Source organism: Aegilops tauschii, chromosome 4 (assembly GCF_002575655.3).
Source record: "Aegilops tauschii subsp. strangulata cultivar AL8/78 chromosome 4, Aet v6.0, whole genome shotgun sequence".
Lineage (NCBI taxonomy): Eukaryota > Viridiplantae > Streptophyta > Magnoliopsida > Poales > Poaceae > Aegilops > Aegilops tauschii.
The window spans coordinates 75,941,349-76,013,437 of NC_053038.3; the positions used below are offsets into that span (position 1 = coordinate 75,941,349).

Sequence of the window (72,089 nt, forward strand, 5' to 3'; positions counted from 1 at the left end):
GGTCGAGAGGTAAAGATTGATATATAGGACAATGGTATTCGGACACCGGAAGTGTTTCGGATTGTACTGGGTAGTCATCGGAATACCAGAGGGGTACCGGACACCCCCACGCGAATTCTCGATATTCCTTTTTATTTCTCATCAAACGAATGGCATCTTCTTCTGGAAATCCTAGCCATTCTTAGCATGATTTTGGGGAATCTCCTTGCTGCTGCTCCCCGCCTAATGCGGATCATTGTGCAATGCTTATGTGAAGTCTCCATCCAAAACTTATTCGTTTCATTGGAAAAACCAATGCCGACGATAAAAAAGGCATTCCCCTATATGTTGTTAGATGTACTGCAAAAAGTTCAAGTTAAAGAAATATTAGGAAAATTGTTTCGGCTGTCCGTGCTATCATTTTTCTAGAAGCTTTTAAGCCTCGGGAGGGTAATGGACTATTGGGCCATTAGAGGGGAGCACACCAGCCCACAAGGGGCTGGTGCACCCCCTATGGCAGCCGCCCAAGTGGGGGAGAGGAAAGGGGGATTCGGCCTCCCCCTTCCTTCCCTCTCCCCCCTTTCCTTCCCCCTCCGACAAATATGGTAAGGGGGGCGCCACTTGGGAAGGAGCCCAAGTAGGATTCGGCCTACTTGGGGGCGCCTCCTGGCTGCTCCCTCCACCCCTACCTATATATATGTGGGGGGGCACCTAGCACACCCACGACAATTGCTTAGCCGTGTGCGGCGCCCCCCCCCCCCCTCCACCGTTTACACCCTCAGTCATATTTTCGTAGTGCTTAGGCGAAGCCCTGTGGAGATAGCTTCACCATCACCGTCACCACGTCGTCGTGCTGCCGGAACTCATCCACTACCTCGTCGTCTTGCTGGATAAAGAAGGCGGAGGACGTCACCGAGCTGAACATGTGCTGAACGCGGAGGTGTCGTACGTTCGGTACTTGATCGGTTGGAGCGCGAAGAAGTTTGACTACATCAACCGCATTACTAAATGCTTCCGCTTACGGTCTACGAGGGTACGTAGACACACTCTCCCCTCTCGTTGCTATGCATCTCCTTGATAGATCTTGCACGTGCGTAGAAAATTTTATGTTTTTCATGCAACGTTTCCCAACAAAAAGCATATGGGATTGCTTGGAAATAATAGTTCTAATCATAAAAGAGTTCATCCATATCCCTGAGAACAAATACAACTACTCAAACATAGAGGAGAGGGTCAAGTTACAAGCCGGCATCGATTTGGTGAAGGGAGAAGGCAGGTGGTGATAATGGCAGTGCCAGCTATGGTTGTGATGATGATGATGATGGCACCGACGTGGTGGAGATGGCACCGGCCCGAAGGCCCGTGCTCATGGTGGTGGAGCATTCTCTTCTTCCCTTGATATTGTCTCTCTTCTATGGTGGTGGATGAAGCAGCAATGGAGATGAACTTGGATGTGTTGTTGATGAATGATAGATGATTCTGTGGCAATTAGGGTTGGAGGTGCATATATAAGACATCTTCCTGGTCTTCTCCATTGATGGGATGCATCCAAGGCTCAACATGAGCCTTATCCTCTCCCAAAGCCTTCCTTATTGTCCAAGAATCTCATGGGAACAAACCGGGGCGAAATTGATGAAGAATATGAAAGGGCATCATTAGGAGCATGCCATACGACCGCACATACGATCGCGCGAGGTTGTATGGTACGTCGTCTTGTGTTTTGTTCTCTTCGGTAAAACGGTCGCAATTTGTTTATACGAACTCTGATTTTGATGTTCTCAGGCTCATTGGATTCACGGGAACGACATGCATCCATTTATTGTTTTAGATCTAGATTTGGAGCACTTTGAAAAAAACATTTTTTCTGCCTTCTGAAATGAAAGCCTAGTACTATAAGTCCTCCGTATTGAACTTCTCTTGGTACTTTCATCATGTTTGGTCCTAGGTTGCTCCAAAACACCTATAGACACAAGAAAACAAACAAAACTGGTATAAACCAAAAAATATTAAATGTGCAATGCTCACAAGGAATAGCGCAAAACCAGTAATCATACATAATGGCCAACTATTTGGTTCAATGTGACATAATCACTACAAAGTTTGATCTATTCAGTGACAAAAACCCTGGCGACAAAACATGAAACAACGCCAAAGATCATTTTTCGTGACGGTCCACTGTCTTGAGGTCCCCCCCGGGGCAGCGCCCTCGGCAACTTTGGCGACGTTCCGGGCTGATTTTTGGCGAGGTATTGGATCGTCATTAGGCATGTCCCTTTTGTGCGACGAGTCTCAATGTCATAGTCAATGTTGGTGGGCCATTTTTTGTGTGAATGTAAATAGCAAATAACAAGTAATTGTTTTTTAGCTGACTCATTTAGTGGGAACACATCACATAATAGCGGGAACTTGGAATTCGGATCGTCTGGTTCCCTCCTAACAAAGGGAATTGGGATCGTCGGCTTAGGCCCTCTGCTCATACCATGCCCCTGGTGAGTCGAGAGGCCGGCACGATGAGGTCGACGCGGCTACAACGCTACGACGAGGTGAACACGGCTACGAGGGTACGGCGAGGCCATGCACCATAGTTGAAGGGTGAAGTCACGCGCGGCTGCGGCAGCGTGAAACAGGGACGATTTCAGGTGAGATATGTTTACTGAAAAACATTGTAGCATATCAGGTGCGTTCTGTTTACTTTTCATGTTGTACATGCAATGGGTCGTAATCGGATTACTCATGGAATGGTGCTGACGGCACCATACATGGTTGGTGTGAATCAATTTATAGAATTCGCTCTTGCTCACCACAACGGGGACGAAGATATGTTGTGCCCATGCAAAAATTGTCGTAATGGGATCCGCGAAAATATTGATGTTGTCAAATGTCGCATAAATGTCACTGGTATGCTCAGGACCTATAGGAGGTGGATCTATCATGGGGAATCAGGGGACATCGGTGGAAGCAGATGTACTGCCAATGGTGATGGTTATGAATCGGACGACTCTGATGATTTTGGGATGTACCAACAATCTGTGTTTGATATGCTGGGAGTTGTAGTGGATGACATGGGCAGAATAGCTGGAAATAAAGCACACCCATCTGTTGGATTGGACATTTTTAAGAAGCTCAACGAAGAAGCGATGAAACTCCTTCACAAGGGATGCGACACTATGGCACGGATGGTGTTCATTATCAGGGTGCTTCATCTCAAAACATATACGCGTATGACCTACCAGATATACAATATGCTTTGTCAGTTGTTGAATACTGCTTTGCCTGAGGTGGGCATTCCAAAATCTTACGCTGATGCTAAGAGAGCTCTTTCTAATCTTGGTCTTGGATATGAGACAATTCATGTATGCAAGTATGACTGCATTATGTATTGTGGAGACTATGCCAATAGTACTCACTGTCACCAGTGTGGTACATCAAGGTGGAGACACATCAATGGAAGAAAAAGGTTCCTCACAGGATCCTTGCTACTTCTAGAGCTTGCGTTGGTTTTTCCCTTGAAGAGGAAAGGGTGACGCAGCACAGTAGAGATAAGCATTTCCCTCAGTTAAGAACCAAGGTATCAATCCAGTAGGAGATGAAGGAAATATGCCCTAGAGGCAATAATAAAGTTGTTATTTATATTTCCTTATATCAAGATAAATGTTTATTATTCATGCTAGAATTGTATTAACCGGAAACTTAGTACAAACATAGTGTCACTAGTATGCCTCTACTTGACTAGCTCGTTAATCAAAGATGGTTAAGTTTCCTAGCCATGGATAAAGAGTTGTCATTTGATGAACGGGATCACATCATTAGAGAATGATGTGATTAACTTGACCCATCTGTTAGCTTAGCACGATGATCGTTTAGTTTGTTGCTATTGCTTTCTTCATGACTTATACATGTTCCTATGACTATGAGATTATGCAACTCCCGAATACCGGAGGAACACTTAGTGTGCTGTCAAACGTCACAACGTAACTGGGTGACTATAAATATGCTCTACAGGTGTCTCCGATGGTGTTTGTTGAGTTGGCATAGATCGACATTAGGATTTGTCACTCCGATTGTCGGAGAGGTATCTCTGGGCCCTCTCGGTAATGCACATCACTATAAGCCTTGCAAGCAATGTGACTAATGAGTTAGTTGCAAGATGATGCATTATGGAACGAGTAAAGAGACTTGCTGGTAAGGAGATTGAACTAGGTATTGAGATACCGACGATCGAATCTCGGGCAAGTAACATACTGATGACAAAGGGAACAACGTATGTTGTTATGCGGTTTGACCAATAAAGATCTTCGTAGAATATGTAGGAACCAATATGAGCATCCAGGTTCCGCTATTGGTTATTGACCGGAGATGAGTCTCGGTCATGTCTACATAGTTCTCGAACCCGTAGGGTCTGCACGCTTAGCGTTCGGTGATGACCGGTATTATGAGTTTATGCGTTTTGATGTACCGAAGGTAGTTTGGAGTCCCGGATGTGATCACGGACATGACGAGGAGTCTCGAAATGGTCGAGACATAAAGATTGATATATTGGACGGCTATGTTCGGACACCGGAAGGGTTCCGGGTGATCTCGGATAAAACCGGAGTGCCAGAGGGTTACCGCCCCCCCCCCGGGAAGTTATTGGGCCCTTAGTGGGCTTTAGGGGAGAGAGAGGGCTGCAGCCAGGAGGTGGCGCCCCCCCCAGGGAGTCCGAATTGGACTAGGGGAGGGGGGCGTGGCCCCTCTTTCCCTCTCCCTCCCCCTCTCCTTCCTTCCCCCTCCTAGTAGGACTAGGAAAGGAGGAATCCTACTCCTACTAGGAGGAGGATTCCTCCTCCCTTGGCGCGCCCCCTAGGACCAGCCGGCCTCCTCCTCCCCTCCTTTATATACGGGGAGGCACCCCATAGACACACAAGTTGATCTCTTAGCCGTGTGCGGTGCCCCCCTCCACAGATTTCCACCTCGGTCATATCGTTGCAGTGCTTGGGCGAAGCCCTGCATCGGTAACTTTGATGTCTACTACGCAACCTTCTCCTTGTAGACGTTGCTGGGCCTCCAAGTGCAGAGGTTTGTAGGACAGTAGCAAATTTGCCTCAAGTGGATGACCTAAGGTTTATCAATCCGTGGGAGGTGTAGGATGAAGATGGTCTCTCTCAAACAACCCTGCAACCAAATAACAAAGAGTCTCTTGTGTCCCCAACACACCCAATACAATGGTAAATTGTATAGGTGCACTAGTTCGGCGAAGAGATAGTGATACAAGTGCAATATGGATGGTAGATATAGGTTTTTTGTAATCTGAAAATATAAAAACAGCAAGGTAACTAATGATAAAAGTGAGCATAAACGGTATTGCAATGGTAGGAAACAAGGCCTAGGGTTCATACTTTCACTAGTGCAAGTTCTCTCAACAATAATAACATAATTGGATCATATAACTATCCCTCAACATGCAACAAAGAGTCACTCCAAAGTCACTAATAGCGGGGAACAAACGAAGAGATTATTGGAGGGTACGAAACCACCTCAAAGTTATTCTTTCGGATCGATCTATTCAAGAGTCCATAGTAAAATAACACGAAGCTATTCTTTCCGTTCGATCTATCATAGAGTTCGTACTAGAATAACACCTTAAGACACAAATCAACCAAAACCCTAATGTCACCTAGATACTCCAATGTCACCTCAAGTATCCGTGGGTATGATTATACGATATGCATCACACAATCTCAGATTCATCTATTCAACCAACACAAAGAACTTCAAAGAGTGCCCCAAAGTTTCTACCGGAGAGTCAAGAGGAAAACGTGTGCCAACCCCTATGCATAGGTTCATGGGCGGAACCCGCAAGTTGATCACCAAAACATACATCAAGTGAATCACGTGATATCCCATTGTCACCACAGATACGCACATGCAAGACATACATCAAGTGTTCTCAAATCCTTAAAGACTCAATCCGATAAAATAACTTCAAAGGGAAAACTCAATCATTTACAAGAGAGTAGAGGGGGAGAAACATCATAAGATCCAACTATAATAGCAAAGCTCGCGATACATCAAGATCGTACCACCTCAAGAACACGAGAGAGAGAGAGAGAGAGATCAAACACAAAGCTACTGGTACATACCATCAGCCCTAAGGGTGAACTACTCCCTCCTCGTCATGGAGAGCGCCGGGATGATGAAGATGGCCATCGGTGAGGGTTCCCCCCTCCGGCAGGGTGCCGAAAAAGGGTCCCGATTGATTTTTGGTGGCTACAGAGGCTTGCGGCGGCGGAACTCCCGATCTATTCTATTCCCCGAAGTTTTTAGGGTATATGGATATATATAGGCGAAAGAAGTCGGTCAGGGGAGCCACGAGGGGCCCACGAGGGTGGGGGCGCGCCTCCCTGCCTCGTGGCCACCTTGAAGCTTCCTTGACTTCAACTCCAAGTCTCCTGGACCACGTTCGTTCCAAAAATCATGCTCCCAAAGGTTTCATTCCGTTTGGACTCCGTTTGATATTCCTTTTCTGCAAAACACTGAAACAAGGGGAAAAACAGAAACTGGCACTGGGCTCTGGGTTAATAGGTAGTCCCAAAAATAATATAAAAGTGCATAGTAAAGCCCATTAAACATCCAAGATGGATAATATAATAGCATGAATACTTCATAAATTATAGATACGTTGGAGACGTATCAAACTTCATCATCACCGTCATCACGCCGTCGTGCTGACGAAGCTCTCCCTCAACACTCAGCTGGATCGAGAGTTCATGGGATGTCACCGAGCCGAACATGTGCAGATCACTGAGGTGTCGTACTTTCGGTACTAGAATCGGTCGGATCGTGAAGACGTACGACTACATCAACCGCGTTGTCATAACGCTTCCCCTTACAGTCTACGAGGGTACGTGGACTGCACTCTCCCCTCTCGTTGCTATGCATCACCATGATAGATCTTGCGTGTGCGTAGGAATTTTTTTGAAATTACTGTGTTCCCCAACAGTGGCATCCGAGCCAGGTTTATGCGTAGATGTTATATGCACGAGTAGAACACAAAGAGTTGTGGGCGATAATAGTCATACTGCTTACCAGCATGTCATACTTTGATTCGGCGGTATTGTTGGATGAAGCGACTCAGACCGACATTACGCGTACGCTTACGCGAGATTGGTTCTACCGACGTGCTTCGCACACAGGTGGCTAGTGGGTGTCAGTTTCTCCAACTTTAGTTGAATCGAGTGTGACTACGCCCGGTCCTTGTTGAAGGTTAAACAGCACACTTGACGAAAAATCATTGTGGTTTTTGATGCGTAGGTAAGAACGGTTCTTGCTCAGCCCGTAGCATCCACGTAAAACTTGCAACAACAAAGTAGAGGACGTCTAACTTGTTTTTGCAGGGCATGTTGTGATGTGATATGGTCAAGACATGATGCTAAATTTTATTGTATGATATGATCATGTTTTGTAACAGAGTTATCGGCAACTGGCAGGAGCCATATGGTTGTTGCTTTATTGTATGAAATGCAATCGCCATGTAATTGCTTTAGTTTATCACTAAGCGGTAGCGATAGTCGTAGAAGCAATAGTTGGCGAGACGACAACGATGCTTCGATGGAGATCAAGGTACAAGATGATGATGGCCATATCATATCACTTATATTGATTGCATGTGATGTTTATCCTTTATGCATCTTATTTTGCTTAGTTCGGCGGTAGCATTATAAAATGATCTCTCACTAAATTTCAAGGTATAAGTGTTCTCCCTGAGTATGCACCGTTGCTACAGTTCGTTGTGCTGAGACACCACGTGATGATCGGGTGTGATAAGCTCTACGTTCACATACAACGGGTGCAAGCCAGTTTTGCACATGCAGAATACTCGGGTTAAACTTGACGAGCCTAGCATATGTAGATATGGCCTCGGAACACTGAGTCCAAAAGGTCGAGCGTGAATCATATAGTAGATATGATTAACATAGTGATGTTCACCATTGAAAACTACTCCATCTCACATGATGATCGGACATGGTTTAGTTGATATGGATCACGTGATCACTTAGATGATTAGAGGGATGTCTCTCTAAGTGGGGGTTCTTAAGTAATATGATTAATTGAACTTTAATTTATCATGAACTTAGTACATGATAGTATTTTGCATGTCTATGTTGTTGTAGATAGATGGCCCGTGTTGTTGTTTTGTTGAATTTTATTGTGTTCCTAGAGAAAGCTAAGTCGAAAGATGATGGTAGCAATTACACGGACTGGGTCTGTAACCTGAGGATTATCCTCATTGCTGCACAGAAGAATTACATCCTGGAAGCACCGCTGGGTGCCAAACCCGCTGCAGGAGCGACGCCAGATGTTGTGAACACCTGGCAGAGCAAAGCTAATGACTACTCGATAGTTTAGTGTGCCATGCTTTACAAATTAGAACCGGGACTTCAACGATGTTTTGAACGTCATGGAGCATATGAGATGTTCCAGGAGTTGAAGTTAATATTTCAAGCAAATGCCCGGAATGAGAGATATGAAGTCTCCAATAAGTTCTACAGCTGCAAAATGGAGGAGAATAGTTCTGTCAGTGAGCATATACTCAGAATGTCTAGGTACCACAATCACTTGACTCAGCTGGGAGTTAATCTTCCAGTTGATAGTGTCATTGACAGAGTTCTTCAATCACTACCACCAAGCTACAAGAGCTTCGTGATGAACTATAATATGCAAGGGATGGATAAAACGATTCCCGAGCTCTTCGCAATGCTGAAAGCTGCGGAGGTAGAAATCAAGAAGGATCATCAAGTGTTGATGATCAACAAGACTACCAGTTTCAAGAAAAAGGGTAAAGGGAAGAAGGGCAACTTCAAGAAGAACGGCAAGCAAGTTGCTGCTCAAGTGAAGAAGCCCAAGTCTGGACCTAAGCCTGAGACTGAGTGCCTGCCCCAAGTATTTGGCGGAGAAGAAGGATGGCAAAGTGAAAGGTATATGTGATATACATGTTATTGATGTGTACCTTACTAATGCTCGCAGTAGTGCCTGGGTATTTGATACTGGTTCTGTTGCTAATATTTGCAACTCGAAACAGGGGCTACGGATTAAGCAAAGATTGGCTAAGGACGAGGTGACGATGCGTATGGGAAATGGTTCCAAAGTCGATGTGACCGACGTCGGCACGCTACCTCTACATCTACCTTAGGGATTAGTTTTAGATCTAAATAATTGTTATTTGGTGCCAGCGTTGAGCATGAACATTATATCTAGATCTTGTTTGATGCGAGATGGTTATTCATTTAAATCAGAGAATAATGGTTGTTCTATTTATATGAGTAATATCTTTTATGGTCATGCACCCTTGATGAGTGGTCTATTTTTACTAAATCTTGATAGTAGTGATACACATGTTCATAGTATTGAAGCCAAAAGATATAAGTTTAATAATGATAGTGCAACTTATTTGTGGCACTACCGTTTAGGTCATATTGGTGTAAAGCGCATGAAGAAACTCCATGCTGATGGGCTTTTGGAATCACTTGATGCTTGCGAACCATGCCTCATGGGCAAGATGACTAAGACTCCGTTCTCCGGAACAATGGAGCGAGCAACAGATTTGTTGGAAATAATACATATTGATGTATGCGGTCCGATGAGTGTTGATGCTCGCGGCGAGTATCGTTATTTTCTTACCTTCACAGATGATTTGAGCAGATATGGGTATATCTACTTGATGAAACATAAGTCTGAAACATTTGAAAAGTTCAAAGAATTTCAGAGTGAAGTGGAAAATCATCGTAACAAGAAAATAAAGTTTCTACGATCTGATCGTGGAGGAGAATATTTGAGTTACGAGTTTGGTCTTCATTTGAAACAATGCGGAATAGTTTTGCAACTCACGCCACCTGGAACACCACAGCATAATGGTGTGTCCGAACGTCATAATCGTACTTTATTAGATATGGTGCGATCTATGATGTCTCTCACTGATTTACCGCTATCGTTTTGGGGTTATGCTTTAGAGACGGCTGCATTCACATTAAATAGGGCACCATCTAAATCCGTTGAGACGACACCATATGAACTGTGGTTTGGCAAGAAACCCAGGTTGTCGTTTCTTAAAGTTTGGGGCTGCGATGCTTATGTGAAAAAGCTTCAACCTGATAAGCTCGAACCCAAATCAGAGAAATGTGTCTTCATAGGATACCCAAAGGAGACTATTGGGTACACCTTCTATCACAGATCTGAAGGCAAAATATTCGTTGCTAAGAATGGATCCTTTCTAGAGAAGGAGTTTCTCTCGAAAGAAGTGAGTGGGAGGAAAGTGGAAAGTAGTTCATCACATAAATCAATTCCAGTGATTCCTACACCAGTAAGTGAGGAAGCTAATGATGATGATCATGAAACTTCTGATCAAGTTACTACCGAACCTCGTAAGTCAACCAGAGTAAGATCCGCACCAGAGTGGTACAGTAATCCTGTTATGGAAGTCATGTTACTTGACCATGACGAACCTATGAACTATGAGGAAGCGATGATGAGCCCAGATTCCGCAAAATGGCTTGAGGCCATGAAATTTGAGATGGGATCCATGTATGAGAACAAAGTGTGGACTTTGGTTGACTTGCCCGATGATCGGCAAGCCATAGAGAATAAATGGATCTTCAAGAAGAAGACTGACGCTGACGATAATGTTACTGTCTACAAAGCTCGACTTGTTGCGAAAGGTTTTCGACAAGTTCAAGGAGTTGACTACGATGAGACCTTCTCACCCGTAGCAATGCTTAAGTCTGTCCGAATCATGTTAGCAATTGCCGCATTTTATGATTATGAAATTTGGCAAATGGATGTCAAAACTGCATTCCTGAATGGATATCTCAAAGAAGAGTTGTATATGATGCAACCAGAAGGTTTTGTCGATCCAAAAGGTGCTAACAAAGTTTTCAAGCTCCAGCGATCCATTTATGGACCGGTGCAAGCCTCTCGGAGTTGGAATATACGCTTTGATAGTGTGATCAAAGTATATGGTTTTATACAGACTTTTAGAGAAGCATGTATTTACGAGAAAGTGAGTGGGAGCTCTGTAGCATTTCTGATATTATATGTGGATGACATATTTTTGATCGGAAATGATACTGAATTTCTGAATAGCATAAAAGGATACTTGAATAAGAATTTTTCAATGAAAGACCTCGGTGAAGCTGCTTATATATTGGGCATCAAGATCTATAGAGATAGATCAAGACGCTTGATTGGACTTTCACAAAGCACATACCTTGATAAAGTTTTGAAGAAGTTCAAAATGTCAAGCAAAGAAAGGGTTCTTGTCTGTGTTACAAGGTGTGAAGTTGAGTCAGACTCAATGCCCGACCACTGCAGAAGATAGAGAGAAAATGAAAGTCATTCCTATGCTTTAGCCATAGGTTCTATCATGTATGCAATGCTGTGTACCAGACCTGATGTGTGCCTTGCTATTAGTTTAGCATGGAGGTACCAAAGTAATCCAGGAGTGGATCACTGGACAGCGGTCAAGAACATCCTGAAATACCTGAAAAGGACTAAGGATATGTTTCTCGTTTATGGAGGTGACAAAGAGCTCGTCGTAAACGGTTACGTCGATGCAAGCTTTGACACTGATCCAGATGACTCTAAGTCACATACCGGATACATATTTTTATTAAATGGTGGAGCTGTCAGTTGGTGCAGTTCCAAGCAGAGCGTCGTGGAGGGATCTACATGTGAAGCAGAGTAAATGGCTGCTTCGGAAGCAGCAAATGAAGGAGTCTGGATGAAGGAGTTCATATCCGATCTAGGTGTCATACCTAGTGCATCGGGTCTAATGAAAATCTTTTGTGACAATACTGGTGCAATTGCCTTGGCAAAGGAATCCAGATTTCACAAGAGAACCAAGCACATCAAGAGACGCTTCAATTCCATCCGCGACCAAGTCAAGGAGGGAGACATAGAGATTTGCAAAATACATATGGATCTGAATGTTGCAGACCCATTGACTAAGCCTCTCTCACGAGCAAAACATGATCAGCACCAAGACTCCATGGGTGTTAGAATCATTCCAATGTAATCTAGATTATTGACTCTAGTGCAAGTGGGAGACTGAAGGAAATATTCCCTGGAGGCAATAATAAAGTTGTTATTCATATTTCCTTATATCATAATAAATGTTTATTATTCATGCTAGAATTGTATTAACCGGAAACTTAGTACATGTGTGAATACATAGACAAACAAAGTGTCACTAGTATGCGTCTACTTGACTAGCTCGTTAATCAAAGATGGTTAAGTTTCCTAGCCATGGACAAAGAGTTGTCATTTGATGAACGGGATCACATCATTAGAGAATGATGTGATTGACTTGACCCATCTGTTAGCTTAGCACGATGATCGTTTAGTTTGTTGCTATTGCTTTCTTCATGACTTATACTATGACTATGACCGAGGGAACAACGTATGTTGTTATGCGGTTTGACCGATAAAGATCTTCATAGAATATGTAGGAACCAATATGAGCATCCAGGTTCTACTATTGGTTATTGACCGGAGATGAGTCTCGGTCATGTCTACACAGTTCTCGAACCCGTAGGGTCCGCATGCTTAACGTTCGGTGACGATCGGTATTATGAGTTTATGTGTTTTGATGTACCGAAGGTAGTTTGGAGTCCCGGATGTGATCACGGACATGACGAGGAGTCTCGAAATGGTCGAGACATAAAGATTGATATATTGGACGGCTATGTTCGGACACCAGAAGGGTTCCGGGTGATCTCGGATAAAACCGGAGTGCCGGAGCGTTACCGGAACCCACCTGGGAAGTTATTGGGCCCTTAGTGGGCTTTAGGGGAGAGAGAGGGCTGCTGCCAGGAGGTGGCGCACCCCCCAAGGTAGTCCGAATTGGACTAGGGGAGGGGGGCGCGGCCCCTCTTTCCCTCTCCCTTCCCCTCTCCTTCCTCCCCCTCCTAGTAGGAGTAGGAAAGGAGGAATCCTACTCCTACTAGGAGGAGGATTCCTCCTCCCTTGGTGCGCCCCTAGGGCCGGCCGGCCTCCTCCTCCCCTCCTTTATATACGGGGGAGGGGGCACCCCATAGACACACAAGTTGATCTCTTAGCCGTGTGCGGTGCCCCCCTCCACAGATTTCCACCTCGGTCATATCGTTGCAGTGCTTGGGCGAAGCCCTGTGTCGGTACTTCATCATGACCGTCATCACGCCATCGTGCTAATGAAGCTCTCCCTCGACACTTAGCTGGATCGAGAGTTCATGGGACATCACTGAGCCGAACGTGTGCAGATCGCGGAGGTGCCGTACTTTCGATACTAGGATCGGTCGGATCGTGAAGACGTACGACTACATCAACCGCGTTGTCATAACGCTTCCGCTTACGGTCTACGAGGGTACGTGGACTACACTCTCCCCTCTCGTTGCTATGCAGCACCATGATAGATCTTGCGTGTGCGTAGGATTTTTTTTGAAATTACTGCGTTCCCCAACAGGAGAAACGCGCAAGTCCCTAATAGATGCACCTACACAAACAATCAAACACTTGCACCCAACGCGATAAAGGGGTTCTCAATCCCTTCACAATCACTTGCAGAGGTGAGATCTGATAGAGATAGATAAAACTAAACAAAAGATAAAATAGTTTTGGGTTTTTTGGTTTATAGATCTGAAAATAAAAGATTGCAAAATAGTAGATTGGAAACTAATATGATGGAAAATAGACCCGGGGGCCATAGGTTTCACTAGAGGCTTCTCTGTTGAAGGCAAATAATACGGTGGGTGAACAAATTACTGTCGAGCAATTGATAGAAAAGCGCAAAGTTATGACGATAGCCAAGGCAATGATTATGAAATATAGGCATCACGTCCGTGTCAAGTAGACCGACTCCTGCCTGCATCTACTACTATTACTCCACACATCGACCGCTATGCAGCATGCATCTAGAGTATTAAGTTCATAAAGAACGGAGTAACGCCTTAAGTAAGATGACATGATGTAGAGGAATAAACTCAAGCAATATGATGAAAACCCCATCTTTTTATCCTAGATGGCAGCAATTCAATACGTGTTTCGCTACCTGTACTTTGTCACTGGGTGAAATCATGCAAGATTGAACCCAAAGCTAAGCATCTCTCCCATTGCAAGAAAAACCAATCTAGTTGGCCAAACCAAACCGATAATTCGAAGAGAAATACAAAGATATCAAATCATGCATATAAGAATTCAGAGAAGATTCAAATAATATTCATAGATAATCTGGTCATAAATCCACAATTCATCGTATCTCGACAAACACACCACAAAAGAAGATTACATCGGATAGATCTCCAAGAACATCAAGGAGAACATGGTATTGAGAATCAAAGAGAGAGAAGAAGCCATCTAGCTACTAGCTATGGACCCGTAGGTCTGTGGTAAACTACTCATGCTTCATCGGAAGGGCAATAGAGTTGATGTAGATGCCCTCCGTGATCAAATTCCCCTCTGGCAGGATGCCAGAAAAGGCCCCAAGATGGGATCTCACGGGAATAGAAGGTTGCGGCGGTGGAAAATTGTTTTCGTGGATTTTTCTCGTGGTTCTGGAATATATGTGAATATATAGGAGGAAGAACTAGATCAGGAGGTCACCGAGGGGCCCACAAGGTAGGGGGCGCCCCCCTAGGGCGCCACCTCATGGCTCTTCTGACTTGCACTCCAAGTCCCCTGGGTGTCTTCTGGTCCAAGAAAAATCATCGTGAAGTTTTATTCCGTTTGGACTCCGTTTAGTATTCCTTTTCTGCGAAGCTCAAAAACAAGGAAAAAACATAAACTGGCACTGGGCTCTAGGTTAATAAGTTAGTCGCAAAAATAATATAAAATGGCATATTAATGCATATAAAACATCCAAAACAGATAATATAATAGCATGGAACAATCAAAAATTATAGATACGTTGGAGACGTATCAATCCTCCGATTCTTTCCGATAATCCCACGGTTACAAAGATTTTTTTCTTCGAGGGAAATATCAGAGCACACCCGGTGGCACTAGGAAAAGAGGGTTCAAGAGGCTAATGCAATGAGGCACCCCGCTGATGGCACTACAAAATTTGCTCTATTCAGTGACAAAAACCTTAGCGACAAAACAGGAAACATCGTCTAAAATCATTTTCTGTGACGGGCCATCGTCACAAGGTGTTTTCATACCGGGGCAGCGCCCTCGGCAACTTTGTCAATGTTTTGGCCTGATTTTGGGTGACGATATTGGGCGTCACTAGGCATGTCCATTTTTAGGGACGATTTGTATTGCCATAAAAAACATTTGGCATCACGAAAAATGTTCGGCGGATTAAAAAATGGTTAACAAAATGGCGTGTTGGTGTTCAGAACGTAGTACCTTATAAATTATGCCATGGCAGAGTTTATAATATATTAGAATCAATCTTTTTAGGGTTTAGGGTTCAGATGCTCTTATCGAAATCCATTGATTATTTCTCCATGCGTGCTCTCAGTATTATAAAAAGGGAATAATCTCTTAATACTACTTAATAGCACATACATGTTCATCATTATCACATAAGTACCAACAGTAGCATAAAACATGACCCACAGAGATAGACGGTCATTGAGGCAACATGAAAGAGAGTCAGAACTACTCCTCATCTGGTTCAGCAGCAATGAAATCAAGGAAGAGAAAGGTCCCTGCATGTCCATGACTTAGCACGAAGATTATCATGTCTCCAATATCCATGTTGTACACGTCGACTACTTTGCTCCACCCATTAAGGACGATGCTTCTATCTCCTTGTCCTGAAGCCGAGTATGAAGTCGAACTGATGTTCACTCAAGGATGGAAAACAATTGTTAGCTCTCCATTTGCACCCATTTCCTTAGGCACAACACGTTGCGGAAGTATCTGGTGTCATAACACAATTTGAACACTTTAAGCAATCTACATAAGTACATGGACTATCTGAAGATAATGAGAGTAGATACAATTTTAACCATGAGTCTGGCATCAATGTTGGTCTTGTTCAAAGTGTGCAACAGGGGCATGTAGGAATGATCTCTTGGTCCAGCATTGTAACCGTCCATCAGCATCCAAATTTGATCAACAAAGACGACGAAAAACCACATCTCTTCCCAGGTTACTCTGCTCCCTTCAGTGACCCCCATGTTGACTATAAACTATTTTGTGACAATATCCGCCCATAACAAGCTATGGGGCCCACGACGGCGGCGGCGGGGGGGGGGGGGGCTCTCCGCCTCCTTCTTCCCCTGCCCGCTCCTCTCCCGAAGCTCCCTCCCTGGCAGGTGGTCGTCTTCCTGCCAAGTTCTGCACGCCACTTCTCCGAGTGGTGGGATCTGTCCAGCCTTGTGGGTGTCGTCCTCAACGACGTGGCTGGTCGCTGGCTGTCGCGAAGCAGCGGGCTGGGCGGTCCCCGCGCTTGCTCCGTCCGCCACTGCCGTGCCGGTGGATCTGACCAGGGGGTCAGTCCTCGGTTGTGTGTGATGGAGTGGTCCACTACTCTGGGTGACGCCCCTCGCGGCCTGATCCATGGATCATTGGTAGTGGCTGCCCCTCCCCTAGATCTGGTACATGAACCTTAGGGTCATGTAGATCTGAACCTCATGGATTTCGTCTTCGTGCTGGTGGTGGTTGGCAATGGTGGGACTGTAGGTTGTGGGGGAGCGTTGGTGCGGCAGCGAGGGTGGCTAGCTGCGCATCGGCGGCTCATCTCTATGAGATAGGCGGGCAAGGTTTGCCTCTTGGATGCCGAAGCGGCGGCTCTGGGTGGCGGGCTTGGCGGTGCTTTCACGGCAGGTGCTGCCTGGCTGGTGCTGGTGTGCTATCTTGGTCGTGCGGACGGTGAGGTAGCTCGCGTGGGAGGCATGCAGGGCCGACTATGGACAAGGTCTCATCTTTCTCGGTTCTTGATGTTGTCCTCCTCACGACTTGTCTGCTCATCTCTTTGCCAACCCCAATGGGGTGCGCTTGATGTGTGGTTTGTGGTCGCTGGGTGGATGGTGGTCGGTACCTGGTGAAAGCTCATCCCGACTATGTCGGTGCCGGTGACGTCGACGCCCTTTCGTGTCGTTCCCATTCTTGGGGGCGTCATATAGGTTGCCCCTCCCCCGTGCTCAGGGTGAAAACCCTTGGTCCTTTCCCAGACCGGGCGACGGCGCTTTTGCACCGTTCCCTTCTTGGAGGCTCCGTCTTTTGAGCAGGACCCTTCCTGTTGGTGGCCGTGGTGTGGGGATGGACAACAGCTTCCTCTCTTCGTGTTGACGGTCCCGTGGCCTTGACACTGGCGCTCTTTAGGTATGCATGTTCCGACTGTAGGATGGTGCTCGGAGCCATCATTGCTGGACCTTGACGGCGATTTTCATTCTGGCTCGAGGGAGGTGAGCATAGCCATCGCTCATTGTTGCGGTGCCCTTTTGCTCGAGATCAGTGGGAGCAAGGGGCTCCTCCAGGTGATGGAGCCGGATGGCATTGTCTTTGCTGGCGTTTGGATGTTGGCGATGGCATGGCCTCCCATGTCGGCATGTCCCCTTCCCATGGTGGCTCCGCTCTCGGCTCCAGTTGCTTGATCACGAAGCTGAGCTCAGAAGACACCAAGCAGTTCTCCTCTTCCATTCAATCTTGGCTTATCGTTTTCTAGGGTGTGTGGCTGGTCCTTGGCGCCTTGTATCATGCCGTGTCTTTTCTTTCTTCCTTTGTTGTATGCGTTTTGATGTTGTGCTATTCTTGGTTGCTGTAAGGGCTTCATTAATTTAAAGTCGGGCGGTAGCCTTTTCTCTAACATTAATTGTGTTAGGAGGTTAGGCGTGTTGTAAACCTTCTTTATCTCTTCCATATTTTCCCCTCTCCTTGTAACCCATGCAGTGTGCACTCCAGCGATATGCCCTTGTACATTAACACGAAATCGTCGCCTCTAACGAGGTAAGACGTTCCACCTATTTCTGCACCTGCCGAAAAACACATAATTTCCTAAAAATGTAGGATTGGATTTTTTTGAAGTCCCAACACCTGTTTTTGTTTGATAGTGTCTCAGTCACTTTTGTGAAGGTTTAATCACTTCGGTTAACTCTTGGAAACTTGTGAAGTTTCAAACATTTTTATTTCGTTTTTTGTCATGTATTTCCTTTTTTGGTTTCATTTGTTTTAGCTTCTCTGTTTCGTATTTGTTGGAATTGTATTTTGAGCGGTATAGCACAAAAGCTGCCTGAAACTCTCAAAGAATTTAGTCAATGTAACCTAGAGTTCCTAGAAAACCCATTATCATCATCTTTTTTCAGAGTACGCCTAGGCGTACCATAGCTTTATAGAAGGCAGAAATTTGATTACAAAAACACTACCACTAGTTGTGAACAACGAGCGTAGCACGAACACCACACCCCGACAAGTCTGAAGACATCCACGACACGACCAAACAAAAACTACAAAGCAAAAGAGCTTGTCCTAACCGAGAACAACATCACGTCTCGATCAACACCAGACACCTCCAAAGACTACCAGTTTCCAAGGAACTTCGCTTGTCGATGCACCATCCACCCTGAATGCCTAAGAGGAGGTGGCAAGTGAATGACAGGACTTGATCAGATCCGAGAAAGACACTGTCTTGGACGCACTGGCAATGGCCGTACGTAGGGCTGTCAAGGATAAAAAAAGGACCACGGTGAATACCGGAGAGAAATGAGGAACCAAGCTGTGCCTCCAAACACAATGCTCTCAACAGAGGAGCGACGTCGAGGATGCCGCCATCGTGCTGATCCAACTGAATCGAGGCTTTCGCTTGAAGGCAATCACCAACCCCAACCGAGCGAGAAGAATGTCGAATCCACCTTGGTGATGCCTCCAAGGAGGGGTATGCCACCCATGGGTGCCATCGCCGTCGGCCCGGCCAAAGCCGAGCAAGATTTTCATCTGAGCATCGCACATCTCCACACCACAAAAGAATTGGCAAGCACCATCCATGTGGCCTCACACCGCCGCCACCGCAGCTCCACGCCATCGTAGCCGCTAGCCGAGGACCGCCGACAGACCGCACATCAGAGAGAAACGTGACCCAACCAACATCTCCAACCTAGCCGAAGAACAACAGCCACCGACAACTCCAGCAAGGCCCAGGACCGCCCACGACGACCGTCACCCACACCAAGGGACAACCTTGCGAGGGCCCAGCACCTCTCAACAGACAACTCCCACGCCGACATCATCCGGAGAGCACCGCCGCAAGCTACACAGCCCAGGAGGTAGCCGGGCACTCGCTACTCGCCAGGAACTCCATCCTGGCCGAGCCATCACAGTGCCACCACCGACCTGGTCAGTAGCTCGCGTCGTCGCCTCTAAACAACACCGCCGCGCACGCCCACGCCGCCACACCGCTGCCTGCACTCGCCATGACCACCGCCCCACCATGACTCCCGTCGTGCACCACCGCACACCACGCCTCACCAGCACCAACCGCCTGCACCACCGCGGTGCCCAACATCCATGGAGGCCCGGCGTCACCATGCCTATGGCAGCAGGAACCGAATTAGTATGGGGGCAAGACCACAGGTCGCCATAGCCACAGGCTGCATCACCGGACGAGGCACACACCTCCACCGCAGCCACCACACTGAACCGTCACCGGACCTTGCCAGCACCACATCGCCAAGGAAATCCGTCGGAGGAGCACCCACGCCATGGCCACGGAGGAGGGGGCGCGCCGGGAGAGTCCCTCTCGCCACCGGCACTGCTCGGACTTTGCCCAACAGCGGCCAACGGCAGCGGTGAGGTGGAGGAGAGAGACGAGGGGAGGCAGGCGGTGCAAAAATAGTCCCCCCCCCCCCTCCTGTGTCACCTCAAAGAAGGATGTGAGGGTCATGGGTCCCCATTACCATCATCATTATTACCCTAAAATCTAAGATGATATGCCGGCTCAGTCTGTCGGAGGTGCTCATAGGGGTAGGGTGTGCGTGTGTGTGTTTACAGGGATGAATGTATGCACGTTTATATGAGTGCTTGCGTCTGTACTGTGTTAAAAAAAATCCATAAAGGCACACATAATTTTGTTCACCCTTTTTCTTTTCCTCCCATCAGCAAAACTTGTACAAAAATCCATAAAACCCAAACCACACAATGTGGTCCACGATATCCTCCCGAAACAGAACCTCATCCTTTCAGCAAACCTCCAAGAATGTCGATCTCGGAGAAAAGAGACTCCTCTGATCACCCCAAGACCAAACTTTCTTTCTCTGCCCGTTTCCCCTTCCCATCACATTTCTGCAATTTCTCCACATATTTTTGCGTGCGTGTGCGCGCTCCATTTGGGATCGGCGACGGCAATCCGCCCACAGCCACCCACAATGGCGGCGGCGTGACCAACCTGCCGCGGAGAGTTTTGCCAGTTCGCCTACCCTCTTGTTTTCCCTACCGGTAGTTCGGATTCTTCTCCTCCCTCCCTCAGAGGCCGCAGTTTTTACTCCACCCCCTCACCTGTGGATGCCATCGAGAGGCACGCCGAGACCACGGGCGGCCTCGACAGCGACGCGCTTCCTCCCGCTCCGCTCGTCCTCGTCGCGCGCGCGTGATGCTCGCCGTCTGCGCGCGGCACGGGCCCGCCAAGCTCCCGCTCCCGCCGCTCGCGGGCGAACGTGTCGCCTGGGTCGCCGCCGGCCGGTGGTGGTGCTGGCGCCCCGCGGCGGCGCGCCGTGGCGTCGCCGCGCGGGCCTCGTCCTTCAGTTCCCGGATCGGGCTCGATTCCCAGGTTAGTTACCGTTCTCGAGCATTCCGTCGAACAGTTCGTGGAAGCGATCTTAGCGGCTTCTAGTTCTTGAACCTTCGATATGCAGATTGTACCCCATTTATGGGATGTATGGCTGATGGCGCATGCTCTCTGTGTTGTATGGTTCTAGCCTGTATATGGTTTCTGTGGACATTTGATCGAACACTTGGCTTGAAGCTAGAAATGAAGTGGAAACTTTGTTGCTTGCTTGATTGCATCCATAGCTCCAGATGATATTTTAGTGTGGCTTGGTAACTGATGGGGCACATTCTTTGCTGCAGAATTCTCACACAAGGGACTTATCCCAGCTGTTGTGGGTGGGTCCAGTGCCCGGCGACATTGCAGAGATTGAGGCATACTGCCGCATATTCCGTGCCGCAGAGCAGCTCCAAAATGCTGTCATGTCGGCGCTCTGTGATCCGGAGACAGGCGAGTGCCCTGTGCGGTATGATGTGCCATCCGAGGACCTGCCAGTGCTCGAGGACAAGGTTGCTGCTGTGCTTGGCTGCATGCTGGCATTGCTGAACCGGGGTAGGACAGAGGTGCTTGCAGGGCGGTCAGGTGTCGCGAGCGCGTTCCAAGGATCTGAGTACAGCACGATGGATAGGATTCCGCCGCTGGCCCTGTTCCGTGGTGATATGAAGCGGTGTTGTGAGAGCATGCAGGTTGCACTTGCTAGCTACCTTGTACCGAGTGAGCCCCGAGGATTGGATATCTGGATGAGGCTGCAAAGGTTGAAGAATGCCTGCTATGATGCGGGTTTCGCAAGGGTTGATGGTCATCCCTGTCCAACATTGTTTGCAAATTGGTTTCCGGTGTACTTCTCAACTGTGCCAGATGATTCGGAGACAGATGAGTTGGAGGTTGCATTTTGGAGGGGAGGGCAAGTCAGTGAGGAGGGTTTGGTGTGGTTATTGGCTAAGGGATTCCGAACTATTGTTGATCTCCGGGAGGAAGATGTTAAGGATGATTTATATCTTTCAGCAGTTGGCAAAGCTGTCTCATCCGGAAAGATAGAGGTGGTCAACATGCCAGTTGAGATTGGGACCTCTCCCTCAGCTGAACAGGTTCAGCAATTTGCGGCGCTTGTGTCTGATGGGACGAAGAAGCCCATTTATCTTCATAGCAAGGAAGGGATTAATAGGACGTCTGCAATGGTCTCCAGATGGAAGCAGTATGCCACTCGTGCAGAGAGACTGGCCACCAAAAAGCGTTCACCAATTGTGAATGGTAAGGCGCTCAAGAATGATCCGACAAATGGCCCAGGTTCCTCGTCAAATGGTAGTGAAAATGGTGCAGTAGTGAAGTCTGATAGAACCGTGGATGCTGGGGAAGCACGTGATATAGACATAGAAATTACAAGTAATAATCTGGAAGTTACTAATTCCCTTCCCAATGGTCAAAGCACTGAACAAGGTGAACTGCATGACAGCAGGACAGAACTTCTTTCAGATTTTAAACTGGAGACTAGTCCCCTTAAGGCACAGTTTCCTACTTGCAATGTTTTCTCTAGAAAGGAGATGACCAAATTTTTTAGAAGCAAAAGAGTTTATCCAAAATCTGTTCTGAACTCTCGAAGACGATCGAGTAGCTTGATGATCTCAAGGAGAAAACAAAATCTCAGAGCTGAACATAATGAGGCCATTGATTGTGAAGCATCAGACATGATGGTTTTGAAAAACGCAAATGGGACATTATTTGACAATGATTATATATTATCGGTTTCTTCAGGTATCACTAATGGAAAACCCTCGAACAATGGAACCTCCACTTCTTTTGAAGAAAAGGGAAGTGCAGCTTCACTCCTGACTATTGATCCTAGAACGTCTAATGCCAGCAATCCCAATGGGAATGCTCAGCTTGGATCACAGAAACCATCTGAAAAGAATGGTGGTCCTTATCTTGAGAGATACTCATCAGATACAATCGATGGAAGTATTTGTGCCACAACTGGTGTTGTCAGAGTTCAGTCAAGAAGAAAAGCTGAGATGTTTCTAGTACGTACAGATGGATTCTCTTGTACTAGAGAAAAAGTAACAGAATCATCTTTAGCTTTTACTCATCCTAGCACCCAGCAACAGATGCTTATGTGGAAATCTCCTCCAAAGACCATCTTACTGTTGAAGAAATTAGGTGATGAGCTCATGGAAGAGGCTAAAGAGGTGGATTCACAATTTCCATTTTTTAGTACATATCTATTTATTGCATATCATTCATATATCAATACATATTTTCTTTTTTTGTATTTGGTAGCAAAATGTACTCTACTATCTTAAAGAATAAATTTCCGTCATGCAAATTATGTATTCGATAAAATTATAAATATAGTGCTAGTTTTGTGTTCAGAAACTTACCTTACTTCATAGATTTGTAGTAAGATGTGGAACTACACAGAATTAATTGCGAGATTTTTAGTATTGTTGTATCAAAGAGAGCATTAGTTAAGTCAGCTACTATAGTTTGAATTTCTTCTTTAAAGTTTAAGTTCTTGAAAGGTTTTGTCTGATTGATGAGGGTTTGCTTTAAAATTCAAAACAGCCATATCTCTTTTGTGTGAGGTGGATTGACTTGTAGATCTCACTTCATGGTAGGGATAATCATTCATGTGTGCCAACCAGTCTGTATCATGTAGCTAACGTATCTGTTACACATTTCCCAGTTTTGTAGCTCGTGCAGTCCATGCTCTTTGGTACATGTCTTCGTAAGTGTCAAAGTTTGTCTAAGACTTAGTTATCTACTCCAACTATCCAAGCTGTTTGATAGTCACTTAGGATATACATTTCATGTACTTCTACCTAATTTTATTTCTTATTTGGCAACATACACATCATTTGATATCCTGTATACTACTTTTCAGGTTGCTTCGTTTCTTTATCATCAAGAAAAGATGAATGTTCTTGTGGAGCCTGATGTTCATGATATATTTGCGAGGATTCCTGGTTATGGTTTTGTGCAAACCTTCTATACTCAAGATACCAGGTATAAGTGAAACATATGTAAGTTTGATGAGCGATATAACTGCATATTAATTTCTGCATTACTATTTACTAATATCATTTTTTCCAAAAATCAGCGACCTTCATGAGAGAGTTGATTTTGTCACATGCTTGGGAGGTGATGGGGTCATATTGCACGCATCAAACTTATTTAGGACTTCTGTACCACCTGTTGTCTCGTTCAATCTTGGATCTCTTGGATTTCTGACTTCACATAATGTATGTTTCAGACTCCATTCTAAGATAATTTTATCCTATGACTTTCTTTTGTCAAGTCTAAGCATGTAACATTTCCTTCACTTCAGTTTGAAGGTTTCAGGCAAGATATGAGAGCTGTCATCCATGGGAACAATACGCTTGGAGTTTATATAACCCTTAGAATGCGTCTACGCTGTGTAATCTTTCGAAATGGAAAAGCAATGCCCGGGAAAGTGTTTGATGTGCTAAATGAAGTCGTTGTTGATCGGGGTTCTAATCCATATCTCTCAAAAATTGAATGCTATGAGCATAACCACCTTATCACTAAGGTAAGATCTGTATAAAGCCTTAGAAACTAGATGTCTCTATTTGTGCCTTTTTCCTTGGTAACTATGCATCATTGCCCTTTGTCTATATTTCTCTCTGGAATTTTTCGGCTACGCAAAGTTCACAATGGCAAATATTGAATTAACTCAATTTTCATGGGTGCACCTCCAAATTCTGTATTATGCTAGAAAAGTTTAGCCAGTTGTCACTTATGTTTCAAAATTTCTCCAAACTGAACTGTCCTTCATTGTTTCATACTTTTATCACTTGGTGCCCTGAAAGAAACGGTTATTGCAGTATAATCATCACATATTAGTGTTGCTGAGTCTACTTGCTACTCTTGATCTTGTAGTCCTGGAGATTATATTACTGTTTGATGCTTGTATTTACTTAGATGTTCAGGATTGTTGTACTACTATGTATCCACTGTAACTTCAACTACTTTGAATTAATGGGAATATATATAGGTTCAAGGAGATGGTGTGATAGTAGCAACACCAACTGGCAGCACAGCATACTCTACTGCAGCAGGGGGTTCAATGGTAGGTTAATTTTTGCAAGTTATATTACTAGGAAGAACTGAGCAAAAGCATTGACTTGAATTGTGTCATGGCATGTAAACAAAAGCACTTTCCAGATTCACATAATGCATGTTTCTTGTGTTATATTTTCACTCCACGTGACATGTTATTTCTCAGTTATGCAGCATATGGATATAATTTTTACATTTAAGACAGATTTTTGGTTATATAAATAAAACTTCCATCTGTCATGCATCATGTACCTGTTCAACGAAACCAGGCCAATGAACATCTGGAAAGCTCTTTGTCCTTGATTTCCACTGCAGAATTGTTTAGTGGTTCCTTTTGACAAGCTTAAACTACAAATGCTTTTCACAAGCTATACTAGCGCATTCATTTTGTAATACACACCATCTACTTCAATCATAATACAAAGTTTTCCTCTGTTGCCTGTGAGCAAGATTCAATCTACCTGCTGCAGTTAAGATCTTGTATTTTAAAACTTGGGGGCAACGCATACCTCAAGGCTGAATAACGGAAGTGATGCTATGGCCTGTTTGTCTGCTTTGCTGGTCTAGTGCTTCGTTCAAATGCACTATGTCACCTGTACATTTGTGTTTTGAGCACCACAATCACACTACTTGTGTTTAGCAACCTTTTCATTCTTGCCAGTCAACTGTTCCTTTTCCCATGTGTACTACTCCCTGCGTTCCTAAATGTTTGTCTTTTTAGAGATTTCAAATGGACTACCACATACGGATGTATATAGACATATTTTAGAGTGTAGATTCACTCATTTTGCTCTGTATGTAGTCACTTATTGAAATCTCTAGAAAGACAAATATTTAGGAATGGAGGGAGTACGATATATCAAGTGAAAAGAACAAGTTATTTACTGGGGTCATTGTGGTTTTTGCTGTCCAGGTGCATCCAAATGTCCCATGTATGCTGTTCACTCCAATCTGTCCGCACTCGCTGTCATTTAGACCTGTCATACTTCCTGACTCTGCACGGCTTGAATTGAAGGTACGGAAATCCTCCAATAGATGGATGGTGAAATGCCTAATATTGTCATGTAATCTTATGCCATTATCTCATCCTGATAAATTCTTGGCATTATTATGTCTCTAGAATATCCCCGGCCTTGTTACCCAACAATACCACGGCCTTGCTCTGCTGACCAATTGACTTTGTGATTTTTACCAGATCCCGGACGACGCGAGAAGCAATGCATGGGTGTCGTTCGACGGCAAAAGGCGGCAGCAGCTGTCGCGAGGAGACTCTGTTCATATATCCATGAGCGAGCACCCGCTGCCGACCGTCAACAAATCGGACCAAACCGGGGACTGGTTCCGCAGCTTGATCAGGTGCCTGAACTGGAACGAGAGGCTGGACCAGAAGGCGCTCTAGACCCTAGCATGTTCCTGTACATACATAGCTCTATACATAGATAACCTCCTTGTGTTAGAAGATAGATGATCTTTTTCTGTAGCATCTGTAACATCACAGGAGACGAGCAGACTTTTTGACCTGACAGTGACAGTGACAGCAGGTGATGGTAACACTGATAGTGTTTGTAATTATCTGCTTTGTAAATCAACAGTATAGCTCATTATCTCTGGGCCTAGCAGAAGATGACAGCCCACGCGAAGATGATAGCCCATTGTAATGAACCCCTCTATTTTTGCTCAAACATATATATCTAAGCTGATGGCTACTTTTTGTATTTCAACTTAGCATTACTCTGAAGATTTTTTTTCTTTTTTGTGGAAATGTGAAGATTTTATTTGAAGGATCAAGATATGTCACACATACCTCTAGTGATTTTACCATAGAGGTATCGGTTCAATCCATGTACATAAATCCTCTGAGATATTTTAAAAATGGCCTGAAACGGCCACAGTGCATAGACCAGAGTACAAGCGAGGGAGGGAGATGTGCATACTGTAGAAGTGCATGCTCTAGCCAATACAATAAAAAAAATCTATCTGGTTGAAAATACTAGGCAATACATTTATACGACTAGCGCGCCTAGACAGCCCAGCTAACACACGGCATGAGCACGGTGAGCATCCAGGAGACACACCGGCATCCTCCTGGAACATGCAATCACCGTTGTGGTGTTTCCATGAGTTCCAGTAGCATAATAGGGAAAACGTAGACTCCGTCTCTCCTAAAACATCATCCCTCCTGATTTAGAAATTCTAGCAAAACTGAGGTGAAAAAATGTACAAGAGAAGGACAACATGGACTTTTCATAGAGGAAGATTCAGAATCCTGATCTACAGTAGAAGTTAAGCATGGTGCTTTGGCTGTCGAAGCATTTGCTTCAAATCGTTATTGAAACAAGTTGGTGCTGCATCTTTACGTTGAGGTATGAGGCTAGACATCATACCTTTTACTCCCTCCGTTCCAAAATATTTGTCTTTTCAGAAATTTCAAATGGACTACCACATACGGATGTATATAGACATATTTTAGAGTGTGGATTCACTCATTTTGCTCCGTATGTAGTCATTTGTTGAAATCTCTAGAAAGATAAATATTTAGGAATGGAGGGAGTAGTCAATAACGATCAATCATTTTTCTTTTTCTTTTGAACTGAAGGACGGGTCTTTCTAGCTATGTCGTACTAGTAGTAGGTTCAATATTCCCGATTAGGCTACACTATTGTTTACTAGATAAAGGGTTATTGCTTTTGGTAGTACGTCACCGAAATTGCCCCTAAAGTTGTCAAATATTACCCATCGATGCCACCTATAAGTTTTTTTTGAGGTGTAACTAGGGTTTTATTCATCGATCAAAACTGACGGAATACAAATAATGTCTGGTGTGTTCCCTAGCCACACATGTCGGCCAATAGGAAGTGTCGAGGCTGCCTTTGCCAAGGCATGAGCCTCATAATTCGCCTCCCTATTCTCAAAACGAAAGCTAACTTTAACAAAGTCTAAAGTTCTAACTTTAATCTCATCAATAACACAAGCATAAGAAGATGATTGCGCAGCACCCTGGATGTCCGAGACGACTTGCAGGCAATCCGAAGCTATGATCACATGTGATAGAAGAAGATCTTGGGCAAGAGCTAGTGCCTCATTGCATGCTTGGGCCTCCAGACTTGCAGCCTCCACTAAGCCATCAAACATCACCGCCGATGCACCAATATAGCTGCCATCTTTGTCCCTGCAAATAACAACACATGCTCCCGTCTTCCCTGACCTGGAGACAGCGCCATCTACATTCATTTTCGCCACATCTTCTCCAGGCGGAATCCACTTCCGGCCTCTTGGCTTTGGCTCGCTAGCATGTGTACTGGAGTTACATTTTGACGCTATTTCAAGGTCCTGTAGGTACCTGTTAACAAAGCACATAGTAGATAATGGGCTCTGGAATTCATTATCATGGATCGCCCTTCTCCGTGCCCACCATATTGCCCACATGGTGATTAAAACTCTAGCAAGATCCTGCTGATTCATTGTTTCAAAAAGCCAGAATAGCCATAGCCGTGCGTCATCACTTCTGTTGGAAATCAAATGTTCCAGTGTTTCCTCATCACCCAGCGCCCACACGCACCGAGCCATCCCGCACTCAAACAAAGAGTGCCGCCATGAGTCATATTCCTCCTCGCATAAACCACAAACAGGGGGCGTGGCCATGTTGCGCTCATGGCGGACTGATCTAGTAGGCAGAGACATTTGTGCTAATCTCCAAACAAAAACCTTGACCTTTGATGGAACTTTTACTTTCCAGAGTTGAGACCAGGATCTGCTTTCCGCTGCAGTATTTGAGTGGCTCGGTCTATGCTCTAGCCAGTCCTCACGTTGGTGTTTGATTCCACTTATCATCCTATATGCTGATTTGACTGTGAATATTCCCCGACGGTCATAGTGCCATGCCCAAAAATCAGGCTGTACACGAGAGCTTAAAGGAATGTTAAGAATAACATCCACATCCGGCTGAACAAAGTGCTCAGACAGCACTTGTTTGTTCCACGATCTGGTCACTGCATCAATAAGTTCAGAGACTAACTGCGGCGGAGCTAAAGAAATAGGACAGATAGGTCTTAGCTTGAAGTCTCGCGGCAGCCAGTTGTCTTCCCAGATGCGTGTGTTAGCCCCCGATCCAATCCTTTTTATCAGGCCCATAACAAGCACATCTCTCCCCTCTACCAGTGAACGCCAAACCTGGGAAGGTCGAGCACCAAGGCCTGCAACCAAAATGTTGCTCTGAGGGTAATATCAAGCACGAAGAACACGCACACTCAAGGACTCCGGGTCTTGAAGTAATCGCTAGACTTGACGAGCAAGTAGAGCAAGGTTGAATAGCTCTATATCCCTGAATCCAATACCTCCCATATTCTTTGGTTTACACATAGTTTTCCAAGAAACCCATGCCGGTTTCCTTTAGCCACGCTTACTCCCCCACCAAAACTTCCGAATAAGGCTGTTTATATGTTCAGTTAATCCACGGCTCAGTTTGAAACATGACATTGAGTATGTCGGATGGATTGCGCAACTGATTTGATCAAGACTTCTTTCCCCCTGCTGATAAACATTTCTCCATCCACCCTTGAATATGTTTCCAAATTATGTCCTTCAGATATCTGAAACTTCCTTCCTTGTTCTTCCCTACATCCGTGGGCAGGCCTAAGTATTTCTCTGATAAGGATTCATTCTGAACATCCAATGCATTCTTTATCTCATTCCGTGTTGCCTCTGGCACACCTTTGCTAAAATAAATTGAGGATTTCTCCGTGTCAAACGCTGGCCTGACGCGTCACAGTACATCCTCAAAATGTCTTGGACTTGAGTTGCATTCTCCATATTAGCTTCAAAGAACAAAAGACTGTCGTCTGCAAAGAGCAAGTGCTTAATTTGCGGGGCCGTGTCTGCAACAGCTAACCCCCGTATCCCGCCGCCAAGATGTTTTAAAAGACATGAGAGACCCTCAGCTGCAAGTAAAAATAAGTACGGAGATATTGGATCCCCTTGCCTCATGCCCCTTGATGGCTTGAAATCATGCAGACTGCCTTCGTTAAACAAAACTGAAAATGTGACGGACGAAACACATCTCATAATAGTCTCTGTGAACCGTGGGCTAATACCCATCTTTAACATAACTGCCTTCAGATACGCCCATTCCAAGCGATCATACGCTTTCATCATGTCTAGCTTTAGAGCTACAAAATGATTATTCTTTACTCTCTTCGTTTTCATATAGTGCAAGCACTCGTAGGCTGTCAAAAAATTATCAGTGATTAGACGTCCAGGCACAAAGGTCGACTGCTCCTATAATGTGATCTATAAGATTGCGTCAAAGGTCTTAGCCAACAGGCTGAAGATCATTCTTCCTGAGGTAATTTCTGATCAGAAATTACCTCAAGGAGAATGATCTTCAGCCTGTTGGCTAAGACCTTTGACGGATCAGAAATTACCTCAGGGAGAATGATCTTCAGCCTGTTGGCTAAGACCTTTGACGCAATCTTATAGATCACGTTACAAAGACTTATAGGCCGAAATTGTCTTAGAATTTTTGGACTAGCGATCTTGGGAATGAGAACGATGAACGTGTGATTGATATCCTCCGGCGAGTCATCTCCATTGAGCAATCTGATAATCATGCTAGTAACCTCTTCACCACATAGGTCCCAATGTCTCTGAAAAAAATGTGCGGGAAAACCATCGGGACCCGGTGCTTTTGTTGGGAACATTTGAAAGAGAGCATCTTTTACCTCCTCTTTTGTGTATGGTGCATTAAGCTTTGCATTCATGTTTCCATCCACTCTGACAGGAATGTGAGACAAAACCTCCTCCAACCCAATACATCCTTCAGACCTGTACAAATCTTCATAGAACTGATTAGTCATTCCGGCCATCTCTTCAGCATCTGTAGTTACTGTCCCATCCGGTTTCTCAAGCTGAGCTATATTGTTTCTTGCTCGTCTAGCACTTGCCTTCTTCTAGAAGTACTGAGTATTGCTATCAGCTGCACATAGCCAATCAATACGCGACCGTTGTCGCATCATTATCTCTTCTCGGTATGAAATCTCGACAATCCTGTCCTGGACCCTCTTCTCCTCTTCGCCCGGCCCAACACGCGTCGGGTCGGCTCGCAAAACTACTAACTGATGAAGTAGTTTCCTCAGCTCTTCACGTACTGATCCAAACGTTGTTCGGCTCCAATGTTTAAGTGACGCTCCGACCGAAGACAACTTTGCAGCTAATTCTGCTATGTTGGTAGCTGGATGATTCTGCTCCCACTCACGTTTCAGGGTGCCCCCAAACCTATCATCTGTTTTCCAACAACACTCATACTGGAAAGGTTTCCTTAGTGCAATCCTCAGGTTGTTTGCTTCAAGTTCATTTAACAGTAAAATTGGGCTATGGTCAGATTTTGCTGCTGTGAGATGTTCTACTGAAGCAAAGGGAAACATTGTTGACCAGCTGGCGCTCGCCAAGGCTCGATCAAGCCGTACTCTGCAAAATTCACCTCCCACCACTCTCTTCTCAAAGGTTCAGTCCAAACCTTTGTATCCGAGATCAGCTAGTTCGCATACATCGACCGCTTCTCTAAAGCCTTCCATCTGTGCACTGTCCCTCTCATTAGGACCCATCTGCTCTTCTTGTCGGAGTATCTCATTAAAGTCCCCGATGCATAGCCATGGCAGGGTACTCTCTCCTCGTAAGAACTTCATCGTGTCCCACGTCTTGTACCTCAAGCTCCTGTTGGCCGCACCATAGAAACATGACAAGCGACAAGGGTCTTTGCCCGGCTCCTTCACCACCGAATCAATGTGATACTGAGAATAGGATTTTATTTCAAGATCAACATTATTCTTCCAGAACACACATAGACCTCCACTTCTACCTGCACTATCTACTCCAAAACGACCAGTAAAACCTAAACTACCTGCCAAACATTCCACCCTATACTTCGCTAACTGCGTTTCCATAATGCAAAGCACCATCGGCGCACACGCCTCCACTAAATCGCGGAGCTCTTTGATCGTTGCAGGATCACCAATCCCGCGACAGTTCCAGCATAGAGTTCTCATTGGGCTCGGCGGCCCTCCCCGGAGGAGGCCGCCTGAACACTTATGGCCATATCCTCACCATGTAACACACCATCTTGCCTTCTTATCTTCATTATCTGGACTTTCCCCGGAGTATTATTTACCCCCGGTAATGTGTCATCTCCATTGTTTTCCAGCATTAGGACTGTTCCGGCTACTCTTCCTTCTAAGTTTCGAAGCACTTGGCCTCTGATATTGACTGACCCGTTAGCTGAGACCAGCCTTTTGCGCGCCCCCATGTTCTCATGCGATCTCGCGTCTTGTTGGGAATAGTCCACATTAGTATTTTGCCGGTCATAATCCTCCCCATCTCTTATTTCTCCTTCACGACCTCCCCTCCCTTGTCTACCACCTCTACCTCCTCTTCCTCCATATCTACCTCCTCTACCTCGACCCTCCATGTTTGCCCTTCCTCCTGCCTGATATGTTGGCTGCTCCGAGCCCCACAGAAGCCACTCTCCCCACTCGCAGGTACGTGGGTCATGAATTCCATCCCCGCACTCCTCAACTGTGTGTCCCATCAAACCACAAAAATAGCAGAAGTCCGGCAGCCTGTCATAATAGACAGGATACCTCCTCATCTCCTTGAGGGTTATCGGTACAAACCTAACCAGAGGTGTACTCACATCTACAAAAACTCCGATTCTCAAAGTACTCGCTGGATTGATCTTGCCTTCATTAACAATGACTGTAAAAGGTGGTTCGCCAACCTTGGCAGCAACTTTCTCAGCAAGCTCTCTCTTGGCTGTCAATCCATCTGGTAGCCCCTTAACTCTCGCCCACAAAGGCACTTTGTTCAGCTTGTACTCCGAAACGTCGGTGAAACCGTCATACTCCTGGATTATCACCAGAGCATAACGGAAGATCCACGAACCCCCATCCATAATCCGCTTCCAATCTCCCAGGCAATGGCACTGGAACAGGAACATGTTAGGGCCTTTTACATTGAAGGTGACGCCTTGAGCCGCCGCCCACGCGTTCCTCATTTGCTTCAGCAGGGCTGCATGCCTGAAAGGCTTGGTGGTATACACTCAAAACAACCCTAGCCACCGAACTCCACCAATCAACTCATCAACTTTGCCAGACAGATCTAGTTCATCCTCCTCCTCTCCATGGAGTTTCATCCCAGCAAATTTGTCCTCCAGATCCGGCACCGGCCCGTAATAATCCCACTCCTCCTCATCCTCTACTCCCACCTCTGCCTCCCTGCTTCCATTACCTACTTCCTCCTCCGCCTTTGAATCTACCCCCATACTCTCTACCCTAGCCTGATCCTTCTCCGCAAGTTCAGGTTTATCGCTCCTCGCATCCTTCTCGCTTCCTTCTCCGCCCCCGCTCACCGGTGGAGGCAAACTCGCCATGCAAGCGCTTCCTTCAGGTCGCGCCTTAGTGGGGACTCCCCGCCGTCGGTAACACCGGCCGACGAGGGAGGTTTGACGTAGACTCCGTGCGTAGCCGCCGGAGGATAGGTGGAACCCTAGATCGCCTCTAGGGAAAAAAAACTCCGCCGCTTCAGTTATCCTCCATGTGTGTTCACACACGGGAATCCTATCCTGCGCCGGCCTATGTAGTAGCACCTTCTATACTGCGATCTGTGCGTTGCGAGAAGACACATAGCGCTTGTTTGGGCCGGCCCATATCAGGGCCGCCTGTTTTTCAAATTTTATTTCTTAATTTAATTTTATTTTTTCGTCTTCGTTTTTTCCTATTTAAATAATTTGGGACTTCAAAAAAAGCTCCAAAAGTTTAAAAAATATAAATTATGAAGTAAAATGTTAAATAATTCATAAATGTTTGTGGATTTACAAAAATGCTCATGATTTTAAATAGATGTTCGTAATTTTGATATTGAAAACAAATGTTCGGAAAATAAAAAAAAAGTTCATGATTTTTTTAAACGTCCGTATATTAAAAATGTTAATGAAATTGAATTTTTTTTGCCAATTAAAAAAAGGTTCATGAATTGTAAAATATGGTTAAAATTCAAAAACTGTTTGTGACTTACAAAATAGTTTATTAATTCATAAAACATTCAGGGATTGAAAAAATGATTATACATTTCAAAAAATATTCGTTAAATCAAAAAAATGTTTTTTCAAAAATTGTTCCACCAATTTCCAAAAAAAGTCCCTTCATTCTAGAAATGTTCGCCTATATATGAAAAATGATTTAAAAAATTATCACAATTTTATAAAAATGTTTGCAAATAATATAAAATGTTCATGAATTCAATTTTTCCATGATTTTAGAAAATGTTTGAAAATCTGTAAAATGTTCACGAATTTAAAAAATGCTGCCCTGGAAAAAGACATAGTGCGCCTGTTTGGGCTGACTGATGTCTTGGTGGCCTGTTTTTCAAATTATTTAATACTTTTTGTTTTTCATCTTTGTCTTCGTTTTTTCTACTTTAAATAATTGGGACTGCAAAAAGTTTCGAAAATTACAAAAATATGAATTTAAATAAAATATTCAATAATTCATAAATGTTGGTGTATTTAGAAAATGTTTGGGATTTTTTAAAAAATAGTCACATATTCAATAAATGTTTATTGATTCATAAATTGTTTGCGGATTGAAAAATGATAATGCGTTTAAAAGAATGTTTGTTAAATGAAATAAATGTTAGTGAATTTAAAAAATTGTTCCACCAATTTCCGCAAAAAATGTTCGTCGATTCTAGAAACGTTCGCCTATTCATGAAAAATGTTTTAGAAAATGTTTACAGTTTTAGAAAAATGTTTGCAAATAGTATAAAATGTTCATGAATTTTATTTTTTTCATGATTTTAGAAAATATTCAAAAATCTGTTAACGTTCATGAATTTGAAAAATGTTCACGATTTCAGATATGTTCACGAGTTTAAACAAATATTCATGATTTCCAAAAATTGTTCAAGTTTTTCAAAAAAATGAGAGTGATAGTGTATCTCGGTGATGCAGCAAAGTGTGGTCATGGCCATTGGAGATTATAATTTTTTCCCGTTGCAACGCACTGGCCGTTTTGCTAGTAGTAAGAGCATCTAGAGTTGGGCGCCCAAACCGACCTCAAACGCCCGGGCGGCCCCCCTGGTCACTGACCGGTCACGATTTTTCGACCCAGGCGACCCCCTCAAACGGGCCTCAAGCGCCCGGGCTAACCGGCACCTCTCATATCCAACCCAAATATGAGGCGAATATGCGGGCGCCCGGGCACGCCCGTCACGTCGGGCTGACGACAGGGTCCCATGCGGAAACGCCAGAAACCCGGCGGTCTGAAACTCGTCTCCTCCATCGCACCTCCTCCATCGCACCAATGTCACCGCATGGCACCGCTTCGGCGGGCCGCGTAGTGCCTTGCCTGGTTATTTAAGTCAACCGACGGCATCGAAACCCTACCATCCACATTTTCCTCCGCATGTCCGCCATTGCCGCCACTTTCCACTCCCCCCGCTTGCCTAGTAGCCATGCCCCCAAGCCGCCGGGTGAGGAGCCAGCCATTTCTAACGCTGGAGCGCCGGCTCGAGCTCCTTGCGCAGATCCGGGCAAGGCGCGAAGCCCGGATCGCCGCGGGGCTACCTCCGGATGCAGTGGATCCGGAGGAGGAGTTGGAGGAGGAGGAGGAGAAGGAGGGGGAGGTTAAATTTTTTAGGCATTGGCATAGATATTCCTCCAGTTCTTCGAGATAAACAAGATGCAGTTCCCTAGAATTGGAGATTCACTCTAAAGGCAGATTTAAAGTGTCTCAAGATCTAGTTGAAGGATAAATATTCAGATGAATTTCAGCAATGGTTTGATATAAAATTTTAGTGACATGATGGTGTTCCCAAAAAACTGGAGTTGGTTAAGTCCTTAAACTGTTCTTTGTAGGACTCTTTTTTTAGTTTTCTGCTCTTTCCTCCCCACTTTTTAACATACTGATTATATATGAGAAAATTGCCGTAGAACAATTGTTCTACCATGTTTGGCTTGAAAAAAAACCCCCAGCAGATCAGTGATCTACCAGTGCTCAAGTTAGCTCACAAAAGAAAAGGAAAAATAGTGCTCCAGTGGAGTGCAGTAGATTTGTCAATCTTCAGGCACTAATTGTTCCATTAGTTTTTATATAAATACTTCTCACAATATAGTTTTTGTCAGTCAAATATAATTTACTATACTATACTCTTAAAATTCATGAAAGTAGTACCGCTTCGGGCAACATATATTGGTCCAGACTCCAGACTGAAACTTAACACTGCATCGTAAGCAATCCATCAATATATATTCCATTCACAGGACCTTTCCACAGTCCTCACAGCTCCCACTAATGTACATTTACAAACCACACGGACAAACCTCACACCCAAACAGAAGAAAAGATTTGAAACGCATAGAGAGATGCCATTCCAAGCTACAAATCACTTCGGCATCACCTGACGACAGCACATTCTGACAGTCTCATATGCCACCATATATTTGCATGTATGGCTGTGGGACTGCCGAACGGCACCGATACATCTGTACTTTAGCAACCTATTTATTGTACCAATCCGTATTGTAATTGCACACTTAACCGAGTATAACTTAATTAAGAGAGCAAGTGGAGGAAGAAGCAGCTGAAGCTTTGCAGGTGCAGCCATTTTGGCTGCTGGCTCAGGCTGATCAGTCCACCGTAGTTTTGATCGCCGCCGCTGCTGCGAACCTGGGCTCCTTGTCCTGGAACTTCTGCTTGATGTACACCTCCATGTAGTCCCCGAACGAGAAGCTCGGGTAGTCGCCGCCCGTGCCGGAGTCGGCGGCGGCCGGGATCGCCGGCGCGATGGTGGCAGCGCGCGCCGGGTTGTAGAAGGAGGCAATGGAGCGACGGTTGCCGTCGCGGGTGGCCAGGACGCGGTGCCACGCGCTCTTGTACCGGCCATTGCTCATCACCTGTGATCAAGTTGATTGCAGTAAGTAATTTGAAGATATCACTCTCGATTCAGAACCTAAATTTTTTTTGTGCTGTTTTGTTGGGTTGACTGCTTATTTCTTTATGAGCTTCTCCAGATCACAAAGCAAGATGAACAATTAACGTGAGCTCCACAAGTCCACCAAGACCAGCATGATAGTACAATACTACTCAACATACCTCGATCTGGTCGCCGGTGTTGATGACGATGGCGTTCTCCACGGGCTGGACGTCGGCCCAGCGGCCATCGCGGCCGAGCACCTGCAGCCCGCCCACGCGGTCGTCCTGGAAGAGCAGGATGAGGCCGCCGGCGTCGGTGTGGGCGCGCAGCCCGTCCACCATCTCCGGGCGCGGGCACGGCGGGTAGTGGCTCACCTTGGTGCCGTAGAAGGGCTTAAAGTCGCCGTCCTTGGAGAAGACCTTGGTGATTTGCCCTTCCGCCAGCCCCAGAAGCTCCTCCATGACGCCCAGCAGCTTCTCCGCCAGCTTCTTCAGCTCCGTCCTGTACTCCATCATCGTCTCCCTGCAGAGTGCGAAGACGATCAACAAACGCCACCAACAAAAACTGGATATCTGATCATCTGTCCCTCACTTACTTGAAGGTTGGAGGGATGGAGGGCCATGGCAGGTCGTCGTGGAGGGTGAAGACATCCTCCCAATCCATGCCTTCGACCTTCCTTGGGGCGAGGCCCTCGCCTTCCCGCTCCACCAGGGCCGCCAGGGCCTTGACCGCGGGGTTGGACCCGTTGAACCCCTCCTCGCGCAGCTTGTAGCAGTCGCTGCACACCTTCTTCACCCTCTCCAGCAGCTCGTCAGGGATGCCAGTGTTCACCAGCTGCATCACAGGATCCTCTCATCAGTATCATGGAACATTGGCATCCATTGTTGAACCTTTGAATAGCTATCTATATGCGTATGCTTACCTGGAAGAACCCCCACTGCTCGAACCCGGCGGCGATCTCCGCCAGGGCAGCCGCCCTCTCGTCGCCATCAAGCCTGGAGAAGTCGATGACAGGGATCGCCATTGCACGTCTCGGGTGTGTCGATTAGGTAGGTAGCTACCAACAATGACTCTGGAACTTGGAAGGTGGAAGAAGAAGAAGAAGAAGGGAGATGGTGTCGAAGCTGTGAGGCCAAGCCCCCTTTTATAACTGCACCAAGTTAGGTGTCAAAGGTTAGTTTTTTCACCACAATATATTCTTCTGTGTGGGAACCCCAATTAAGGGGGGTTTGAATTGGTTTGCAAGGCAGAGGCATCGTATCATTCTGGCCGGTGTTTACTTTTGTTCTTGCAATGCGGGTTATTTTCTAATACAGTACTAGTATTATGTGATCGGTGATCGATGGCGAGTTTGGGTTCTTGGGATTAAAGAAATGTGTTGCAGGGTCAATGTAGGGGGAGAGTCAGATGATGGGTCGTTCATCATGTCTCCACTCTGCAGCTGCAGCTGCCGCACCCCAATTATGGAGCGATGTGTAGCACGTCTAGCTCGTGGAAACTTTATTTTGATTGATTTTGTTACTTCATTTTTGTCGTTCTCAACTGCCAAATGTAGGCATTGTAGCTGATCTAGGGATATAAAATACGAGTGAGTGTTGTGCTAAGGTTTTGGGGGTTGAAGCTAATTAAAGGCAACAGCTAAAGGGGCACTGAATTTCTGCAGATGCACATGTCTACCAAATTTTTCTTTTGTATTTGCTATTTATCAGTTGCCTACAAAACACATTTAGACCACTCGATTTGGGAGGGGGGAAGGGAGAGATAGTACCTCACCGGTGAAGGCAAGAACGAGGGTTGACCGGTGCGCGTGGAGGACCTTTTCATTTTCGCTGCCGCTCAGATTATGTAGTTGCCGAGTTCAAGATGAGGACGCCACGGTAAGGGTGGTAGGGAGAGAAATCGGTGTCCAGGGAGAGAGAAGTATGATGTATGGAATAGGTTGAAGGAGTGAAAAAACGGTTGGAGGAAGAGAAAACATATCCATCCTTCCGTTTCTAATCTAGTGATTCGAAGCTATTCGTTTTCAATCGACTGAAATTAGAAAGAAAAAAAAATCAGTTACCTCACTCGTAAGTACTCCAAATTCTCTTCGGTTTGGGCACCAAGTGTGCAACATTTATTCTATCTAGGGCTATTAGGGATGTAAGGAAGTGTCTACTAGCGGCATTCCACTAGTATGCCACTAGTATCGTGTCGCTGGTAAACTAACGGCGTGCATTTTGCACACCCCTACACTACAGGAAAGCCATAAGTTGCCATGTATCTGGATGTAAGCCGAGCGTAAATTCACGGGTACTCGGCTTATATGCTTACAAGCCGAGTATTAAAAGAAGAAAACACGACAAACAAATAGACCTCGACTTAGATGATCATAAACTGAGCATGACAGAAAGAATGTTCGGCTTATAGGAAATGCTTGGCATATACCACAAAAAGAGCTCGGCTTACACAACCATTTTGGCAGAGTTTCTTGCCACGTGACCATCACGGAGTGGATGACGGCTCCATGACGGTGTGGTCTATAAGCCGAGTGTGGGCCACATGAAGCCCGACTTATGTTATATATGAAGGAAATATGCCCTAGAGGCTGTTAGAGTTGTGTCGATATTATTGTACAAGGTAGGTTACAGTTGGACTTGGTTTTGGACTGTGTATAGACAGGGTAGGAGTTGTTTCCTAATAGGACACTTGTATCCTAGGCCTCTCATATATGTCGGGGGTAGTGATGAGGACATCCCAACCATGGGCACCACACCATCAATCATCAACGGTCCAATCACAAAAAAGCCGCGCAATGCAAATACATGATCAGGTGAACGCTAACTTAAGTATATCATTTGACCTTGAAAACATGGTTGTGCCTTCACCTCCTTTGTTGTTGGTTGAACTTAGGTGCGATATCGAAGAAGGCCAAACACATTTCAGTCCGTGCAAAACAATGTTTCATGGCGAAGAAACAAAGTTAGGAATTCATCAAGAGTGAGTTGTCTGCTGAAGAAACATTGTTCCGATTCTGGCGAAACAATGTTTTGCACGAGTTTGGATATTCCAACTTGCGAAAGGTTCCCAGAACTCGAGTTTGCTGCTGAAGGAAACATTGTTCGACTCCAGTGAACAATGTTTGGTCGGGAACTACCAACCACCTCCAACGAGAGTATTCCAGAAACTACCTCATTAAGTCTTGAAGCCATTAGTCAAACAAAGGTGGTTCACTTTCACACCTAAGCTGGTTCCAGAAGCTAGTTCTCTTTCACACCTATCCAGGGGGTTGTCCCGATTATAAATAGGCTAGCTCTTCCCTTCATTGGGGACTTTTGCCATTTCTATCAAAGACCAAAGACATAGACTCCTTCTGAGATTGGAGAGCTCTTGTTATCCTTATTCTCGTGATTCCTTGAGAAATTGCTCCTAGTTCGTGCTCCATGACTAGATCGTGTTGTGTGGATTAGAGTTCGTGGTTTCCCTTGCGGATTGCACCTATCCCGTGCTCCACGACTTGAACGTGGTTGTGTGGGGTAGTATTGCGGATTGTGGATCGGCGAATGTTCGGATTGCAAGCTTCGGTGAGCATCCTCCTCGTCGGGTCATAATCTCTTATTTTCCATTTCGGCTGCTTGCAGCTAGTTATCCCCATCCATTTATCGATCCTACGCCGTGAAGATCATACCTCCCCTTGTACTCCCTCTTCTCCGAAGACGGGGTCACATCATCTGGTATTCAGAGCAAGGTAGGATCTGTATCTTTGTTGCTAGATCTATCATTTTTAGTTTGGTTTTCCCCATCCTAGAGTCCAAAGCCAAAAAGCCACACAAAAAATCCAAGCCTTTGTTTGCTGAGATCTAGTTGTTTGCTTTCCTCTTTGTGTGTTCATCAAGTTCTATCCAAAGTTGCTGCTGTTTTTCTTCGAGTCTTGTTGTTGGATCTATTGTGCTACAAAAAAAAGAGCAAAAAAGAGAGAGAGAAAAAAGAGTGAAAAAAGCAAAAAAAGAGAGAAGAGAAAGTGTTGAGCAAGTGTGCAATCATATTCAGTTTGGTGAGAAATTTCAGAAGTTGAAGTGGCAAGTGTTGCAGCTCAAACGTGGTGCAAGGATCTACAATTTTTTTTCTTGTTCATTTGGTTTGCATCGATTGGATCTTAGCACTAGCCCTCCCTTTTTACCCCACCCAGATCCACCTAGAAACCGTCAACTTCCTTCCTTTCATTCGCCCGTCCACTCCTGATTTGCTACTTCCGCACAGCCGCCAAGGAATCATTAGAATTTGGGTAAACAAGAAGGCGAGCTGAGTGTTTTCCACATATATTTTTCTTTCGTCCACTTATTTGCAAGAGTTAACATGACAGGATCCAACTCGAGTGTACATGGACATCAACATGTGGAAGATGATCTCCCAAAAACTCGCGCAACACTTGGCGATATGATTGAGGAGAGTATAGTTGCAGCTATGCGAAGGATGTTCGGTGGTCGTCTTCCTATCACGGGTAATGGGGATCAACATCAACACAGCCCCGCTGCCTTGCTGGCCGCCGACAACCGGCAACGTCAAGAACACAACGATCGCCATGTTGGTCGTGGAAGAGCGGCACGAGCTGCTGCCCATGGCGCCCCTGCTGTTGGTGTTGAACGGAGGCGTGGCGACTTTGCTGCCCCCTCGTGAGGGTGGGCAGCATGGAGGAGAAGCTCGCGGGCGAGGCCATGACCCCCGCGGGTTTTGCTGCTGATCACCGGCGACGAGAGGCACATGATGGTGATGGCATCTTCCTTGAAGATCTCTCCGAGCATGGTGACGAAGATGAAGGCATGGGGGACTATGAACCCTACTCCCCGCCTCGCCGTGGTGCTGTTTTTGGTCGCAATGGTCATCATTATGACCGTCGTGATCAGGATGACCGTGACAACCAAGCGAGAGTGAAGCTACATGTGCCATCATTCACGGGAAAAGAGGATCCGGATGCATATATTGAGTGGGAAGAGAAGTGTGATCAAATATTTCGCATCCATGGTTTTTCAGAAGCCAAGAGAGTTGATCTTGCTGTTATGGAGTTCTCTGGTTATGCTCTTACATGGTGGAATCAGCTGCAAGACGATCGGTTGATGTCAGGCAATAATCATATCCGCAACTGGAATTTGATGAAGGAAGTCATGAGGCGCCGTTTTGTTCCATCATACTATGAGAGGCAATTGCACAGGCGGTTGCAGGGGCTCACTCAAGGTTCCCGCACTGTTGAGGAGTACTATAAAGAGATGGAGGTGCTCGGACAAGAACCGGTGAAAGTGATGAGGCGAAGATGGCAAGATTTTTACATGGGCTGAATGATGAAATATCAGATTCTGTGGAGATGTTTCCTTATGATACATTACAAGATGTGGTACATCAAGCTATAAGAGCTGAGAAGAATAATATGCGTAATGGTCGTACTCGTGCTTTCCAAGGCCGCACCACCACACGCTCATGGCAGCGAACACAACAGCCATATGGTTCTCAGTTTGAGGGTGCACCACCTAGGCACCCACATGCCTCAACGGCTTCCTCACCTGCTATTCGCAATCAAGATAAGAGCCATCAGCTATAGCAGGAGTATCCTTTGCTCCACCTCCCGAAAAGAGTTCTACACGCAGCAGCGACATTCAATGCCACAAGTGCAAAGGAAGAGATCATATTTCTTCGAAATGTCCAAGCAAACAAACTATGATCATCAATGAACGAGGTGAATGGGAGTCTGAAAGTGACCCTGAAGATGGCAATGATGAAGTGGAAGAGGAGCAAGGTTGGGAAGTAGGAGGAACTATTTTATCTCATGAGGAACTTGATGGACAAGCTTTGGTTGTATGTCGTTCACTTAACGCCAAGGTTGTGGAGGAGGAAAAGGGGTAGCGGCATAATCTTTTCCACACCCGTTGCCTTGTCAACTCAAAGATATGTCGAGTGATTGTTGATAGTGGTAGTTGCAACAATATTGCAAGCACGGAGATGGTCGAGAAGCTTCAATTGCAAACAAAACGTCACCCACACCCATACCGCATGCAATGGTTGAATGATTGTGGCGCAATTAAGGTGATTAGCAGCGTGCAAATACCAGTTTTAGTTGGGACATATCAAGATGATGTTGAGTGTGATGTGGTGCCAATGCACGCTTGTCACTTGCTTCTTGGACGACCGTGGTTGCATGACCGTGATGTGCAAATCAGCGGGCATGCGAATCGCTTATGTTTTGTCCATAAAGGACAAAAGTTCACTTGGCTGCCCATGACACCCGAGGAAGTCTATCTTGATGAGATGAAAAGAAAAGGAAAGAAAAAGGGAGAGAGTGATCATACACAACGAGTGATCCACCAACATAGGGAGGGAGTGTTTCCACAGCCAAAAGCTCCACAGCCAAATATGACCAAGCCCCGGGAAAAACAGGGATTAGTTATGATAGCTAGGAAAAGGGATATGCGGGAATTGAGAGAACCTAATACTCCATTCTTTGTACTCATGTACAAGGAAACTTTATTGGCTGCTAACGATTTACCCTCAACCCTTCCTAGTGTTGTTTTCGATCTTTTGCAGGAGTATAAGGATGTGTTTCCCAAGGAGGTACCACCTGGTTTGCCACCGAAGCGGGGCATTGAGCACCAAATCGACTTGGTTCCGGGTGCCCCACTACCAAACCGACCACCGTACCGAGCAAACCCAGAGGAGATGAAGGAAATTCAGAGGCAAGTAGAAGATCTTCTTAACAGAGGGTATGTAAGGGAAAGTCTTTCTCCTTGTGCTGTTCCTACACTTTTAGTTCCAAAGAAAGATGGTACCATGCGCATGTGCACTGATTGTAGATCTATTAACAATATAACTGTGAGATATCGGCACCCGATTCCTAGGCTCGATGACATGCTTGATGAACTTTGTGGCTCCACCATATTTTCCAAAATTGATTTGCGAAGTGGTTACCACCAAATAAGAATGAAAGAGGGTGACGAATGGAAAACTGCATTTAAGACAAAATTTGGCTTGTATGAATGGTTGGTTATGCCTTTTGGATTAATGAATGCACCTAGTACTTTCATGAGATTGATGAATCATGTGCTTAGATCCTTCATTGGCAAATTTTTAGTGGTTTACTTTGATGACATATTGATTTATAGCAAAACTTTGGAGGATCATGTTGGACATATAAAATGTGTGCTTGCTGTCCTACGGGAGGAAAAGTTGTATGCTAACGTGGAAAAGTGCACATTTTGCACAAACAAGGTTGTGTTTCTTGGCTTTGTTGTTTCAGCAAAAGGTGTGGAGGTCGATGAAGAGAAGATCAAGGCTATTCGTGAGTGGATGGATCCACAAACTGTGAGCCAAGTATGTAGCTTCCTCAGACTTGCAGGTTTCTACCGCCGGTTCGTGAAGGATTTCAGCACCATTGCTGCACCCATGAATGAGTTACTAAAGAAAGACACTCCATTCCAATGGGGTGATGCCCAAGACAAGTCCTTCCAAGAACTAAAGATGAGATTGACATCAACCCCATTGCTTTCACTTCCTGACTTTGGTAAGACATTTGAGATTGAATGTGATGCAAGTGGTGTTGGCATTGGTGGAGTTCTAATGCAAGAAGGTAAACCCATTGCCTACTTTAGTGAGAAGCTTAATGGTCCAACTCTTAATTATTCCGTCTATGATAAAGAATTATATGCACTTGTTCGACCTTTGGAAACATCAACATTACTTATGGCCAAAAGAGTTTGTAATACATTCTGACCATGAATCTTTAAAACATCTATAGGGCCAACTCAACCTGAACCGTAGACATGCAAAATGGAGTGAGTTCATAGAGTCTTTTCCTTATATTGTCAAGTACAAGAAAGGGAAGGATAACGTTGCCGACACATTATCTAGGCGTCACATTTTACTTTCCCAACTTGATGTTAAAATCCTTGGTTTAGCAAGCATCAAAGATTTGTATGCTCACGACTCATACTTTTCGGAACCATTTTCAAAGTGCAACAAGGGAAAGGGATGGGAGAAGTTTCACTTGCATGATGGATTTCTATTTTGAGCTAACAAATTGTGCATCCCAGATTGTTCTGTTCGTTTGTTGCTCTTGCAGGAGGCTCGCGCTAGTGGTCTCATGGGACATTTTGGAGCCAAGAAAACTAAAAGTGTGCTCGTTCATCACTTCTTTTGGCCGCAAATGAGACGTGACGTGGAGCGCTACGTGATGAGATGCGAGATTTGTCACAAAGCTAAGTCCCGCTTGAACCCTCATGGTTTATATACTCCTCTGTCTATTCCGAATACTCCGTGGGAAGATATTTCTATGGATTTTGTTCTTGGTTTACCACAGACTAAGAGGGGGAGTGACTCAGTGTTTGTGGTGGTTGATCGTTTTTAGCAAAATGGCACATTTTATCCCATATCATAAGAGCGATGACGCTTCACACATTGCTGATCTGTTTTTCAAGGAAGTTGTGTGGCTACATGGAGTGCCACGCACGATTGTGTCAGACCGTGACACCAAATTTCCGAGCTACTTTTGGAAGACCTTGTGGGGAAAACTTGGCACCAAGTTCCTATTTTCCATGACATGCTACCCACAAACTGATGGACAGACTGAAGTTGTCAACTGAACGTTTTCCATGATGCCGCGAGCAGTCCTCAAGAAGAATTTGAAGATGTGGGAAGAGTGTCTACCTCATGTGGAGTTCGCGTATAACAGGGCGGTACATTCGACCACTAAATTTTGCCCATTTGAACTTGTTTATGGCTTCAAACCTATTGCTCCCATCGATCTTTTGCCTTTGCCATTGCAGGAACGAACCAGCCTTGATGCAAGTAAGCGTGCTGATTTCGTCAAGAAACTTCATGCCCAGGCAAAGGAGAACATTGAGAAAATGACTGAACAATATACGAAGCGGGTAAACAAGACCAGGAAGAAGCTGGTGTTCGAGAAAGGTGATTTGGTATGGGTACACCTTCGGAAGGACCGTTTTCCTGAGCAACGCACGTGCAAGTTGCAGCCACGCGGTGATGGACCATTTACGGTGCTCGAAAGGATCAATGACAATGCTTACAAGATCGATCTTCCAGAAGAATATGGTGTTAGCCCAACCATCAATGTCTCCGATCTTTCCCCATACTTTGGGCCTTTAGAGTCGAGGACGACTCCTTCTCAAGAGGGGGAGGATGATGAGGACATCCCAACCATGGGCACCAGACCACCAATCATCAACGGTCCAATCACAAGAAGCCGCGCAATGCAAATACATGATCAGGTGAACACTAACTTAAGTATATCATTTGACCTTGAAAACATGGTTGTGCCTTCACCTCCTTTGTTGTTGGTTGAACTCAGGTGCGATATCGAAGAAGGCGAAACACATTTCAGTCCGTGCAAAACAATGTTTTATGGCGAAGAAACAAAGTTAGGAATTCATCAAGAGTGAGTTGTCTGCTGAAGAAACATTGTTCCGATTCTGGCGAAACAATGTTTTGCACGAGTTTGGATATTCCAACTTGCGAAAGGTTCCCAGAACTCGAGTTTGCTGCTGAAGGAAACATTGTTTGACTCCAGTGAATAATGTTTGATCGGGAACTGCCAACCACCTCCAACGAGAGTATTCCAGAAGCTACCTCATTAAGTCTTGAAGCCATTAGTCAAACAAAGCTGGTTCACTTTCACACCTAAGCTGGTTCCAGAAGCTAGTTCTCTTTCACACCTATTGTCGGGTGGTAGGTGCGACATATGCCAACGGGTGGCTTATCATTGTGGGAGCCAGTAAGACATCGCCGGTGCCTGGAAACGGGATAAGGCGAAGACATGCACACCGGCGAATCTTACCCAGGTTCGGGGCTCTCCGTGGAGATAACACCCCTAGTCCTGCTCTGCGGGGTCTCCACATGATCACTAGATCAACACAATTGGTACAAGTGGCTCCTTGAGCTGTTTGGCTAGAGGAAGAAGAAGGGCAAGGCTAGCTCTCCTCTTCTCTCTATGTGGTGTCTAAAACTCTAAGAGATCAACCCTTTGCATGGGTGCCCCGGGGGGTTTATATAGGCCTACCCCCAGGGGTACAATGGTAATCCGGCTGGACGCGGGTCCTAGCCATCAGTGTCTGTATTCGCCGGCTTCTCCGCCGACCGCTGGGGCCCTTCGCAGGAGTTGCGGAGCTCGGCCCAACGTGTGAGGTAGTCGCGAGTTGATTCGCTGGGCCCTTGGACGCACAAGGAGAGCTGGCGAGGCTTGAGAGGCCGCTTGTACGTGCTGGTGAAATTGCGGATGAAGACTTCCGTGAAGTCTAGCCAGCTGTTGATGTTGTAGGGCTTGAGGCTATTCAACCAAGTGCGTGTCGTGCCTTGAAGCATGAGCGGGACGTACTTCACGGCAACGCGCCTGTTGCCGTTCGCTATGCGGACTGCGGTGGAGTAATCGATCAACCAGTCTTCCGGCTTCACGGAGCCGTTGTATTTTGGCGTGTCTCTTGGGAGCGAGAACCCTTTGGGGAAGGGTTCGTCGCGGATGCAGGGGCCAAAGCAAGGCGGGCCGACATCGTCTTCTTCTTCTAGCGCCAGGGATCACGCTAGGCGGTCGATCCGGTGGTGGGCGTCATTCTCGCCGACTCCTTCGTGGTGGCCTAGTCGGCCGCCGAGAGTCGGATGCGTAACAGGCGGCAGGGTGGGATATCTCTCCCCACGAGGCAGGGGAGGAGGCGGATCGCCTCATCGTTCCACAGCCCGGGGGCGGCCTTCTGCGTCGTGCTCGATGGTGAGCCGAGTCCGGCTGCGGCTAGCAGCCAGCTCCTTGTCTTTTCTCGCGCGGGTGCCGTCTGCAGTCGGCGTCCGGGAAGTCACGCCGTGCTCTCGGCGTGGGGGAGGACTTTCAGCGCGGGCGCTGGCTTCATGCCGCTCTGTGGCCGCGTCGATCAGCTGCTAGATGCGTCTAGACATGTAGGAGAGCTCGTCGGCCCCCAGCCCGTTTAGCTCGTCTACGGCCGCCTGAGCGGCACGCAGGTTCTCGAGTGGCGTGGCTTGGACTGGGCGGTCTGCTCCCAGCATGCTGGCGATGGCCACGCCGCGCTTCTTGACGATGCCGGCTCGGCTCGGCCCGCCAGGAGGCGGCGTACCAAAGGCGGCGCGGTCGACTTCGCGCTGGTGAGCCTTAGTGATGCGTCTCATGGATGCTATCTTCTGGCCCTCCGCGATGAGAGCGAGGCGGCGTGCCTCCAGTGTCTCGGCGTCGGCGTCGGCCGAGATGGGGGCGGACAAGTCGTGTAGCGCCGCTTGTAGGGTGTCGTGGGCGTTCTCGCCTTAGGTGGCGCCGTGGCTGATGACCAGCACCTCGGTGACAGGGCTGCTGCCATTGTCGGCTCGAGGAAGAGGGTCGTCGATGATCACCATGTTGGTGGGGAAGGCGTCAAGCGATGCCGTGTCGGAGTCGACAAGCATCGGGTCGGTGGAGCCGACCGACTCCAAGTCCACAGCAAGCTCGCTGGAGACGTGAAGCTGGTCAAGGAGGCTGACGAGGCGGATCTCGGGGCAATCCGTGCCCGCGTCGGACGCAGGCTCGTCGGAGATGCGAGCCTCGCCAAGAAGATCGGCGAGGCAGCTCGCCACGCAGGCGTCATCGACGCCTTGCAGCGCGTCGGGGCAAGCGCCATCGGGCGTGCCGGGCTGGCTACGCCCGCTGGGAAGGAAAAGGGTTCCCGTCTAGAACAGGTCTCCGGACGACGGTGCACCTGGCCCACGGTGGGTGCCAAATGTCAGGTGGTAGGTGCGACATATGCCAATGGGTGGCTTATCATTGTGGGAGCCAGTAAGATATCGCCGGTGCCTGGAAACGGGATAAGGCGAAGACATGCACGCCGGTGAATCTTACCCAGGTTCGGGGCTCTCCGGGGAGATAACACCCCTAGTCCTGCTCTGCGGGGTCTCCGCATGATCACTAGATCAACACAAGTCGCTACAAGTGGCTCCTTGAGCTGTTTGGCTAGAGGAAGAAGAAGGGCAAGGCTAGCTCTCCTCTTCTCTCTATGTGGTGTCTAAAACTCTAAGAGATCAACCCTTTGCATGGGTGCCCCGGGGGGTTTATATAGGCCTACCCCCAGGGGTACAATGGTAATCCGGCTGGACGCGGGTCCTAGCCGTCAGTGTCTGTATTCGCTGGCTTCTCCGCCGACCGCTGGGGCCCGCCGACTGGTGGGTCCTGCCGGCTGCCAGCCTCTCGGCCGACAGGCCGGCCCCACCGCCCGGGGGTCTTGCCTGCGGCTGGTTACTGTAGCCTCGCCCCTGATGACGAGGGCTTTGCCGAGGTAAGCATGGCTACAGTGCCGCCGTCTGGCGGGCTCTCACTGTAGCCTTACCTCGTCTTGTCTCCTTAATGATGCACATACTTCAAGGGAGTGAGGTTGCCGGCTGTTGGGAGCCGGCTACACCCCAGGCCGACTGGGGAAGGCTTGGCCGTCTTCGAGCTTCTCTCTGGCTGAAGGGGCCCGCCGCCCGCGGGCCATACTGACAGCCTGTCGTGGGTGGCGTCATGGTCAACATGGCAACAGTGCCGCGCCGGATGGGGGATGGCCGACCCGCACGGCGCACTATGGCCACGCGTGCTCCGGGATTCGAGGATGGCAGGCTGTACTGTAGCCACGCCCCGTCTTCTCACCGTTATGTGGGTGCAGCCCTTGAGGGTGCTATCTTGGCCGCTTGCCGGGAGCCGGCCCTCTTGTGGCCGGCATCGTGGAGTCGGTCTTCTTGTGGCCGGCTTCTGGGAGTCGGTCCTCTTGTGGCTGGCTTCCTAGAGTTGGCATTCTTGTGGCTCTCTTCGGGAGGGTTTTTAGGGCCGGGTCGCCTTCCAGTAGTCGGCCTGTGAGATAGCCGGCCAGGGGAAGGCGGCCCTGTGCTTTGGGTGCTTGAAGGCTTGATCGGCCCGATAATTTTCAAAGAGCCAGGGGGAGTCGGTTAGGCTACCCGTGGCCATTTACTCCGACACCTATCCAGGGGGGTTGTCCCGATTATAAATAGGCTAGCTCTTCCCTTCGTTGGGGACTTCTGCCATTTCTATCAAAGACCAAAGACATAGACTCCTCCTGAGATTGGAGAGCTCTTATTATCCTTATTCTCGTGATTCCTTGAGAAATTGCTCCTAGTTCGTGCTCCACGACTAGATCGTGTTGTGTGGATTAGAGTTCGTGGTTTCCCTTGCGGATTGCACCTATCCCGTGCTCCACGACTTGAGCATGGTTGTGTGGGGTAGTATTGCGGGTTATGGATCGGTGAATGTTCGGATTGCAAGCTTCGGTGAGCATCCTCCTCGTCGGGTCATAATCTCTTATTTTCCATTTTTCGGCTGCTTGGAGCTAGTTATCCCCATCCATTTATCGATCCTACGCCGTGAAGATCGGACCTCCCCTTGTACCCCCTCTTCTCCGAAGACGGGGTTGCATCAGGTAGACACACGATATAGCCTATGCCAACATAATAGCACAGGCACGCAGGGGGAGCCGGTGCGTGTGCCGGCGCCCGGGCGACCGAGGTGCGGTATTGTAGCGGTGTCGTGGGGAGAATCGCCCGTAGTCATGCCCCGGGGACATAGCCATATCGGTGAACCTCGTTAACAAATCTCGGTGTCGTGCCTCGTGTGATTGCTTGATCCTCAGTAGATCGATGGAGTGCCTCGGATTAATTCTAACAATTGGTATCAGAGCCCAGGTGCCTGGAATGAATCTCGGTAGACTCACGGGTGGTCGGTCATGATTGGTGGGCTGGAAACACTGGTGTTAGCGGGCCCATGGATGACCGATGTGTGAGGGGGAGATTGTTGGGTTTAGTCCCACATCGGTTGTGGGAGGAGGCAGAACACGATTTATAAGGGCGGGGGTGTCCCCTCCTAACAAGCTAGTCTTTTGGGGGGAGAGGGCCCAAGGTATGTCATAAGTCGGTGTTGCTCTCCGGTTGGGCCTGGTTAACGCATGTGGGTCGGAAACACTGGTGATAGCGGCCCAGGATTGCCTAACAATTTACTATCCGGAAAAAGGGTGAGACAACTGTGAATTTGACTCAAGGTGACACAGGGCAACGGTGAAATTCCTTCAAGTTTCAGACAGACGGTCAAGAAAGAGCAGTGATGTTGAGTTCGGATAACTCTTATATGTGGCATCCAATATGTGAGTTGTTCACTTTCACACAGACATGGTCGTGAGTCGTTCACTTTCACGCAAACATGGTCGGTGTGTGACGACATTGAACGGATTCTCCAGAAGTTGGGAGCACAAAGTAGAGTAATGAGGAACTTAATTTTGCTCGAGTGTTGACTGTGAAGAAGACGAGAAGGGACTACAGTTGCAGGTGGAGTCACATGGAGTCTGGGAGTAGGAGCGGTGCTCATGGTGTATCTCAAGTCCAATGTACATGGAGGTTTGATGCATGGATGAATCCAAGGTGGTGGAGAATATTCGCCAAGGTGGAGTTTGTTAGAGTTGTGTCGAATATTATTGTACAAGGTAGGTTACAGTTGGACTTGGTTTTGGACTGTGTGTAGACAGGGTAGGAGTTGTGTCCTAATAGGACACTTGTATCCTAGGCCTCTCATATATATTGGGGGTAGACACACGATGTAACCTATGCCAACATAATAGCACAGACACGCAGGGGGAGCCGGTGCGTGTGCCGGCGCCCGGGCGGCCGGGGTGCGGTATTGTAGCGGTGTCGTGGGGAGAATCGCCCGTAGTCATGCCCCAGGGACGTAGCCATATCGGTGAACCTCATTAACAAATCTCGGTGTCGTGCCTCATGTGATTGCTTGATCCTCGGTAGATCGATGGAGTGCCTCGGATTAATTCTAACAGAGGCAATAATAAAGTTGTTATTTATATTTCCTTATATCATGATAAATGTTTATTATTCATGCTAGAATTGTATTAAGAGTTCGAGGGACGTCATCGAGCTGAACGTATGCAAAACTCGGAGGTGTCGTACGTTCGGTGCTTGATCGGTTGAATCAAGAAGACGTTCGACTACATCAACCGCGTTAAACTAACGCTTCCGCTTTCGGTCTACGAGGGTACGTGGACACACTCTCCCCCTCTCATTGCTATGCATCTCCTAGATAGATCTTGCGTGAGCGTAGGGAATTTTTTGAAATTGCATGCTACGTTCCCCAACAGTGGCATCCGAGTCAGGTCTATGCGTAGATGATATGCACGAGTAGAACACAAAGAGTTGTGGGCGATGATAGTCTACCACCAACGTCTTATTTTGATTCGGCGGTATTGTTTGATGAAATGGCCCGGACCAACCTTACATGACCACGTTCATGAGACCGGTTCCACCGACAGACATGCAACTTGTTTTGCATAAATGTGGCTGGCGGGTGCTGTTTCTCCAACTTTAGTTGAATCGAATTTGACTACGGCTGGTCCTTGTTGAAGGTTAAAACAGCAAACTTGACGAAATATCGTTGTGGTTTTGATGCGTATGTAATAACGGTTTTTACTAGAAGCCGGTAGCAGCCACGTAAAACTTGCAACAACAAAGTAGAGTACGTCTAACTTGTTTTTGCAGGGCATGTTGTGATATGATATGGTCAAGACATTATGTGATATACGTTATTCTATGAGATGATCATATTTTGTAAAAGTTATCGGCAACTGGCAGGAGCCTTATGGTTGTCGCTTTATTGTATGAAATGCAAACACCATGTAATTGCTTTACTTTATCACTATGCGTTAGCGATAGTTGTAGAAGCAATAGTTGGCGAGACGACCACGATGCTATGATGGAGATCAAGGTGTCAAGCCGGTGACGATCACTACTAGGGAAAACCTTATACACAGAAACTTACCAGTAGTGCGGGTCAAAACGAAGCGCTACTACTATTTATCACTAGCACGCGGCAAACCAACGCGCTGCATCTAAGTTTATAGCAGTAGCGCGTCTCATTAAAGAAGCGCTACAACTACAATTCCCCTACTGTTCTCGCCAGGCTACCAATAGTAGTAGCGAGCTTAAGCAAAGCGCGCTGCTGCTAAGATTGTTGTAGCAGCGTATTTTACGCAGAAAGCGCTACTGCTAATGAAAGGAACATAAAATGAAAAACATATAGAAAAGTAAATGAAAATGAAAGAAATATAAAAAAGGGGAAGGAAATAAAATAAAATGTGAAGGAAAATAAATGAAAAAGAAAAATAAAGGAGAAAGGCGTAGTAGCAGCGTGCTTTCAGGACATGCGCTATAGCTAACTTAGCAGTAGCGTGTTTTGTCAGCCAGCGCTATAGCTAAGTTAGCTATAGCTAATGTAGCAGTAGCGCTTTTCCTGGCCCGCGCTACTGCTATTTTTGACTTAACCGCGCGGTTCTTCTTACCCACGACCACTTCCCCCAAATCCAACTCGTCTGTTGTCGCCGCCGTCGTCGCCCTACATCGCCGTCGGCCGCCGCGTGCTCTCCCGTCACCCTCCGCACGCCCTCGACGCTGCCCTACAACGCCGCCCTCCGCCGCGCGCCCGAGCCCCGACCGCGACCTTGACGCCGCGTGCCCCTCCCTCCGCCGCTCCCTAACTCCGCCGGTGCCCGAGGTGAGCACGCCTACACCTCCTCCTCCTCCTCCCCTATCTCTACCTAGCTAGGCTTCCTAGGGTTCATCAAATTTTAGAGTTCATCTAATTAGTTAGGGTTCATCAAATTAGATGCTAATTAGGGCAGTAGTTGTAGATGCTTAATTGTAAACTAGATGTTAATTAGGGCAGTAGTTTTAGATGTTTAATTAGTTTTTAGGAAAAATTCCTAGGGTTCATCAATGGGTGCTTAAGTAGTTGTAGATGCTTAAGTGCCTAGGTAGGGTTCATCTAATTAGTTAGTACTTGTAGATGCTTAAGAACTAGGGCAGTAGGGTTTAACTAGATGTTAATTAGAGCAGTAGTGTTTAGTTTAGAGAAAAAATTCAATATAATTTCTTTTACTGTTTTTAGTAAGTGTTTAATAGAATTAGTAAGAAAATTAATAGAACTAGTTGAACTAGTTTATTTTTAGTAAGAACTAGTTTATTTTTAGTAAGAAAATTAATAGAACTAGTTGAACTAGTTTATTTTTAGTAAGAACTAGTTTATTTTTATTTATAGTGTGTGTTTAGTTGAATTAATAGAACTAGTTTATTTTTAGTAAGAAAATTTAGGTATATGAGATTTGATGATCTAATTAAAATTTTACTATAGAACTAGTATATTTTTAGTAAGAAAATTAATAGAACTAGTTTATTTTTAGGTGTATTTAACAGTATTCTAGGTTGATTCGTTTTGAAGTGGACATGTCATATTTTGAACATGTCACATTTGTTGTTATTTTTTTAGTTAAAGCAATTATTCCCGCATCGACCTGGACGATGCCGATCCCGCATCCTCGTCGTCGACTCGGCGGAGGACACCTGCTTGATCAGAGGGGCCATGTCCGGGACTGGGCTCCGCTGGGCTGGTACTGGGAGGTGCTACCTACCAGGGGCGCAGCTTGGTGAGGAGCCAGCCGGTCGTTGACCCGAACCTTCTTTGGTGGCGGTCGCGTGGGCCAGTGACGGTGCGGAGGCTTGAGGACTCCGTGAGGTGGTACGTCACCATGTCAGCGAGGAGGATGAGCACGTCCGTCGCTACATGGTTGCATTGGAGGGCAGGTTCTCCAATACCTGGCAGGTTCTTCAGGGATCTCACTGGAGCTATGATCCTGTGATTGTTCCTTCTCTTTGGGTGTCCACCGCCCGCGCCGATACCCATCGTTCGCTAGGGTTTTAGCTGTATTAGTGATGTTATATGTATGATAATATTCTAGATGTATTAGTGATAATATTCGATGATGTACGGACGCAAGAGATGATTTAGTTTTGCTTATTGAATGCATGCTAATTTGAATACTTATTTATTTTACGATTTGGTTTTGCTTATTGAATGCTCAAATTGGAGAACTACTCCTATTTTGAATGCTCAAATTGGACCCCACTATGCAAGGCGTATGCATTTGATTAGTTGATAGCTTATATGGTTTTTGTTTTTTCAGAAATCAAGGAGCCCCTCCATCATCCCCGCCGTCGTCCCCGTCACCGACCCCCTCCGACCTCGAGGTGAGACCAGCGAAATCTCCATGTCAATATGAGTCCTATAAGATATTTTGAAATGTTTTTGTTCATATTTTCAACCATTGAAATGCAATGACCATCAAGTTTGAATGCTCATATGATGTAGATATAAACATGTATATCTTGTGTTGCTCAAATAGGATATGTGCTTGCCCAAGTGGCCGGCCATGTTTGCAGGTTACACCTTCGAGTGGCCTATGTTTTGCCGGAGTGTTGATTAATTTCCGTTCCGGCAAATTTCAGGCGCTCGGTATGTCCTTTTTTAGCAAAGGTCATGCTGGATTTTTCCGTGAATTTTGGCATGACTTGTGCTAGAATATGTAGGAAATATCGAGTGGCCTGGATTTTCTAGAAAGATAATTAAACGACATTTTGGGTTGACTTTAGGTTTGTCGAGACTCCATACATGATAGTCAACAAATGAGTGAGGGAGAAAGTCTGCACCATATATGAGAGAAGAGGAATCCCGACTGTTGTCGTGGGGGTCATTTCTCCTTCTTCTCCTTATGCTAGACCTTTGTTATGCACTAGGGGAAGGAAGAGTAACGACCATCACCGACGGTCGCAAATGTCGGAGAGGAATCAGTGAGGGAGAGTCTCCACCATATATGAGAGGACAAAGAATCCCGACTATTGTCGTGGGGGTCGCTTCTCCTTCGTTCCCGTTTGCTAGACATTTTGCTGTAATACACTCGAGGACGAAGGGAGGAGCGACCATCACCGACGATCGAATATATACACCATGTGAGCTGAGAGTTTTCAAGAAAAGACTCAGCATACCGATAGTCAACCCATGATGAATAATAATGATCTAATTTAGTTTTTGTAGTACATATATTTAATTGTACAAGTTTAATCTTTGAATTATGGACATAGGAAATGTCGTCATCGGACGACGAAAGTCTCCCGGGGGAGTGCGACTGGTGCAACGAAGACCGAGGTCTGTGCGACAGGCCTCACCTGGACGAAGGTCAGCGCTTCAGCATTAAGCTCCAAGAGACCTTTGATGTTGAAATGGTACACAATGACGACAAGTGTTTTTTTCGTAATTAAGCACAACTTCAACTACTTCAACGTGTAATTTTCGTCTTTTACAATTCGACTAGCTTATCCCATGCCATGCAAGACGCTATGTCTTGGAGAGGATGGATTTTGAAGATCATGAAAGTATGAAAACAAAGAAAATTCACCTAAGGACCCATCATGGTATGGATTTTGAAGTAAATCTGTACAGTTCTGAGAGCATAACCCATTTTGGTTGCCCGAATTGGGAAGCACTTTGCAAGATGTATGATTTTCATGAGGATATGCTTATCACCATGGATCTTGGTGATCCTGACATTGCCGAAGACAATATGGACATTTGGGTCCTTGTTGATACGCTTCCAATTCTACCGCTATGTGAGTTTCTCAAACATAGTTATTAAGTAATTTATATTGTTTATTTCAAAATAGTTGACAACTTATTTCCATTGACAGCTTATTTTCATTCTTCAAAGAATGTGCGGAAGATGGTAGACAGAACCTACTACACCGATGGCTCATAATTAACTTATCAGGAGAAAAATCATCTGATCTCATTTATTACTGATCTTGAGAATTACAATATCTATTATCAAACTCCTCCACATTATGGTCAATACGTGCCACTAGTGCACGTGTTGAACTATGGTAACATCCATGGAGATGACATGGTAAGATTTTTTACTATTACGACATCCGTGCATGGTTTGCATAAATTCTTCTAAAACTGAACTACATTGCTAACTACGAAGTTATCACTATTTTTTCAATAGAAAATCCTGAAGGATTGTGTGGCTCATCTGATGTTTCAGAATGGTCGCCTTGATGTTTTGAACATACGGCCAGGTCATCCTACGAATCACACCTGTCCATATAGGATTTCTAAAACCGGTGAAGACATGACAATCAAAGAATGGAAAAAATGTATGGTCAGTCGTAGGGAGGTACTTGGAAGCAAAATTGTGCGAAGGGCAAGAATTGGAGAAAGGATAATCTCCATTCTCCATAATGGAGAGTCAGGGCCTATCTAGTTTTATACTATTTTACCTAAGAGAAGGTAGTAGGTCCTATGAGAGAGAAGTGTTGGGGGAACGCAGTAATTTCAAAAAAATTCCTACGATCATGCAAGATCTATCTAGGAGATGCATAGCAACGAGAGGGGAGAGTGTGTCCACCTACCCTCGTAGACCGAAAGCGGAAGCGTTTAATAACGCGGTTGATGTAGTCAAACTTCTTCGCGATCCAATCTATCCAAGTACCGAACGTACGACACCTCCGCGTTCAGCACACGTTCAGCTCGATGACGTCCCTCGTGCTCTTGATCCAGTTGAGGATGAGGGTGAGTTCCGTCAGCACGATGGCATGGCGACGGTGATGATGATGTTACCGGCGCAGGACTTCGCCTAAGCACTACGGCGATATGATCGAGGTGTGTAACTGTGGAGGGGGCACCGCACACGGCTAAAAGATCAACTTGTGTGTTCTAGGGTACCCCTGCCCCCGTATATAAAGGAGGGAGGGGAAGGCCGGCCGGCCCTAGCTAGGCGCGCCGGGAGAAGGGGAATCCTACTAGGACTCCAAGTCCTAGTAGGTTTCCACCTAAAGGAGAAGGGGGAAGGAAGGGAGAGGGGGGCCGCGCCCCCAACCCCTTATCCAATTCGGACTGGGCTTGGGGGGGGGCGCCACCTCCTGGCCGCTGCCTCTCCTTCCCACTAAGGCCCACTATGGCCCATCAACTCCCCGGGGAGTTCCGATAACCCCTCCAACACTCCGTTTTTACCCGAAACTATCCGGAACACTTCCGGTGTCCGAATAACATGGTCCAATATATCAATCTTTATGTCTCGACCATTTTGAGACTCCTCGTCACGTCCGTGATCTCATCCGGGACTCCGAACAAACTTCGGTCATCGAAACACATAACTCATAATACAAATCATCATCGAACGTTAAGCGTGCGGACCCTACGGGTTCGAGAACTATGTAGACATGACCGTGACACATCTCCGGTCAATAACCAATAGCGGAACCTGGATGCTCATATTGGCTCCTACATATTCCACGAAGATCAAAACACGGAGTGACAAATCCTAATCTCGATCTATGCCAACCCAACAAATACCTTCGGAGACACCTGTAGAGCATATTTATAATCACCCATTTACGTTGTGACGTTTGATAGCACACAAAGTGTTCCTCCAGTATTCGGGAGTTGCATAATCTCATAGTTTGAGGAACATGTATAAGTCATGAAGAAAGCAGTAGCAATGAAACTGTAACGATCATAATGCTAAGCTAACGAATGGGTCTTGTCCATCACATCATTCTCCTAATGATGTGATCCGATTCATCAAATGAAAACACATGTCTATGGTTAGGAAACATAACCATCTTCGATAAACGAGCTAGTCAAGTAGAGGCATACTAGGGACACTTATGTTTTGTCTATGTATTCACACATGTACTAAGTTTCCGGTTAATACAATTCTAACATGAATAATAGACATTTATCATGAAATAAGGAAATAAATAATAACTTTATTATTGCCTCTAGGGCATATTTCCTTCAGTCTCCCACTTGCACTATAGTCAATAATCTAGATTACAAAGTAATGATTCTAACACCCATGGAGTTTTGGTGCTGATCATGTTTTGCTCATGGAAGAGGCTTAGTCAACGGGTCTACACCATTCAGATCTGTATGTATTTTGCAAATCTCTATGTCTCCTTCTGACACTTGATGACGGATGGAATTGAAGCGTCTCTTGATGTGTTTGGTTCTCTTGTGAAATCTGGATTCCTTTGCCAAGGCAATTGCACCAGTATTGTCACAAAAGATTTTCATTGGACCCGATGCACTAGGTATGACACCTAGATCGGATATGAACTCCTTCATCCAGACTCCTTCATTTGCCGCTTCCGAAGCAGCTATGTACTCCGCTTCACACGTAGATCCTTCCACGACGCTTTGCATGGAACTGCACCAACTGACAGCTCCACCATTCAATAAAAATACGTATCCGGATTGTGACTTAGAGTCATCCGGATCAGTGTCAAAGCTTGCATCGATGTAACCATTTACGACGAGCTCTTTGTCACCACCATAAACAAGAAACATATCCTTAGTCCTTTTCAGGTATTTTAGGATATTCTTGACCGCTGTCCGGTGCTCCACTCCAGGATTACTTTGGTACCTCCCTGCTATACTTATAGCAAGGCACACATAAGGTCTGGTACACAGCATTGCATACATGATAGAACCTATGGCTGAAGCATAGGGAATGACTTTCGTTTTCTCTCTATCTTCTGTAGTGGTCGGGCATTGAGTCTGACTCAACTTCACACCTTGTAACACAGGCAAGAACCCTTTCTTTGACTGATCCATTTTGAACTTCTTCAAAACTTTATCAAGGTATGTGCTGTGTGAAAGTCCAATTAAGCGTCTTGATCAATCTCTATAGATCTTGATGCCCAATATGTAAGCAGCTTCACCGAGGTCTTTCATAGAAAAACTTTTATTCAAGTATCCCTTTATGGTATCCATAAATTCTATATCATTTGTAATCAACAATATGTCATCCACATATAATATTAGAAATGCTACAGAGCTCCCACTCACTTTCTTGTAAATACAGGCTTCTCCAAAAGTCTGTATAAAACCATATGCTTTGATCACACTATCAAAACGTTTATTCCAACTCCGAGAGGCTTGCACCAGTACATAAATGGATCGCTAGAGCTTGCACACTTTGTTAGCACCCTTTGGATCAACAAAACCTTATAGTTGCATCATATACAACTCTTCTTCCAGAAATCCATTCAGGAATGCAGTTTTGACATCCATTTGCCAAATTTCATAATCATAAAATGCGGCAATTGCTAACATGATTCGGATAGACTTAAGCATCGCTACGGGTGAGAAAGTCTCATCGTAGTCAACTCCTTGAACTTGTTGAAAACCTTTTGCAGCAAGTCGCGCTTTATAGACAGTAACATTACCATCAGCGTCGGTCTTCTTCTTGAAGATCCATTTATTTTCTATGGCTTGCCGATCATCAGGCAAATCCACCAAAGTCCACACTTTGTTCTCATACATGGATCCCATGTCAGATTTCATGGCCTGAAGCCATTTCACGGAATCTGGGCTCATCATTGCTTCCTCATAGTTCGTAGGCTCATCATGGTCTAGTAACATGACTTCTAGAACAGGATTACCATACCACTCTGGCGCGGACCGTACTCTGGAAGACCTACGAGGTTCTGTAGTAATTTGATCTAAAGTTTCATGATCATCATGATTAGCTTCCTCACTAATTGGTGTAGGAATCACTGGAACTGATTTCTGTGATAAACTACTTTCCGATTCGGGAGAAGGCACAATTACCTCATCAAGTTCTACTTTCCTCCTACTCACTTCTTTCGAGAGAAACTCCTTCTCTAGAAAGGATCCATTCTTAGCAAAGAATATTTTGCCTTTGGATCTATGATAGAAGGTGTACCCAACAATTTCCTTTGGGTATCCTATGAATACGCACTTCTCCGATTTGGGTTTGAGCTTATCAGGTTGAAGCTTTTTCACATAAGCATCGCAGCCCCAAACTTTAAGAAACGACAACTTTTGTTTCTTGCCAAACCACATTTCATAAGGCGTCGTCTCAACGGATTTTGATGGTGCCCTATTTAAAGTGAATGCAGCCGTCTCTAAAGCATAACCCCAAAACGATAACGGAAAATTAGTAAGAGACATCATAGATCGCACCATATCCAATAAAGTACGGTTACGACGTTCGGACACACCATTTCGCTGTGGTGTTCCAGGTGGCGTAAGTTGTGAAACTATTCTACATTGTTTCAAATGAAGACCAAACTTGTAACTCAAATATTCACCTCCACGATTAGATCGTAGAAACTTTATTTTCTTGTTATGATGATTTTCCACTTCACTCTGAAATTCTTTAAACTTTTCAAATGTTTCAGACTTATGCTTCATTAAGTAGATATAACCATATCTGCTCAAATCATCTATGAAGGTAAGAAAATAATGATACCCGCCACGAGCCTCAAGACTCATTGGAACACATACATTGGTAGGTATTATTTCCAATAAGTCAATAGCTCGTTTCATTGTTCTAGAGAACGGAGTTTTAGTCATCTTGCCCATGAGGCATGGTTCGCAAGCACCAAGTGACTCATAATCAAGTGATTCCAAAAGCCCATCAGCATGGAGTTTCTTCATGCGCTTTATACCGATATGACCTAAATGACAGTGCCACAAATAAGTTGCACTATCATTATCAGCTTTGCATCTTTTGGCTTCAATATTATGAACATGTGTATCATCACGATCGAGATTCAACAAAAATAGACCATTCAGCAAGGGTGCATGACCATAAAAGATATTACTCATATAAATAGAACAACCATTATTCTCTTATTTAAATGAATAACCGTCTCGCATCAAACAAGATCCAGATATAATGTTCATGCTCAATGCTGGCACCAAATAACAATTATTTAGGTCTAAAACTAATCCCGAAGGTAGATGTAGAGGTAGCGTGCCGACGGCGATCACATCGACCTTGGAACCATTTCCCACGCGCATCGTCACCTCGTCCTTAGCCAATCTTCGCTTAATCCATAGCCCCTGTTTTGAGTTGCAAATATGAGCAACAGAACCAGTATCAAATACCCAGGCGCTACTATGAGAATTAGTAAGGTACACATCAATAACATGTATATCAAATATACCTTTCACTTTGCCATCCTTCTTATCCGCCAAATACTTGGGGCAGTTCCGCTTCCAGTGACCAGTCCCTTTGCAGTAGAAGCACTCAGTTTCAGGCTTAGGTCCAGACTTGGGTTTCTTCTCCTGAGCAGCAACTTTCTTGCTGTTCTTCTTGAAGTTCCCCTTCTTTCCTTTGCCCTTTTTCTTGAAACTAGTGGTCTTGTTGACCATCAACACTTGATGCTCCTTTTTGATTTCTACCTCCGCAGCCTTTAGCATTGCGAAGAGCTCGGGAATTGTCTTGTTCATCCCTTGCATATTATAGTTCATCATGAAGCCTTTATAGCTTGGTGGCAGTGATTGAAGAACTCTGTCAATGAGACTATCATCAGGAAGATTAACTCCCAGCTGAGTCAAGTGGTTATGGTACCCAGACATTCTGAGTATTTGTTCACTGACAGAACTATTCTCCTCCATTTTGTAGCTATAGAACTTGTTGGAGACTTCATATCTCTCAACTCGGGCATTTTCTTGAAATATTAAATTCAACTCCTGGAACATCTCATATGCTCCATGACGTTCAAAACGTCTTTGAAGTCCCGATTCTAAGCCATAAAGAATGGCACACTAAACTATCGAGTAGTCATCAACACGCGTCTTCCAGGCATTCACAATGTCTGCAGTTGCTGGCGCGGGTGGTACACCTAACGGTGCTTCCAGTACGTAATTCTTCTGTGTAGCAATGAGGATAATTCTCAAGTTACGGACCCAATCCGTGTAGTTGCTGCCATCATCTTTCAACTTATCTTTCTCTAGGAACGCATTAAAATTCAAAGGAACGGTAGCACGGGCCATTGATCTACAATAACATAGACATGCAAAATAACTATCAGGACTGAGTTCATGATAAATTAAAGTTCAATTAATCATATTACTTAAGAACTCCCACTTAGATAGACATCCCTCTAGTCATCTAAATGATCACGTGGTCCAAATCAACTAAACCATGTCCGATCATCATGTGAGATGGAGTAGCTTTCAATGGTGAACATCACTATGTTGATCATATCTACTATATGATTCACGTTCGACCTTTCGGTCTCAGTGTTCCGAGGCCATATCTGCATATGCTAGGCTCGTCAAGTTCAACCCGAGTATTGTGTGTGTGCAAAACTGGCTTGCACCCGTTGTATGTGAACTTAGAGCTTATCACACCCAATCATCACGTGGTGTGTCGGCACGACGAACTGTAGCAACGGTGCATACTCAGCGAGAACACTTATACCTTGAAATTTAGTAAGGGATAATCTTATGATGCTACCGCCGTACTAAGCAAAATAAGATGCATAAAAGATAAACATCACATGCAATCAAAATATGTGACATGATATGGCCATCATCATCTTGTGCTCATGATCTCCATCACTAAAGCATCGTCATGATCTCCATCGTCACCGGCGCGACACCTTGATCACCATCATAGCATCATTGTCGTCTCGCCAACTATTGCTTCTACGACTATCGCTACCGCTTAGTGATAAAGTAAAACAATTACATGGCGATTGCATTGCATACAATAAAGTGACAACCATATGGCTCCTTCCAGTTGCCGATAACTCTGTTACAAAACATGATCATCTCATACAACAAATTATATCACATCATGTCTTGACCATATCACATCACAGCAAGCCCTGCAAAAACAAGTTAGACGTCCTCTACTTTGTTGTTGCAAGTTTTACGTAGCTGCTACGGGCTTCTAGCAAGAACCGTTCTTACCTACGCATCAAAACCACAACGATTTTTCATCAAGTGTGTTGTTTTAACCTTCAACAAGGACCGGGCGTAATGAAACTCTATTCAACTAAAGTTGGAGAAACAGACACCCCCGCTAGCCACCTGTGTGCGAAGCACGTCGGTAGAACCAGTCTCATGAACGCAGTCATGTAATGTCGGTCCGGGCCGCTTCAACCAACAATGCCGCCGAATCAAAGTATGACAATTATCGCCCACAACTCTTTGTGTTCTACTCGTGCATATAACATCTACGCATAGACCTGGCTCGGATGCCACTGTTGGGGAACACAGTAATTTCAAAAAAAAAATCTACGATCACGCAAGATCTATCTAGGAGATGCATAGCAATGAGAGGGGAGAGTGTGTCCATGTACCATCGTAGACCGAAATTGGAAGCGTTTAATAACGCGATTGATGTAGTCGAACTTCTTCGCGATCCAACCGATCCAAGTACCGAACATACGACACCTCCGCGTTCAGCACACGTTCAGCTCGATGAAAACCCTCATGCTCTTGATCCAGTTGAGGACGAGGGTGAGTTCCGTCAGCACGACGGCGTGGCGACAGTGATGATGATGTTGTCGACGCAGGGCTTCACCTAAGCACTACGACGATATGATCGAGGTGTGTAACTGTGGAGGGGAGCACCGCACACGGCTAAAAGATCAACTTGTGTGTTCTAGGGTGACCCCCTGCTCCCATATATAAAGGAGGGAGGGGAGGCCAGCCGGCCCTAGCTAGGCGCGCCGGGAGAAGGGGAATCCTACTAGGACTCCAAGTCCTAGTAGGTTTCCACCTAAAGGAGAAGGGGGAGGAAGGGAGAGGGGGCCGCGCCCCCAACCCCTTGTCCAATTCGGACTGGGCTTGGGGGGCACCACCTCCTGGCCACTGCCTCTCCTTCCCACTAAGGCCCATCAACTGCCCGGGGGGTTCCGGTAACCCCTCCCGCACTCCGTTTTTACCCGAAACTATCCGGAACAATTCCGGTGTCCGAATAATATGGTCCAATATATCAATATTTATGTCTCGACCATTTCGAGACTCCTCGTCACGTCCGTGATCTCATCCGGGACTCCGAACAAACTTCGGTCATCAAAACACATAACTCATAATACAAATCGTTATCGAACGTTAAGCGTGCGGACCCTATGGGTTCGAGAACTATGTAGACATGACCGAGACACATCTCCGGTCAATAACCAATAGCGGAACCTGGATGCTCATATTAGCTCCTACATATTCTATGAAGATCTTTATCGGTCAAACCGCTTAACAACATACGTTGTTCCCTTTGTCATCGGTATGTTACTTGCCCGAGATTCGATCGTCGGTATCATCATACCTAGTTCATCTTGTTACCGACAAGTCTATTTAATCATTGCGTAATACTTCATCCCGCAACTAACTCATTAGTCACATTGCTTGCAAGGCTTATAATGATGAGCATTATCGAGAGGTCCCAGAGATACCTCTCCGAAACACGGAGTGACAAATCCTAATCTCGATCTATGCCAACCCAACAAATACCTTCGGAGATACCTGTAGAGCATCTTTGTAATCACCCATTTACGTTGTGACATTTGATAGCACACAAAGTGTTCCTCCGGTATTCGGGAGTTGCATAATCTCATAGTCTGAAGAACATGTATAAGTCATGAAGAAAGCACTAGCAATGAAACAGTAACAATCATAATGCTAAGCTAACGAATGGGTCTTGTCCATCACATCATTCTCCTAATGATGTGATCCCGTTCATCAAATGACAACACATGTCTATGGTTAGGAAAGATAACCATCTTCGATAAACGAGCTAGTCAAGTAGAGGCTTACTAGGGACACTTATGTTTTGTCTATGTATTCACACATGTACTAAGTTTTCGGTTAATACAATTCTAGCATGAACAATAAAAATTTATCATGAAATAAGGAAATAAATAATAACTTTATTATTGCCTCTAGGGCATATTTCCTTCAAGAAGTAGGTCCTAGGTACAATGTGTTATTATGTGGTACAATGTCTTAGAGTTGATGATGATGAGGAGGAGTTGTGATTATGACTAGTGACCAACTTGCTATATGATGTCTCATTGATGAAAATGATTATCATGAGGAGGTGTTATATGACAATGATGTATTATGATGATAAGTTGTTAATGATATGATGATGATGATATTTATTATATCATTGGGTGAAAGAACCGCGGATTAGTTTCAAGTGGATGTCCATCCACTTGAAACTAGTCCACGGTTCTTTCACCGAGTAATGTAATAACTCATTATGATGTAAAAACAATCTCTAAATTGCTACTATATGAAAACTTGTATAAAGGTGTATGAATACAACATGAAATAAAAAAGAAATATAATACAAAATAGTAGTAGTAGCGCGGGCCGCGAGAGGCGCTACTAGTAATTACCAGTAGCGCCCTTTCGAGGAAGCGCTACTACTAAGTGGATATAGCAGTAGCGCGGGTACACCCATGCTACTGCTAACCTTTAGCTGTAGTGCCGTACTAGTAGCGCTTGCACCCATGCTATTGGTAGGCCTAAAACCCGCGCTACTGCTAGGCTTTTCCCTAGTAGTGGATGGAGATCATGACGGTGCTTTGGAGATGGAGATAAAAGGCACAAGATGATGATGGCCATATCATGTCACATATCTTGATTGCATGTGATGTTTATCTATTATGCATCTTATTTTGCTTAGTACGGCGGTAGCATTATAAGATGATCCCTCACTAAAATTTCAAGGTATAAGTGTTCTCCCTGAGTATGCACCGTTGCGACAGTTCGTCGTGCCGAGACACCACGTGATGATCAGGTGTGATAAGCTCTACGTTCACATACAACGGGTGCAAGAAAGTTTTGCACATGCGGAATACTCGGGTTAAACTTGACAAGCCTAGCATGTACAGACATGGCCTCAGAACACTGGAGAACGAAAGGTCGAACGTGAATCATATAGTAGATATGATCAACATAGAGATGTTCACCATTGAAAACTACTCCATCTCACGTGATGATCGGACATGGTTTAGTTAATATGGATCATGTGATCATTTAGATGAGTCGAGGGATGTCTATCTAAGTGGGAGTTCTTAATTAATATGATTAATTGAACTTAATTTATCATGAACTTAGTCCTGATAGTTTTTGCATATCTATGTTGTAGATCAATGGCCCGTGCTACCATTCCCTTGAATTTTAATGCGTTCCTAGAGAATACTAAGTTGAAAGATGATGGTAGCAACTACACGGACTGGGTTCGTAACTTGAGGATTAACCTCATTGCTGCACAGAAGAATTATGTCCTTGATGCACAGCTAGGTGAAAAGCCCCCTCCCGCTAATGTAGATGCTTTGAACATTTGGCAGACGCGGTATGATGACTACTCTATAGTTCAGTGTGCCATGCTCTACGGCTTAGAATCGGGACTTCAAAGACGTTTCGAATGTCATGGAGCATATGAGATGTTCCAGGAGTTGAATTTAATATTTCAAGAAAATGTCCGAGTTGAGAGATATGAAGTCTCCAACAAGTACTATAGCTGCAAAATGGAGGAGAATAGTTCTGTTAGTGAACACATACTCAGAATGTCTGGGTACCATAACCACTTGACTCAGCTGGGAGTTAATCTTCCCGATGATAGTCTCATTGACAGAGTTCTTCAATCACTGCCACCAAGCTATAAAGGCTTCGTGATGAACTATAATATGCAAGGGATGAACAAGACAATTCCCGAGCTCTTCGCAATGCTAAAGGCTGCAGAGGTAGAAATCAAAAAGGAGCATCAAGTGTTGATGGCCAACAAGACCACTAGTTTCAAGAAAAAGGGCAAAGGAAAGAAGGGGAACTTCAAGAAGAACATCAAGAAAGTTGCTGCTCAGGAGAAGAAACCCAAGCCTGGACCTAAGCCTGAAACTGAGTGCTTCTACTGCAAAGGGACTGGTCACTGGAAGCGGAACTGCCCCATGTATTTGGCGGATAAGAAGGATGGCAAAGTGAACAAAAGTAAATTTGATATACATGTTATTGATGTGTACCTTAATAATGCTCGTAGTAGCGCCTAGGTATTTGATACTGGTTCTGTTGCTCATATTTGCAACTCGAAAAAGGGGCTATAGATTAAATGAAGATTGGCTAAGGACGAGGTGACGATGCGCATCGGGAATGGTTCCAAGGTCGATGTGATCGCCGTCGGCACACTACCTCTACATCTACCTGTGGGAATAGTTTTAGACCTGAATAATTGTTATTTGGTACCAACGTTCAGCATGAACATTATATCTGGATCTTGTTTGATGCGAGACGGTTATTCATTTAAATCAGAGAATTGGTTGTTCTATTTATATGAGTAATATCTTTATGGTCATGCACCCTTGAAGAGTGGTCTATTTTTGTTGAATCTCGATCGTGGTGATACCCATATTCATAAAATTGATGCCAAAAGATGCAAAGTTGGTAATGATAGTGCAACATATTTGTGGCACTGCCGTTTAGGTCATATTAGTGTAAAGCGCATGAAGAAACTCCATGCAGATGGACTTTTGGAATCACTTGATTATGAATCATTTGATGCTTGCGAGCCATGCCTCATGGGGAAGATGACTAAAACTCCATTCTCCGGAACAATGGAGCGAGCCACTGACTTATTGGAAATAATACATACCGATGTATGCGGTCCAATGAGTGTTGAGGCTTGCGGCGGGTATCGTTATTTTCTGACCTTCACAGATGATTTGAGCAGATATGGGTATATCTACTTAATGAAACGCAAGTCTGAAACATTTGAAAAGTTCAAAGAATTTCAGAGTGAAGTGGAAAATTATCGTAACAAGAAAATAAAGTTTCTACGATCTGATCGCGGAGGCGAATATTTGAGTGACAAGTTTGGCCTTCATTTAAAACAACGTGGAATTGTTTCACAAGTCACGCCACCTGAAACACCAAAGCGTAATGGTGTGTCCGAACGTCGTAACCTTACTTTATTAGATATGGTGCATTCTATGATGTCTCTTACCAATTTACCACTATTGTTTTGGGGTTATGCATTAGAGACAGCTGCATTCATGTTAAATAGGGCACCATCTAAATCCGTTGAGACGACAACATATGAACTGTGGTTTGGCAAGAAACCTAAGCTATCGTTTCTTAAAGTTTGGGGTTCCGATGCTTATGTGAAAAAGCTTCAGCCTGATAAGCTCGAACCCAAATCGAAGAAGTGCGTCTTCATAGGATACCCAAAAGAAACTATTGGGTACACCTTCTACCACAGATCCGAAGGCAAGATATTTGTTGCTAAGAATGGATCCTTTCTAGAGAAGGAGTTTCTCTCGAAAGAAGTGAGTGGGAGGAAAGTAGAACTTGATGAGGTAATTGTACCTTCTCTCGAATTGGAAAGTAGCTCATCATAGAAAACCGTTCCCATGATGCCTACACCAACTAGAGAGGAAGCTAATGATAATGATCACGAAACTTCAGATCAAGTTACTACCGAACCTCGTAGGTCAACCAGAGCATGTTCCGCACCAGTGTACGGTAATCCTGTCCTGGAAGTCATGTTACTAGACCATGACGAACCTACGAACTACGAGGAAGCGATGATGAGCCCAGATTCCGCAAAATGGCTTGAGGCCATGAAATCTGAGATGGGATCCATGTATGGGAACAAAGTATGGACTTTGGTTGACTTGCCCGATGATCGGCAAGCCATAGAGAATAAATGGATCTTCAAGAAGAAGACTGACGCTGATGGTAATGTTACTGCCTACAAAGCTCGACTTGTTGCGAAAGGTTTTCGACAAGTTCAAGGAGTTGACTACGATGACACCTTCTCACCAGTAGCGATGCTTAAGTCTGTCGGAATCATGTTAGCAATTGCCACATTTTATGATTATGAATCTGGCAAATGGACGTCAAAACTGCATTCCTTAATGGATTTCTTAAAGCAGAGTTGTATATGATGCAACCAGAAGGTTTTGTCGATCCTAAAAGTGCTAACAAAGTGTGCAAGCTCCAGTGATCCATTTATGGACTGGTGCAAGCATCTCGGAGTTGGAATATACGCTTTGATGAGGTGATCAAAGCATATGGTTTTATACAGACTTTTTGGAGAAGCCTGTATTTACAAGAAAGTGAGTGGGAGCTCTGTAGCATTTCTAATATTATATGTGGATGACATGTTGTTTATTGGAAATGATAGAGAATTTCTGGATAGCATAAAAGGATACTTGAATAAGAGTCTTTCAATGAAAGACCTCGGTGAAGCTGCTTATATATTGGGCATCAAGATCTATAGAGATAGATCAAGACGCTTAATTGGACTTTCACAAAGCACATACCTTGATGAAGTTTTGAACAAGTTCAAAATGGATCAATCAAAGAAAGGGTTCTTGCCTGTGTTACAAGGTGTGAAGTTGAGTCAGACTCAATGCCCGACCACTGCAGAAGATATAGAGAAAATGAAAGTCATTCCCTATGCCTCAACCATAGGTTCTATCATGTATGCAATGCTGTGTACCAGACCTGATGTGTGCCTTGCTATAAGTCTAGTAGGGAGGTATCAAAGTAATCCAGGAGTGGATCACTGGACAGTGGTCAAGAACATCCTGAAGTACCTCAAAAGGACTAAGGATATGTTTCTCGTTTATGGAGGCGACAAAGAGCTCGTTGTAAATGGTTATGTCGATGCTAGATTTGACACTGATCCGGATGACTCTAAGTCACAAACCGGATACGTATTTATATTGAATGGTGGAGCTGTCAGTTGGTGCAATTCCAAGCAAAGTGTCATGGTGGGATCTACGTGTGAAGCAGAGTACATAGCTACTTCGGAAGTAGCGAATGAAGGAGTCTGGATGAAGGAGTTCATATCCGATCTAGGTGTAACACCTAGTGCATCGGGTCCAATGAAAATCTTTTGTGACAATACTGGAGCACACTACTGCAGGATGGTCCAAACGCGCACTACGATTAGAGACCCTTCGACGAAACTGTGTGCGATGCCATAATCGCAAACGGTGGTGTAGAAAAACCGTCAAAAAAGGTGCAAACGTTTGCGATGACAGATGCATCAAACACAGTTCAGAATTTAGTTGCGTGTGCGATGCAGGGCATACAGTTCAGCTCAATTAACTGTTTGGGATGAGGAGGCACAAAAGAAACGGGCAGCCAGATGAAGGCGTGTGCGATATACAACATACGGTTCACTGGGATGAACTGTGTGTGATTAGGAAACACAATGGAAACAGTTCAATTGAACAAGATGTGTGTGACACGCAGCAAACAGGTCCGTAATCAGAAATGTGTGCGAAGACCAATAATAACACAGACGATTGCTGCTAATAAGCCGTGTGAATTGCTCTGTCTACAGTAGAATAACATGTATATATATAGAACTGAAATAAACATCCAATTACATAAGTGACTATACAGATCATTCGCACAGACACCTCAATAAACAATTGCATGCATTCTAAAGTAGGAGAAACGATCGTCTAGTCATCTACTTCTTGTGACGCTCCTACCACTGCTATGTGGCTCGATCCCTCGTCTTTGTCAGGAAGAAGACAGTTCCTCATGTCAACAATCCGCCTGTACATCTCATAGCTTGTGTACGCGTCCATGGCCGCGTACTTGACATGTTGTTCATCCAGTCTCTTATGCCACACACTGTGCCAGGCGTTCTTGTCCTTATTGCTCTCTTCCTTCATCTTCGCGTAGTAGGGGTCGATGATGGCCGAGGCGAGGTCAACCAGGGAGTTCAGTTTGTTTTTGTCGCTACCCCAGACCTTGTAGTGGTGCTGGATGTTGACAAGATTCGGGCATTTCATGTCCGAAACCTTGAGCGTTTTTGGATCGTTAGTGGTGTCCATCGTAGCGAAACTGTAGTCGGAGCTGTTGATAAACCTGGAGAAACGCTCGCAAGGCCTTGTGGCAAGTTGGAAGTGCTAGACGAGGACGTCATGTCGCACGCACAACTGGGCGATGGCAACCTTTTGATCGTGCCCGGCACGACCGATGGTGTACTCGAGGTCGAACCCGACCACTCGGTACTTGTCCTCGGCAAGGAACTGCTCCATAGTTTGGATGGAACTCTCCACCGAGACCGGATCGTTCGTGTACACCACCGAGAGGGCCTTCCCCTCACGTGGGTGTCCACTACGTGATGCGTGGTGAACTGCCTGCCGTTGTCGTCGTCGGCCACTGGGAGCGCCATTGGAACCGCTGGATGTCCTCTCTGTATGGTCCTCGTGGGTGCACTTATTGTGTCGTGTGTGACGAGAGATGAAGGTAAATGGCCGCAGGAATAAAAGGGGGCCGGGCGGTGTGGATTCTCGGCGCGTCCGCATGGCAGTTTTTGCAGCGGGTAACTGCATCGTCGTGTCGCGCCCGGCGCAACCGCTTGCACACGAACGTGCGTGATCGTGCGCCGGCCCCAAACACTGGCAGCACGCGTGGAGGGACGAGAGCAGAGCACCCGGAGGGACGCGAGAGCAGAGCGCGCGTGGCGGGACGCGAGCAGAGCGCGCCGCGGCCGCCTGAACCGAAAGCAACCACGCGCATAGAGCAGTTGAACACGCAGGAAATGGTCGCCTACAAGCCGGCCGACAGTTGCGTCGCTGCGTAGAGAGCGGCCGTGTGGTACCACCTCCGTCTAGTCTATAGTCTCCTTTATATTCCGTGCCATACTTTGCCCTCAAATTTAACCAACAAAATGTTAATGCATGTTTT

General features: G+C 45.6%; 3 protein-coding genes across 3 annotated transcripts; 1 reads left to right on the forward strand and 2 right to left on the reverse strand.

Annotated features, from left to right (window-relative positions):
* The first annotated feature begins 20,081 nt into the window (after positions 1-20,081).
* Positions 20,082-26,481, forward strand: LOC109735123 (probable NAD kinase 2, chloroplastic). The gene is made up of 8 exons (XM_020294331.4): positions 20,082-20,695; positions 20,995-22,875; positions 23,571-23,692; positions 23,787-23,928; positions 24,015-24,236; positions 24,702-24,776; positions 25,680-25,781; positions 25,962-26,481. Exons 1-8 carry the CDS (start codon positions 20,519-20,521, stop codon positions 26,163-26,165), a joined length of 2,925 nt encoding a protein of 974 aa, XP_020149920.1. The 5' UTR covers positions 20,082-20,518; the 3' UTR covers positions 26,166-26,481.
* A 4,230-nt stretch (positions 26,482-30,711) lies between these two features.
* LOC141021667 (uncharacterized) lies at positions 30,712-31,719 on the reverse strand. Its single transcript, XM_073497519.1, has 2 exons — positions 31,278-31,719; positions 30,712-31,103 (listed from the first exon to the last, which is right to left on the reverse strand). The coding sequence occupies exons 1-2, from the start codon at positions 31,717-31,719 to the stop codon at positions 30,712-30,714; spliced, it is 834 nt and encodes a 277-aa protein (XP_073353620.1).
* Positions 31,720-36,016: 4,297 nt separating this feature from the next.
* Positions 36,017-37,945, reverse strand: LOC109735112 (1-aminocyclopropane-1-carboxylate oxidase). Its single transcript, XM_020294322.4, has 4 exons — positions 37,650-37,945; positions 37,323-37,561; positions 36,907-37,249; positions 36,017-36,707 (listed from the first exon to the last, which is right to left on the reverse strand). Exons 1-4 carry the CDS (start codon positions 37,749-37,751, stop codon positions 36,441-36,443), a joined length of 951 nt encoding a protein of 316 aa, XP_020149911.1. The 5' UTR covers positions 37,752-37,945; the 3' UTR covers positions 36,017-36,440.
* Between the last annotated feature and the right edge of the window lie 34,144 nt (positions 37,946-72,089).

Coding starts and splice junctions, on each gene's coding strand:
- LOC109735123 (XM_020294331.4), top strand. CDS start 20,519: ATGCTCGCCGTCTGCGCGCGGCACGGGCCCGCCAAGCTCCCGCTCCCG. Junction 22,876..23,570: donor TCATGGAAGAGGCTAAAGAG/GTGGATTCACAA, acceptor ACTACTTTTCAG/GTTGCTTCGTTTCTTTATCA. Junction 24,777..25,679: donor CTGCAGCAGGGGGTTCAATG/GTAGGTTAATTT, acceptor TTTGCTGTCCAG/GTGCATCCAAATGTCCCATG.
- LOC141021667 (XM_073497519.1), bottom strand. CDS start 31,719: ATGGTGCTTTGCATTATGGAAACGCAGTTAGCGAAGTATAGGGTGGAA. Junction 31,104..31,277: donor AGCTGATCTCGGATACAAAG/GTTTGGACTGAA, acceptor ATGAACTTGAAG/CAAACAACCTGAGGATTGCA.
- LOC109735112 (XM_020294322.4), bottom strand. CDS start 37,751: ATGGCGATCCCTGTCATCGACTTCTCCAGGCTTGATGGCGACGAGAGG. Junction 37,562..37,649: donor AGCAGTGGGGGTTCTTCCAG/GTAAGCATACGC, acceptor CCTGTGATGCAG/CTGGTGAACACTGGCATCCC. Junction 36,708..36,906: donor ACACCGGCGACCAGATCGAG/GTATGTTGAGTA, acceptor ACTTGATCACAG/GTGATGAGCAATGGCCGGTA.